We start from the raw sequence: 54287 nt of genomic DNA on the forward strand, positions 1-54287 counted from the left end.
TCAACATCGAGGTTTTGATTTCCCTCGTTGGACACAGCAGAGAGCCAAATGTGGATTTGCTATAAAACATCACACACATACTATGCTCACTAAGGGTACGAGACCCTGATTTTTAGAATCTTAAGCCTTCATTAGATATGTCGCTGAATCAGTGGAGGGAAAAGTCTTCTTTAACAGAGATAAGGAGAGGGCCGAACAAATGTTTTGAGGAAACAGGGGTAAATTTCAAAAGAGGGTGTGTTCTCAGAACCGAACTTTACAAATAGGTCAAGTATAATGAACACTATTTAATACGCAAAAATTCAGCAACACACTAATACATGCGACAAAGAAATGATACAAAAATACCAAATTTAATATTGATAATAAATATTGTGGTGAAGTTTTCTTTTGGTGGCGAATAGTTGAAATTATTTGATGAAAATAATTTAATATCCAAATTACATAACGATAACAAATTAGTTTTTATTTCATCTTTGACACTTCCATACAAGCTTGTTCATATAATAATTATTTTTAAGTCTACATTTATACCCAAGCCATCTCTACTGCGCTAACATAACAATCAACTTGTACAAAATAACTAAATGTGCGGTATAGCCAACACAGATCTAAAAACGCAATTACTATGACTGATTCACTCTACGGGCGAGAAAACAGCTCTAAATTTCCTACGCATCTAGTGTCCTGTAGTTTATTCCTCATATTCTGTGTAATTAGTTACCGTCGATCTTAATAGATTCTAGCTCCTCTGTCAACTGTAGAGCTTTCTATAAGGATGTGCATCTACTTTACTTCAGCTTAATTCTCATATTTTCATCTATTAAAGCATCTGTAAATTCTTCATGTGCCAACAAATTCATCATTTTTCAAGAAGTGTTCGGATAAGATAACTATCTTATTGCAAATTTTCCTGAAAGTTTGACTAAGGTCTATTCTTTCCTTCCAACATTATTCCTGAACATTGCTCTAGATACTTCGTTCTTTTATGACATCCCAAAACTGTTGGATTTATAGGCTACCAATGCTTGTGGGTTTAAGACTCTCGGCTATAATGTTACTTAAAGTTATCAAAGCTGGTCCTTTTAGATGAGAAGAAGGGTGGAAAGCTTGTTGTTCACTTTTCCACTGGTTCATTTGGAAATTATTTCAAACTGAACCAGGTATAATTCTCACGATACATTCCCTTCAAAGTCGGTTGATTTATCTATTAGCAAATATTGTAGATAGAAATGACCTGTTCAATTCTAGAAATGAATTTTTAAGTGTCATGGATTGAGTTGTCCATGAAGGTTTATCAGTAACGGGTGACACAGAAATAGTGGTAATAGATGTATTTCATATAATTTCATCTGTTCCATATCTTATAACAGCTGATGTACCAGACTGAGTCGACGCAGAAAAAGGTTTGTCTAGTTTAATCATTACATTTAAAAGTTTAGTTTTTAGAGTTTTAATTCTGTCACCAATATTCTTTTCTATTTGAATAATCCTCTTACCTACCTTGTTGATGTCTTTCTTTACTTCGCTTATGCACCTCAATATTGTCATTATAGCTTTACTACACTTTTTCAGTCTTATGATTGTAATCTCTGTGTGCGTCATCAATAGCTTCGTGGATTTTGTCTTGAATTCGAATTTTTTCTTTAATTGGTACATCTCTTTCTCATGGCCAGCCTTATAGTTTGCAAGACTCAAAGGCAGGGTAAGTCTCGGGGCTCTTTTCTATAAGTCAAATAACGATTGTTTGAAAGCACATGACGCCATGTATCTTGTCTCTTAGGCTTCCACGCACTTATCAATTTGAACATATATATTCAATTCTTATAATCTTAAATTGATCACAGCAAATAACTTTGAATATTTTATTGGATTTCAAACTTCAAGTGCGGGGGGGAGGCTTAAAACGACTACCTAACTTCCTTTGCCATGAAGTTAGCTCTGTTCTTTTTTATAACTTCTCCCTTAAATTTCGGCCAGGTTCATTCATTTATTTTCTGTCTCACTCTTCTTCATTATATGTTAATTTTCTATCTCTGTTTTGTTTTTACCCCATTCTTCTTGGCCTTTTAACTTTCTTTTAATTTTCTGTCTAATTCTTATTGTTTCACTAACTGCTTCACTCTACCAATTAAAAAAACAGTTCTCTATTTTCTTAAAGCTTACTCGCGCACCAATTGACTGGCTCACCCAAATTTATAATATCACCTTGTTGAAGACATCATAAAGCATCTCGCTCATTAATATAACTAAATACCGTAGGACTAATATGATGTAACGTTACACGCTCTCTAGCTAATATATAAATCACAACATAAACTTCTATAATTGTTCTATATAAACGTAACCCGGCATGCCCAGGTGGTTAGAGTGCTTTACTCGTTATATGAGGGTCAAAAATTCAAATCCCCGTCTCACCAAACATCTTTGCCATTTCAGCCACTATTCATTGGTAAAAGATTAGCTCAAGAGTTCTCAGTGGGTGGTGATGGCTATTTGATTTTCTCATAGTCTTACACTGCTAAATTAGGGACGGCTAGCGCAGATAGTTCTCGTGTAGCTTTGCGCGAAAATTTAAAAAATGAACAAACAAAACTATATAATGAAAAGAGTAACGTGTATGAATGCTTGATCACATATGGTGGGAAGCTTTTCAAACTATGCAAAAATGAAATTACAAGTGATGGTTGGTGTATATGGTACTATGCATTCCAAAGGAAAATAACATTTGAGGAATGAATCTGTCTTCTCTCAGAGTTTTTTTATTATGTGTTAAGGTTTTGTGTGTGAATTTTTTTATTTCTTTGTGTACCGCTACCTTCATCCTGTTGAGATTTAACACTGGCCCCCGATATCCAACTTTTGAAAGGTTCCTATATCTGGTGTAATTTACTAGACAAGTAGATTGGTTTGTCATTTTTAATCACATCATTCCACTCAAAGTGTTTTTTGTACTAGAAGTGTTTGGTGGATATTCCAGGCATTGAGAAGCCATGCACGTCGATCACATTAGTCCAGAGCTCTGCGTAACTCACCTTTTGCGTGATAAGTCCAGGCAGATCACATAATTGTTTTAACTACACAGCACTTTGTTTACATTTTATAAACTTTGTGCATTTAGATACAAAATACCACAAACAATTTTTTTTGTACGTGAAACACAAGTTTTCTTTCCTACTAACAACATTAAATAATAACAACAAATGTCATCCACCGATGGAACAGCAGCAAGTCTACGGATATACATAGCTAAAATCAGGGTTTGATTCACCTCAGTAAACGCAGTAAATAGCTTGATATCAACTTTCTATAAAAAAAACACACGCACAATGAATTTTTATAATAAATATAAAATAACAATAAATAATTTTTGTAATGACTACAAAGCAACAATAAATAGTGGCCCGGCATGGTTAGGTGGGCCAAGGCGTTCGACTCATTATCCGAGAGTCGCGTGTTCGAATCCCCGTCGCACCAAACATGCTCGCCCATTCAGCAGTTGAACAACAAACATACGAGGAAATATCCTGTTAGTGATTTTTTTTTTTTTTTCATAGTCAAGGGGTTCGGGGTAACTAAACTCATCTGTCCTCCTTCCAATACTAAACAAAATAGCTGTTATCAGAGAAGTAATAAAAATCAGTAATTAACAAAACACAGCATACAAACAACAAAACACCATTTGGTCCTTCAAAGCTGTCCTACACACTCACCCATGAAAAAGGAAAACAAATAAATAGAAATTTTATTTCCCAGGAAGTAATCGATTCCTTTTAAACCATCGTAAAATGCCAACATTTATTGCTGGTGATAAAAGCACATTGCATAAGCCAATCAACCTATTAAAAAAACTGTTTTAACCGAATCTTAGGATGTCTTTTTTTTTCAAAGCTTATACTTTTGTTCTTGAAATTGGTTTGGTTGCGAAATACAATTATTTGTGCCAGGTCTGTGTTAAAATATGTGATTGTGAATTCATGGTTTTGTTCTCTAATTGTGGTTCAGTAACACATTAATTAATTTTATATTTTGTGACACTAATAGTTTTATCGATTTTTCAGAAATAAGAGTCAATATTTGTAAAAACGAACGTACAAGTTACTTGTTTGTTTAATTTTGCGCAAAGTTACACGAGGGATATCTGCGTCAGCCGTCCCTTATTTAGCAGTATAAGACGAGAAGGAAGACAGCTAGTAATTATCACCCACCGTCAACTCTTGTGCTTTTACCAACAAATAGTGGGATTGACTGTCGTATTATAATGCCCCCACGGCTAAAAAGGAAAGTATGTTTAGTACAACGGGGATTCGAACCTGCCACTCCCACATTACGAGTCGTACGCATTAACCCACCTAGCCATTCCGGTGTTGGTAAGGGTTCTAATAATATGCCTTATCTGAATTAGCATTAGATATGATATTATGTCATAATTAACTTGAAAGTTATTACACCCTTTCTTAGAATTTCATTTATTATCAAGTAATAGATCATGCTCTGTCATCAGAGTCATTTACATTGTGAGCCTTAAATATGGTTTTGCTTTTACTTTTGTCTGAGTTTTCTCTTTCTCCTTTGTTTGTATTTCCATTCTTGAAGTTCTGAATTGTTAATTATATTACTTGCTCAATTAAAGAGTGTCACACATTGTATGCAAAATAATGCAACGTAAACAGATTTGACGACTTACATTAAGTTATATAACAAAGTAATTGAGTTATAGCTGCGATAAAAGATGTGTACCCGTATTGAAACAGTAAGCGTTAATACAGGTTTAAGTACAGCCATCATTTTGTTACATAAAGACAGAAGAAATAGAACACTAAGTCGATCAATGACTAAAGGTCGTGCAAAATAAAAATATTGTCAGTGCTGGTATAAATGCTATGCATATTCCCAAAATAATTTCCTCGTCATGATCGATAGCCTAATGTTGGAAATGTATCCTCACAGTGTTACGTCAAAAAGTCACTGATGTTCCTTCTCTTTCTAATAAACGAAGATGAGGTATTTTGTCGTTGCGTTGTGATGGCATGTGTGTTACCGTCCACCCATTCATTTCATAAGTCACGAAAATTTTATTTACATGCAGCTTCCGATTTAGAGATACAACAGGTCATGAACTCTAATTTTGATTCGGGGTAAAATCAGACAGTGGTTCAAGGTTCGAATTGTTCTTTTCTTATTATACCTTTATTTTCTAGAAAAACCCTATAATTTATATTTAAACAATTTAAAGTAACTGATTTCATAATAATAAACATGAAGTAGTAACGACTTGAAATGTTCTGTTTTTCTTTAAAAAATCGTTTTTTTATGTTTGTATATATCGATAGTTTTGTTTCACAAAATAAGATAAAGTGATTATAGCTGATATATCCAGTTCTCTTTATTTTGTTTTTAAGAAATTCAAAATAAGTTTTTATGATTTATTTTATTTTACGGATATCAAGTTTGTGAGACCAATTAAAACGGTTTTCAAAACAAACATTATCATGCACTAAATGAAAAACGAAGTTTGTCTTGTATAAAATAAATTAAATCTTTTTGGAAAATAAATAAGTAATCTTACGCGATTTTGTTTACAAATAATCATAGCACTTTAAATTTATGGTAAAACTCTGAAGCCTATAAATAACACTAACTTTTATTTTGAACTGTTAAATAGATCCAAACATTTATGCTAAAGCATTTGCTGTTATAGCTCACAGACAGTTTAAAGTGCCGGTAATATTTTTTGTACCATACAGATTCGAGCCTGCCCATTTTAACTCCAAAATTTGGAGCCTTGTTACCGGACTAACCCTTTATTAATTTTTATGTATTTGTTGTTTTAATTAACTTTCCGCTACATAATGATATAAATCATTATAATAGTTTCTGCCGTGAGGCCGGAATGTTTGTTCTCAATTGTGGATTTGGTATTCACTAACTTTGTATTGGTTTTTTCATCTGAATCATTGTTTATTTTTTGTTCTTTGTTAAATTGTGATCAAACCACTGTTCTTGTCTCACTAAATACGATATAATTATAATCTTTGATAGAAATAAAACATCTAAATAACAGTTTCCTGAAAACACCAACAACATTATACTTAGTGAGTGTTTTTAGCGTTAAATAAGCCCTCCCCGCTAGTGTAGCGGTAAGTCAACGGATTTACAACGCTAAAATCAAGTGTTCGATTCTACTGGGTGGGTTCAGTAGATAGCCCACTGTGGCTCTGCTTTAAGAAAACACACACACATCTTTAAATAAATGTTACACCTGCTTAAGCAGGTCCTATTAAAAACATAAGTGGTGCAATCAAACATTTACGATGCGTTTTTAAGGAGGATCATCCATATATATCTATATGTTTAACATCCAGTTAGTTTGTTGTTGTTGTTGTTTTTGCTACACTGTTAATAACCATGTTGTTGGATAGTTGCTGTTGTTTGTTGAATTTTGTTTTAAGTTACTCCATAACTTGAAGGTTATTTGTGCTAGCAGTCCCTATTTTTTGAAGTGACAATCTAGATGAACTATAGATAGTCAACACCACCCACCGCCAGTTCATAGGTCATTATAATGAAATAGTGAAATCTGACCGTTACTCTTATAATTTAATTACGACCTCAATGTACTGAACATATTTTTTAACGGGGAAAAAAACATGAACTTCAGATCCTTGACTTGGTATGTTGACCACTCGGCCGCACTTTATTGATATGGGTTGAAATTACACTAGAACAGTGGTTCCCAACCTTTTTTATGGCCCGCACCTCTAAAAGATTTTGATATGTTCTCGCACCGCTCACAGTAATTATTTATTGAGGAATAAAGGTGAAGGTGGCCAAAACAAATGTTATCTCGCACTCCCTGGAACGCTATCTCGCACACCTGGTTGGGAACCACTGAACTAGAAGGTTTTCGTAAGTTGGCTGACAATGATTAAAGTGAAGGTGACGTATTCTTCATCTAAAATTCGTTTTGGTCAAACAAGCAATCACATTTACAGAAAATTGTGAGAATGAAAATATGTAAAGTAATGACCACATTATTTCTGAAGGTATTTCTATCTTTAAGTTCAGAAATTAATTAATTGCTTGTAAGTTCAAACCTGACTTCTTGTGTAGTACTTGGTTTACTGTAGGATTAAGCAATGACTGAATTAGATATGGCTAGAAGATCACTGTTGTTGTGTTCATCAAAAATATTAGTCTGGTTTTGTGACTTGGCGTTGTCCATAACAATTAAAGACGTTTGACGTTTATTTAAATAAATAATAAATAAATAAATTTATATATATAACTAGCTGGAGTACTCGTCCGTTTGACGGATAAAATCATTCCCTTGCTTTATTGTTTTCAAGTTTTACATGAGAATTTTTATACGTTTTACATTATTTTTGATCAAACATATTCTCATTTTTAGCATCTTATAGGAATTTAAAGTGCATTTCAGAAAAGTCTTTCGTTTTTATTATTAATAAGTCATGGGCAAGTTACTGGTTTTGTGGAAATTTTTATTTTCAAAGTCTGTAGTCATTGTCTTTGTGAGATATAGTTCAATATTTCATTATTCATTACAACCGGCCTGTATCTCAAGACGAATTACTTTTGACGGGCCCGGCATGGCCAGGTGGTTAATACACTCGTTAGTATGAGGGTCACGAGCTCGAATCTCCGTCGCATCAAACATACTCCCTTTTCAGCCGTTGAGTCGTGTAATGTTATGAGCAATACCACTATTCGTTGGTAAAAGAGTAGTCCAGGAGTTGGCGGTGGGCAGTGATGACTAGCTGCTTTCCCTCTAGTTTTACACTGTTAAATTAAGGACGGCTAGCGCAGATAGCCCTCGTGTAGCTTTGCGCGAAATTAAAAAAAAAAAACAAGCAAACAGACAATTTTTGTGGTGAACAGAGGGCATAGCCCATTATTGAAATACTTAAACTAAGAAAACAACAACAAAATTTTAGGAGCAATATGGAAACTGAATATTATTTAGATTTGACAAAAAGTAGAAACCCTGGGATAAGATTAACTAGAGAAACTGATAAGGGCCTGGCATGACCTGATGGTTATGATGTTCGATTTTTATTCCTGCTGATCACGAGATGAAAACCAGTGGCTGAACATGCTCGCCCTTTCTGCCTTAAGTGCATTATAACGCTATACTCAACGCACTATTCGTTAGTAAAGACTAGCTTAAGAACTGGAGGTCGGTGATGCTGATTAGCTACATTCCCTTTAGTTTATCTCTTCAAAGATAAAGACGGCTAGAGCAGATAGCTTTCGCTTTGTGTGAAATCGAACAGGTTAACAAACTTACAGAACTAGTCCTAAAAGTACCCGTTAATGTAACAAGAAATCCATAGTCAGAATTCGTGCTGTTAGTTCTGTTTTGTTTGTTTGTTTTTTAAATTTCGCACAAAGCTACTCCAGGGCTATCTGTGCTAGCCGTCCCTAATTTAGCAGTGTAAGACTAGAGGGAAGGCAGCTAGTCATCACCATCCACCGCCAACTCTTGGGCTACTCTTTTACCAACGAATAGTGGGATTGACCGTCACATTATAGCGCCCCACGGCTGAAAGGGCGAGCATGTTTGGCGCGACCGGGATGCGAACCCGCGACCCTCAGATTACGAGTCGTACGCCTTAACACGCTTGGCCATGCCGGGCCTGTTAATTCTGAGGTAGGTAATATAAATAACAATATGCCTGTTAGCTATTTTAAATTAGTAATGGCCATTCATGGCGATGTGATTAGGACGCTCAACTAGCAATCTGAGGAACACAAATCGAATTTGTGTCCCATCAAATATGCTCACCCTTTCAGCCGCAAGAGCGTTATAAAGTTTCAGTCAATCCCACTATTTGTTGGTAAAAGACTAGTTCAAGAGTTAGTGGTCGATGGTGATGACTAGCCGCCTTTTCTCTACTTTTACACTGCTAAATTAGATACGATTAAGTACAGATAGCCCTCGTGTAGCTTTGCGCAAAATTGAACAATAAACAAAAATGTCTTTTGACTTATAATACACCTTACAGTTATTTTACAATTACCACTAGCAACAAGGCACTGCTTTATCACATCTTCTTACTATTCCTTACTGTGCATTTAGTGTTAAGTAAGTTTAAAATCTTTGAATTTATGTTAGGCGACAACATCTCTACTCATACGAGTGAAAGTACAAAAACTACAAAGTTAGGTTATTTTGATAAAGGCAATTTAAAAAGCAACATTTTAAGGATATTTAAGAAATGATTTGAGACCATCATTACCTAAAAGCATTATAAAAGCATTAAACGGGCCCTTTTTTTCTTGTATCATTTTAACGCCAAAGTTGACAAATTGAAAATTCAGTTGAAAGATACTATCCATATCGTGTTCATCTAAGGAGTCACTGTATTGTCTTCTCTGCCGTTTGTTTAGCAAATCAGACCGTTTGTCACTGCTTATACTAAAAGTTAAGATGACTGTACCAAAAACTGAGGATGGCAGAAGACACAAGTTATATAATCATGTGTCGACTCACTATCAAAAGAATGTCTGTAAGGAATGAAAAGCTTTTTTTTTTTGTTTTTTTGGATTAAAAGTTACTTTGAGAAGTGGATATTAAATTACAATGAAAAATAGAAATAAACTTTAAAACAGGTCTTATTTATAGCGTTTTTTTGCTTTTCAAGCTTGTGGTGTACAAACTGGAGATACCCAAAATTTTCTTGAAATTCTGAATTGTTGGTGTAATATGATTACATTCTTAGAAAACACCTTTATAAAATACAGTCTGCTCAATAAGAAGAAATTTGAAATTTGACTTCAAACACTTTATTTCTCACTCAGCTTTCAACATGAATTTATATCTTTATGGTAAGAAATTTAAAGGTTGAAAAATTATTTTTGGATTAATAGCTAACACAACACTGAACAGTTCACACAAGGAACAGACTGCCTATGCTACATATTTTTAGATGAAAGAGGTCAGCACGGATACATGCTCTTTGCCCATGGGTTTATTGTTGCTCTGATTAATGTCATGCATTATCAATTACAGTTAAAACGAAAGTTGAAGTTAATGTATTCTTAAAATACGTAAGATGGTATGAGCATATTTTGATAAGCTTGATACGTTACAAAGTTTCTGTACCAATTCATCAGCAAAAACTTATCATTAAAAACAACAAGCTATACTAAATATTGCACAAGCATAGATAGTTTGTTGATGAACGATCGACTAACCCAGAGTGAAAGCTGTTATAATACAATAAATGAAATAAAAAATGTTACAGAAGCAATGGGTTTAGATAGTCTTCTCTCTGAAAATCTGCAAAATATCATCATAAAATCAATTAGTTATCTGGTCTTGCTGCCCTTGCAATCGAACATGAACTAGCGAGAAACATTTCTTCTACTAAACTAACTGAACAATTTGCTAATGAAAAAGCTATAGGAAAGCTTTCATTCTCTAATTTTATTTACATCCAAATAAAACACTTTTTAGTAATTCAACTTTATATTTTTGAGTTTATCAATGAATTTCTCATTCTAGTTTTACTCATTATAATTTTAAAGATATTTTAGGTTAGAATATTAAATGAGGCAGTTTTAACAGTAAAAACCAGTGGTATACTATTATTTACACATACCTAATTACCAATTTTATGGAGAATTGCTGGCCCTAGAAAACCTAGAGGATTCTGACCATATCATTGTTTCAAGGCACTACACTTACTTCGAGAAACTACCCATATGCATTATCTTTCAGTTGTTACAATTAAATGTCATTCACCAAATATTTATATCAACTTACCAGCTAATTCAAGTCATGCTATGATAGTTCACTCAACATGCCTGTAAGTACGAGAAACCTAAAGTCCAAGTATTGAACCTTGAAGCACTCCACTATTAATAAGAGTTCAATTTGACTGGACTCCATGAATAAGAACTTCCTGCTTATTCTCATTCAGTCGCTCTATGGTCCAAAAATTTCATCTTTGGAGAAAGAAACAATTTTGTTAGCTGGTCTTTTTGTGTGACATTTCATCAAATTAGAATCAGCAAAAAATGATAAAAGGCTAGTAAAACAAAATTTCCCTTTAATGAATCATGGCGGAACTCTTTTATGGCATCATATTTCAGTGAATTATATCATAAGGAGTCTTTTATGAAACTCTATGGAATTTTTCTCACAACAAAATTCATAATAACTGGCTTATAATTTCCAGGGATATTTTTATCATTCTTTCAGAAATAGAATAACATTAACAACTGTCCAATCTTCAGACAACTGCCCACTGTCAGTAAAATGGTCATTTTACAATATTTTCAGCATGGCGGCTGGTGTAGGCTCGCTGGAACCGCTGATATCCTTTAATAGTCATTTTTTCACACAGACGACGTCATTAGCTGTGTTTTGCAATGCAGTCGATCTATTTTTGGGATATATGACGAAATTTTGAGGTATATTACGTCATTCGAAATTGTGTTAGAAGGGCAAGGAGACCAGTCAAAAAAACAACTTCTTACCAACTCAGTGAAGATAAAACGGTATCAATGGGGTCTGAAATACAAGAACTTGACGCAAGAACAATGGAGGAAGGTGTTATTCAGTGACGAGACTCATTTCTTCGTACAGGGTCAAAGAAATCTGTATGTTCGCAGATCTCCAGGTGAGAAACTTTGAGAATCTCACAACAATCAGTTCGTAAAACATCTCTTGAATATGTTTTGGGGCTTTTTCAGCTACTATGGCGTCGGTGGCTTACATATCGTAGAAGGTATGATGCGAGGACTACAGTACATCGAAGTTTTGCAGAAAAAAGTCGTTCCAGAATTGAAAAAGAGATTTCCAGATGGATCTGGCATTTTTTAGCAAGATCTGGCTCCGTTACACACATCGAAACTTGTGAAGAATTTTATGACTACAACGCGAATAAAGATACTGGACTGGCCTGGAAACTCTCCGGACTTAAATCCTATTGACAATCTTTGGGCGATTTGTAAAGAAAGACTTCGGGGAAAAGACTGTACTACGAAAGATAAGCTAATTGAGGCCATAATTGAGGTGTGGTACTGAAATCCAAAAATTAGTAAAGACTGTAGTCAACTCTTGGACTCGATGCCAAAGCGGATTTAATGACCTTCTGAAAAATAAAGGCGGTGATATCATGTATTAATTTTGAGTAATTTTTGGATTCTCAGAAATAAAACGCAAAAAATTGAAAAAAAACACGTAATTTTCCGTCTTGTTTCAATTAATTTGCATAAGGGTGTACTATATTTTTATTAAAATCTTAGTCATGATACTCTATCTACTTTTAATTATTCAATATTTTTAACTGTTACCAAACAATTATTTTTACAGGATTATTGATAATTCTAATATTTTTCATAGAAAACCCGGACTAAGCGTTGCTAATATTTCATCTTGGAGAAGCAGAACGAAATGAAATATTTAAAAGCTAAGACACCTCATAGTTTTCAGCAAAAAACCCTCTGTCAGCATATTTTAAGTGGCAGACTCCAATTTAACATATCATTTACTTTTAACATATTTAAAACATTCTTTTTGACAGTTTTAACATTATCAACCAGTTGTTTCTTATGAGCCTTTTCAGACTTCTTAATTTCCTTTTAATACTATTCCTGGCCTTTTCATAGTACTGTAAGTCTTTCAATATATTTGCTAATTAAAACTTAAAATTGTGGCATTTGTCTCTTGTTTCATCCTTTATGCCCCTCATCAACTTTTAACTCTTAATCTCAATTTACTAATGATAACTTTTGTCTTAAGATCTCAGAATTAGCTTTATAAAACTTACAAGCTAAAATTTCATTATTAAATCTCAATACGTAGAAAACATCAAACCCAGCTTTGTAACAATCATTCATACTTTAACTGCTGTAATCTGGGCAAATTATAGGTATAATTCCAACGAATTTTCTTTATATTTATCTCCTGGCATTTCAACAGTAAACATCAGTTTCCCTTACCTTTATGTAGGAAGGCTAAATTATACATATACATAGTTCTAACAGGACATGAAAAGTGTGTGCTGTTTACTCGAGCAAAGTAACAAGGAAGAACTGCGACTGAAGAATATAATTTTTGAACAACGTTTTTAAATAAACTATAAACATCGTTTATGTCGTATAAGTGATTCTTTTATCTCTTTAAACGAATTTCCTCAAAAAATCTAAAATACGTTAGAACACTTAAGATATTAAGTATTTAATGACAAGGGACTAGCTTTGAGACTATTAAAATTTGGAGGTGGTATTAATAGGTAATCAAGAAAACTTTATTATAAGTTTGACCTGATGAAGACAAAATCGTCTCGAAACGCATATTCGTTACTGTTAAAGGCTTTGTCGTTACTCATTCAAGTCGTCTCCAAATGTTACATAAAACATCAAATCCAAATTTGCCATGTTGTATTATCTGACACTATCAATTTTTTAGCTTGTTTCAATATGAAAGGTAATAATCATTTGACTTCCTAAAGTTGTCAAATTAAGTTTTTATATACTGTGAATGAGTAATTATAAGATGGCGCTGCAATGGTCGCAGAGACAAGAGTAACTGCACACGGATTTCAGAGCGTATAGTGCTTGTTGTAAGTTAGTTGTGTGGTAGTGATAAAGTGATATGTCGTTTCTAGAAACATAATGATTTAGAAAAAATCAATAAGAGTCGATATTGGGTTTCTTACGATTTGCTACCAAGGTCAATGCTTCTTATTTTGTAAGTTACGGAAATACATGAGCATGAAAATCACTGTAGTATTTAATGCAATATATAAAAAAAACGTTTATATAATGAAATTAAAAACTTACAATAACAGGCAACTTTGAGTTTTGAATTTCTTGATGTATTGTTAATGTTTGTAAGACGAATTCGCATAACTCCAAAGAAAAACCATCCATGGTATTTCAACTATTTGAACTTAAGCATAATCGTTTGTGTACTGACAGTGTAACATATATGCAAATTAAATACCCACAGTTTTTATCTGTTTTTACATATTGCATAATAGTAATATTGTTGTTAGTTCAGTTAGTGAATTATTATGTGAACAAATGATCATAAGAAATCTTATTTTTAACGTTGTTTCGTTAAAAACGACTTTTGTGTTTAATTTTACTTTCAAAATTATATATATGTATGCAATTTACAAGTTAGTTTTAAACGTACGATTAGTTGTTGCAGCCTTATAACTTGTATCGGTGAACATGTGATGGGAAATCTGGATAAGGCCACAATATCACAAACATTAAAGAGTTATGCTCTCTATTAGAAACTGAACTTGACTCCGTTATAAGACTTAAACCTATCTACAAGTGGCAAAAATGTGGAAGCAGCTTGGATTTGGGCAGAAAAAACCTCAGGCTCAACTCAGACATAAAGGAATTGGTAAGTATAATGATTACTTCACAAGAAGATTGATCAGACTACGTTTTTCTGCCTTTCTGTTACTCATGCCAACTTTGTAATTTGTTTGTATGATAAAGTATTACTATTAGCATCAATTATAAAGTGACAAAAAGTTGCTGGTGAAATCCTGAGAAAGTAACTGTGATGTATAATATTCCATAAATATTGCTTTATGAGCTGATATATTTTGTTATAATTTGTTTTCAGTATTTACATGCATTGAAAATGTGAGTCCAATATTGAATTTCATGGCATTTAGAGTTTGTGTGATACCTTTCATAAGTAACTTATAGTTCTCTTAAAATTAGAAAACTGTTAATAATAATACTAAAGTAATGCTGTTTACTTCTTATTCTTGTATAGATGTAGTGAATGGCTCCAAATATTCATACTATATTTTTTTTACATTAAGGAGTATTAGAATTTAAAAACTAAGGACGTTTTTGAAGCATAGGTGAATTAGATAACAGTTGATTTAGATAAAAGAGATAGTGATTTAGAGAGAGCAAATAGTCTCTTTGAAAAACTGAATATAAATAATGATTTTAATGACAAAAACTAAAGTGGAAGTGGTTCAGATGTAAAAGCTAGTTAAGGGTTAAGAATGTAGTCTATATAAACAAAGCAGATAATTGCAAGTGACCTGTTTGAAAAAGGATGTAAATAAAGGTTTGAATGCAAACAAACATAATGTAATGTTTTGGGACAACATGGAATGTATTGGTCCATCTCAGTTGTCTTATTCTCTAAACTAAACTAAAACTGTTAATAAATAAATTAAAAACTTAAAGTTACTCCTTATCATTCTCACATTTATCAAACTTTCTCTTAAACACGCTTAAATTTACTTCTTCCACAACATTTCAGTGCAACCTATTTTTGCCAGAAAAATAACACTGTCTTAGTTGAAGATGACTCCTATTTTTCCAAAATTTATATTTGTGTCACCTAGATCTACTATTTTCACTATTAAGTATGAAAAAATGATGCATCAACACTGTCAATTCTATTTACAATCTTAAACAAGACTGAACACAACATTCCAAAGATGGCCTAACCAGTAACCTATGTAATGAAATTACCTCTTTAGTCTTTAATTCAATCTGCAGATAAAGCCTAAAATCCTGTTTGTCCTACCATTAATGACAGCACACTGTTTGGATGGCTTTAGAAACTGATCAACTAGTACACCAAGATCCCTTTCCTTCATGACACTTTTAAGGTTATTCCAAATTATTCTTATAATTCAATTATGATAATCTACTTGAATTATCTTGCATTTATTACAATTAAAATACATCTATTGCTTACCTTCCCAGCTCACTAAATTATCTAAATCCTTTCGTAAATCAGCAACATTCTTTAACAACTAGCAACACCCCGGATCTTAATATAATCTGGAAATTTAAGCAATTTATTGACCAGTCCTTCATTTATGTCCTTGATGTAAATCAAAGAGAGCAAAGGTCTTAAGACTTGGATGTGAGGTGCCCCACTTTTAGCTTTAATACAGTTTGACTGAAATCCATTTGTAAAAACCTTCTGCTTTATTCCATCCAGCCACTCTTCTATCCAGTTTGATAACTTATCCCTTAATCCTTTTTCCGTGTGGTTGATTTGTGAAATGGTAATGATTTGTTTTATTTTCAAGGTCTGTTATATTTATGACAATGGTGTTTTGCTTTTGAGTGATAAATGGGTAACTTGAATTGGTCAGCTGACTTTCTGTTGCTCTTTACTTGTATTAACAGGACATGAATTCTAAGATTCATGGTATATACTTTTGTAATCTAATCATGTTGCTTATAGTTTAGGTCTAAAATATAAGGTTTCTGTTATCTTAATCACTACTGCTTCCATCTGAACTATTTTACTGTTAAACACAGGACTTAAATTATTCAAGGTGATACAAAAGACCAAAGGTGACAAAACCACTTCAAGTAAGCAGCATTATGTTTGGTACATAATATAGTCCACTTCCTTATATAACATCTGGCATGTGTTCATATTTCCTCATTACAAAAATAAAACTATCCAATTGTTCATTTTGTTTTTGTCAAAAGTGCATTATGCAAATTTTTTGTTGTCATTTGCATATAAAAGCAAAACATCATACATTTTACACTTGCTATTTCTGTTAGTAGAATTTCATATTTAAATTTGTCTACTTTTAATGTAGGAAGAGGGCATTTCAGTGGTGAACAAGGTGAAGAAGTTATGGGCCTTGCTCCTATACAGTTGAAGGCAGTTCACTTTAGAAATGAAGAAGAAAAGGATGATTCTGACATAGTGAGATATTTTTACATTTTACATGAATTTAACTTAAAGGCTTTGTTTGTTTGTTTCCCTAAAGGTGCAAATATTGCAATTTTTTGTTTAGTTCAAGCATTTTTCCTTATTTAAGCACATTAGTTTTAATATGCATAGTACAATTTTAATATAAAATATTGGTGGCATTATGGTGAAAACATTTCAGGATTGGTTTAACATGCTTCTGATGATGCATTTATAAAACACCAAAGTAAGAATATGATTAAGTCTTATAGATATTCTTGAAACCATTGTCTGCAGCTGAACATGTTTTTTAAGTGACATTTGTTGGGTGTAATTAATTTGTATATTATATCTGTACAGAAAGTTTGAAGTGTTTTGATTCCTTTTATATAGAGTTCTTGTGGATACTTTAAATTTGTTGATGATATTAAGATTCAGGGAAGTGGTGATAATGGTTATTGTTCTTAAGACCTAGACAGTAAAGGTGAATGGTATATACAAATATTTAAAAAAGTGTTATTATTGAGAAGTGTAATGTGATATGGTTGGGGTAAGAAATTCTGGAAAGGATATCTTGGGCAAGCTGAACACTTGTGTTGGGTTGAAACAGGAGGATTGTTGTGTGATTGTTTATTGAATGTTCAAGCATTTAGCAGAACTGAAAAGAGCAACTTGGTATTTTGGATATGTTTATAGAAATTATATTTTGCATTTAAAAGTTTAAAAACATTATTATAACATTGTATAAGACTATATTTAGAATTCTGTGAGGAGTCCATGTATTCCTCTTCTTTTTGAATGAATATAAGTGTGCTTCAAAAAAGTGGATTTGGTTTTGATCATCTAGTGAGAAGTGATTTTGGCTGAATGGCCTTCAATTAAGATTAAAAAGGTTATTTAGATTGTATAAAACATGAGTGAATCCTTTTACAGGGAACTATTACCATCTAGTTTAGTTATGAATTAGAACAATATTTTGCAAAAAAAAACACACTAGGTAAATAAGTTGTTTTATTACAGAAGAGTAGCTAAAAAAAGCAGTTTAGTAAAGCAAATCACAAAACTGCATATTAAACATACTTTAACAACTCAGATTTATCAATACAATATAAACAATGTTTCTATTGAAAATGTTACTCATATATATAATTTCTTTAATATGTAATGATATAAATCTAGTGCCTGATTATAAAATTCAGCATTTTTACTTCAATTGAAAATGTGCAAAGAAACTTTATTAAAGAAAAAAGGTATTTATGAAAGTTGAATTGAAATTCAGTCACTGTGTGTGTATTGTATGGTTTTTAATATTTAAATAACACTGAAAATATTATTATATTAGAAAATTTGATGTTATTTGTGAAAATTCATGGTAAATGGAACACTGTCAGAACTACTGATATTAGTAATGCTAGATTTATTGCAGTTGCATGTCATCTTCAATTTTCTTAAGGTTGCAAGAAACCAGGAAATGTTTTAACTTAAAGTGCTCTTGGGAGGTGTTAAAATTCATACTTTTGAAAAAGCAATTTTTGACAGTTTTTCTTTTTTATATATTTATCCATTTGATATGAGATTTGTTGATTTTTCATCACTTTGATACCAATAATATCATTGGTAAAATGACTTGTTTATGTTTCCATACTTAATATCTTAGGTTCAGAAACTCTTGTGTTATCATTTTGTCCAGTTTCACCTATATAACATTTCTCGTAGGATTGGCATTGTGTAATATAAATGCCTTGCTTCTTATTTTCAGATTGTTCTATATGATGTTAGGTTACTTAGGTATTCTTAAGGATGTTCTGGTACTTATATATAATTTCAGAGTAATATCTCCTGTAGAGGCACAATTTTTTTGTTGTCACCAGTATAAAATGGTTTCATATTTCCATTGATTGGTCTTTCATGTTTAAAGATGGTATTTTGCAATAAAAATGTAGTGTAAAATGCAGTTCTTCAAAAATAGAACAGATCATTTTAATTTCATATTCAAACATTGTCAGGTGACATAGCATATAGACTGAGAAAAAAGTTTGGTGTTGTGACCAGTTTATTGTGGAATGAAAAGTTACATAAAGTGTGTTGGTTTATGGTATTTGTTAAAGGATGTGTTCTATGTGTTTTGTGGTTGTCACAATTTCCAATAAAATAAGTTTGCTATTTTTGTTGCAATCAACTTTAAATTTGATAGTGCAGTGAAAGTGATTAAAGTTGAAAAACCTTTTCTTTTGATTTAGCCACCAGAATATATATTGTCAACACCTTGTAAATATAGAATTTCTGAAAGTTTTATATTTATGAAAGGGCATAATTGAGTTTAAAATGCTAATTAACCCTTTTACAACAGGTCATGGGTCAAAGGCCATGTCATCTCATTTGTTCACTTGCATTTAAAATTTTATTGAACTGCTATTTTATGAATTTATATCAATAAGTTTGTAATCAAATTGTATATTATAATTGAAACTTTAATATTACATATGAGTTAACTTATTAATTTAAAAGTAAGTATTAAAGGAACACATCTAAATATAGATTTTAGTGAGTAGTATGGGACATTGAATGCAGCACTGTTTAAAATTATGTTTGTAATGTCAAAATACTATGTCTATACTTTTGTGCAAATTAGGAACTTAATTAATTAATATTGCCAAGCTATAATATAATATAAAATAAGAACCTCGCATCTTTTTATTGAGCTGAGATATGGCTCATATACTGAATCAAACATAGTGGCCCTGTTCAACTTTTTACATTTTATTGAAATGGTCACTTGTATACACTTACTACAGTATGTCATATGAATAACCAATCAACAGCTTATAATGTCCCTTGAGTGGTTTTCTCAGTCATTTTAATCTTTGAAAAGGCCACCATGTTCTTTCAATCCAAGATCTCAAAGAGTTTCCTCAAAAGTTTCATCTTTTTTTAAAATCTAAATATACCCTAGTTACCAACCTTAATAAATGATAGTAGAATTCTGTGGTATCAGTGTAGTTATTTGTTATTTTTTGAATATTCGACTGTATGTTTAAAACCTAGTAGAAGTATAATATAATTTAGGTTATTCTTGGTTTTCACATTTTTAGAAGACTAACTAACATTTTTCAAAAGAATGTTCGTCCATGTACATCCAAAAGTTATTTTCAAGTAATTCAATGTATACACTGTGATAATAAAAAAAAAAAAGGTGAAAAGACATTTGTTTTAATAGGACTTTAACCTAGAATATCTCAGGCTAATACAAATAATCTGAAATAGATGATTTTACCAAATGAGTTGGTAGGGCTTTAATTCCAATCACACAGCTTTCTACTACTTCCTTAAAACACATTATTTCTGTTTCATAATGAAATGTATTTTTTAACAATTTGTTTCATAGTGTTTTACAGAAACATCTTGTGTATATATATTTAAGCACAGTACACAAATGTATGAATTATAAGTTTGTATCAAATAAGAAAACTAATTTTGCTGTAAAAACTTTAAAGAGTAGAAACCACTATTATAAAATATTAATAGTGTTTCTGTGTGTTATTTACCCACATTATTTCATAACAAAGTAAAAACAGTTATTTATTTCAGAAATGTTTTCACATCATAAATTCACTTTAACTGCTGGGTATTATGTGTATATAGTAGTTTTGGTTCACTGATACATTATTTTTTCACTTGTTTTAAACAGTGACATTCAAATTTCAATTTTTCATGTAAAATATTTTCATACATGAAAAAGTGCTAATAATTACTTTATAGAATGTGAGAAACTATATATTGTGTTTTGAAAGAACATTGACAAAATATACATCAATACATTTTATTACATCTAGAAGTCTAGTCTTATAGGGGAAGGATAGAACTTCCATGAAACAGATTCAGATGTAGGGATAATAGCACTTGAAGAACTTTAAAATTTATTCAGGAAGTTAGAACTAAATATAAAGGAAAGAATATAACCAATAATAGAACTGTTAAAATAAATGATTTACCTGAAATCAATGGTGCATGTTTACGTATTTAACCATAACCAGACTGAAATGTGGGAATGGTCATACAAATATTAAATACTTTATTGTAAAGCTTTAGAATGTGTAATAATGAAGATAAGACCTCCTACTGTTTAAGGAAGTGAATGTAAGCAAAACAATGATTTTTCTGCTTTGATCTGTTGGTCTATAATTCTGTGGGGATATTTTTTTCTGCTTCAGGATGGTAAGTTGCCAAATTTAATGATACTTAGTGAAAAAAGTGCAGTACCACAACTTCCTTACATACTATAGAGTAAATGATGATTAGTTTACTGGTCGTAAATTGAAGTGAGGTATTGAACACATACTGCCCTTTGAAAAAAAGATTTAAAGAAGGAAAGAAATGTTTGCCCTCCAGTGGCAAAGTGGTATGTCTGTGGACTTACAATGCTAGAAACCATGTTTCGATACTCATGGTGGGCAAAGTGCAGATAACCCGTTGTGTAGCTTTGTGCTTAACTATACATAAAAGAAATGTTCATATATATTCTGGTCATTCTGTAATCCTAGTACTAAACTAACTGAAAAAACTTGAAATCAATTTGAAAATAAATGTTACAAAAATTTAATCTGTGGCAGCTTTGGGAAGATTGTACAGCACAAATTGAAGCAAGGACAATTGATTGTCTTACAAAATCTGTTGGCATCCACACACGTGATTTACTGTAAAAAAAATTAGGCTAGGAGAGGATCTACTAAATATTAATCCTTTACTTTGTTTTCCCAAATAAAGTTCTTATGCCAATTTTTGTACTGATAGATATAAATGTTGAGCATAAATCAATAATTTTTGTAAAAAATTGAATTTTGACATATTCAGATTTTTGATAATTTTCATTTAACATTTGTAATTCAAGAGGCAAATTATATACAAAAATATTCTTCACTTATAGAAAATTTAATTAATATAAACAATTTGCATAAAAAAATGGGTGAACTGTATACAGTTTTGTGGCTTTGGTCTCTCCTTAGGTGTCTGTAAATGATTCAAATTTAAGCTAATTATAAATAATAATAATTTAATAAGTATACACTGCATATTTTAAAACTTACACAAGAAGAAAATTAAACCAACTGTCTTATTTCATACATACGTTTACAGAGACACAGACAGAAATCAGTGTCAGAGATATTGTGAATACCAGAATTATTTAGGCTTTGGTTGGAAATCCCACTGATAAGACTAAAAGATTACATAAATACTTGTTGGAATGAAAAGCTTTTGATCCAGCAAAACTGATACCATGTGTATCACTCCACTGAAGATTGGATTTTATAATTATCAGGAGGTTTCAGTTTTTTTTCCTATTAAATTTATATATAGTTGTACTCTACTTTCTAGTATTAAATTCTTAACTGAAATACAAGGCAGTGCAAATTTAACATTTGAAGTAATGATCATTAAATAGTGGAAAATTGATAAAAACTTAGGTTATTAGTTTGAGAAAAAGAAAGTTTTATTTTCATATTGAACAAATTTGCGCATAGCTATTCCCTTCATAGTAAGAGAATTGGAAGTATTATTGGAGAAATGTTTTGCATGGAGACACTGACCATATGTGGTTTGTTAGGAAATGGTAAGTCATAAATTGTTTGATGTATTTGATATATGACTGATTTTTAAGACATTTTTTAGTGTACTTGTTCCCCTAAGAGCTGTAAGATTAAATTCTTATGCAAGCTCCATACTAATTTTACAGTTTTGTTAAATTTCGAGTTACAAATGCATGAAGCTCATGAATTTCATTAAACGTTGTATTGAAACAAGTAGTTGGAAAGTAATATTTATAAATATTTCTTTATTTGTACATAGAGGAACTGATGTCAAAGGGATCAAAATTAATTCCTGTCACTGCAGAACTGCCTGTCTGATCATTAGAAATGACAAGTTAATCTTCCCTTTGAGGTTTTTCAGCTATTGTCTTCCCAAAAAACAGGATATTATGATTATGTAGAAAAAAACACTGTCAGTAAAGTATCAATATACAGTGTTTTGAACTACGTTAATAGAAACATGATTGAGCTCACTGATTGTTTTCCCTAGATAAAAAAAGAAAAATATTCATTATAACTTATAAAGTTCTCTCTGTTTAAGTGATGCTTCTGTGGCATGAAAATAAACCAGAAATGGAGACATTTGTCTCAATAATTTCACACTATTGCATTAAAATAATATTTCTAGCATATAGTTAAGTCATTTTGTTGTTTATCTTTAATTGGTATCACTGGTGGATATTTCTTTCTGCATTGACTCTCAGGTGTTACACCTTTGATATCTATGGTTCAGCTAGTATGCATCTCTTGTTAAAGTGCAATGTTATGTTGCTTGCAGTACGTTACATGCAAGGACAGCTTTGTACATCTTTTCTGGACCATATTGAAGTTTGTCTCCATAAACATGAATGAAAGTGTAATTTAAGCATCTGAATAGAATGCTCCAGAACAATTTTTTTTTATGAAGTCTCCTGACATGAAAGTTGCATCAACAACTATGCCTTTAGCATATATCATTTATGTAAAGCAAAATTTAATAATCCTACAAACCTTTTTTTAGAAGATTGATGCATCTAATGTACTTAAAATTAACTCATAAAGGAGCCAGATGTTTGTTGCTACTTCATTTTCTAGGTAAATTCCCACACTATTGTTTTGAAGAATAAATTAATTGTGGGTTCTGTCAGACTACTTAGCCACATTATTTAATAGATGGAGATAGAAATGATACAAGCTGAAGACTAATTGAATGGTAATTTTTTCTTATCAAGAAATTAAATTAATTTCCTGTTGATGTATTAATTACTACCCGAATATGATATGTAGCAACAATCATATTGGGGAACCCAGTAACTTAATGAAAATCCTTTGCACTCCAATCTGCTGTTCTTGCCGTAGTGAAATTGAATGTACTGATGATAAATGGAAATGGTTGAATCTAAAACTTCAGGCATCAGTGAGTTTGTGCAATTCCAGTTCTATCTCTAATCTCTATTTGAAAGTAACCAGTAGCCAAAACACCAATAGCAGATAGACCTCGAATAGGTTAAAGACATGGAAGTGTATACTTAGTTGTTCTCTGCATCCTGGAACCTAAAATCTTGCATAATTCCATCAAGACTGCATTTGGAAAGTGGTACCTTACAAACTTGTGTTTTGTATTTACTGACAGTAAGTCGTGTTCATTTACGAAGTATTTCTCAATGAAAAGTAGCATTGCTAAGGTCTTGAAGAACTGCGAGATTGGCCATTTTCAAACTATGATTTATTTTGACGTTTTACCATATGTTAATTTATAAAACAAATATATGTTCTTAATAGTTTATGCCTGTTGCAACTTATCATATTACTTTTTTTTCTTATTACCAATACACAACTGAAACAAGGAGTCATAAAAACAGTATCCTTTGTTTATTAAGTAATAATAATGGTTCATGATAGCCAACACTTATACTGTGATTGTATGATTAACCCAAACGTTTTGGAACTTGCACCTATAATACTGTGGTTATTGTTATAATTATATGTTACTTGCGGATTATAGCTTTGCGTGACAGTACTTAATGAAAACATTGTGTGACAAATATCACAATTTTAGTAATATTTTCATCAACAATGTATAAACCTAAAGAGAACGCTATTATTTTACAAACTGTAGTGCTATAGATTCTTAACCGATTTAATACAAGTTTTATATTTTCTTGCAGTATCATTATTCTAATACAAGGAAACGATCGTACAAGTAGTCGAGAATGTACGTCAGTGTACGGTTATTCTTACACAAACTTCTGTGGCGATACATTCAATTAGAATGTAGGTTTAAAAGGCAATACTTGTGGACTCATGATTGATAAAAAGTGGCCCACGTTAATTTAAAATGGCCACCTGATTTTTGACAATGCGCGCTATGATTATGGATCTTAGGGTTATTTTCACAGAGATAGAAGTACAACTGATATACGAGAGACATTTATGTAACTACGGAAACTGTTATCTTATGTAGGCAAGTCTTTCATGTATTGCGGGCCTGGCATGGCCTAGCGCGTTAAGGCGTGCGCTTCGTAATCTGAGGGTCGCGGGTTCGCGCCCGAGTTGCGCCAAACATGCTCGCCCTCCCAGCCGTGGGGGCGTTATAATGTGACGGTCAATCCCACTATTCGTTGGTAAAAGAGTAGCCCAAGAGTTGGCGGTGGGTGGTGATGACTAGCTGCCTTCCCTCTAGTCTTACACTTCTAAATTAGGGACGGCTAGCACAGATAGCCCTCGAGTAACTTTGTGCGAAATTCCAAAACAAACAAACTTTCATGTATTGAACTAACAAGTTTTGAAAGAAGAAAAGTAATGGTACTAAAAATTCAAGTGATACTAAAAATGCAAAATAAAGAAAATACAAAGTGGTGCGTAATCCATCTTCGATAGACATTAAAGTAGGTGGTATTCTGTATAAAAAAAAAAAAAAATCCAGGAAATTAAAAACGAATATCAACAACTTTAGATGTAATAACTTGTTTGGAGTTTTCAATGTGTAAATATTTGAATGTTTGTATCTTTTTTCTTTCGAATGTTTAATATCTCGTCGTTTTTTGTACTTATGATACTCCGTTTTTTTTTTTTTGTTTTTTGTTTCAAATACCTGGTAAGTTACGGACTTTTATTTTGTTATTGATTTTTGGTATGGTTTACGAGACAACGTTTAGAGCTCTGTTCTTGATAGCGCTGTATTAAGAGCTTGAGGACTTGGAGCAAGATTTATACAGGGGGCGCTTCAGAACTAAAGTTTGCTGAAAAGTATAAAAGCTTGTTGAAATGTTCTACATTCGTTTCTTATAATAAAGTTACTTTTATTACCAATTCAATTTATAGTATCTAAACTTTTTCAAAAGGTGGATTCATTGTCATCAAATTTTACTCCGGAACTTCATAAATAAGTCAAATACGGTTCAGTACTTTTTATCACCTACAGTTTGGACGATACACAAACACAATCGATGGGTATTAGAAAATGCTAATTATACTATTTGTATTAAAAAAAAAAAAAAGTAGTGATAACGAACTCAATCAAATATTTATGAAAACAAAATTAAAGAAAATATTAACGAAAAATTACAAAATAACTGTTGTATGAAAACATTGAAGTCACCGTTTTAGTAATAACACAGTTGCAAGTTTTTATTTTTCTATAAGCCTCCCAATTTTTGAGTAATTTATTTGCTATATTTCTCTTATTGAAATGTTCGTAGTAACTGAATCTATCTGCGTTTATTTTCCTTATCTCCGTAATTCTCCAGTGCTGGTCTTTCATAGTCTTTCATACAGCACAGGTGCGTTGTGGTCTTGAAAACAGTAAAGAACTTTCAAGTCTCATTGATTTTATAACTGCGGTTTGTTTTTCTTGATTATTCTTTCCTTGTGTACGTAGTAAATTTAGCCAATAAGTAGTACTTGTTTTGGTTATTTGTGTATTCATCTAGCCAGTTTTGGTGCAAGAATACAGTGACCCTTTGGACTATCGACCTGAGCTTTCAGGGGAAGCAGACGGCGGAGACGATGTTTATGTCGTGCCGGTCGGGAGTTACTATTGTACAGAACCGGTTGGACCTCAAGACGCAGAGAGAGGTAGATTTATAATTATTAATAATTTGTTTGTTTTTTATTCAGCTAACATTATTTGTGTAATTGGTCAATTAAGTGATTGCTGTGATTATTTTAAAACAACATACTTTTCTCTGTTACCGATATTTTAGAATCTAATAGACTTATAAAAGACTTCGTTTTATTATCAAAATGGTAACATTTTTGTCAGTCCAAATATAAAACTTGTTTGAAAAGTCTTATTGGAGATTCAGTAGCTCCCGTGAGTTGAGTGAAATGTATTTTTTATCCATTGAAATAAAGATAGGTGAAAGTTGGGAATTTTTATTACATGTTATTACGACTGGAGGAGTTTTGTTCACCGGTTCACAGAGGAAAATATGACAAGTTATTGAGGAAATAGCCCCAAGAAATTGGATTTTTTATTGTTTATCAACATGTTCGTTCATTTTAAAATTACACAAGAAAGATGTGAAAACAATCGCAATTACCTGCACTTGTTATTATTTCTTGTTTAAGTAAGTACGTGTAACACATCCATATTCGTTGTTCTTGCGTTAAATGCTTTGTTTTGTTTTTTGTTTTTGGAATTTCGCGCAAAGCTACACGAGGGCTGTCTGCGCTAGCCGTCCCAAATTTAGCAGTGTAAGACTAGAGGGAAGGCAGCTAGTGATCACCACCCACCGCCAACCTCTTACCAACTAATAGTGGGATCGACCGTCACGTTATAACGCCCCCGCGGCTAAAAGGGCAAGTACACTGTATGTTTGGTGCAACGGGGATTTGAACTCGCGACTCTCAAATTTCGAGTCGAACGCCTTAACTCACCTGGCCATGTCGGGCCGACGTTAAATGCTACTCGTTGTGTTTAGGCGTGGGATAAAAACTGTGAAGAGAGTAAGCGCGTTAAACCTATACTACCTGTTTGATTTTTTACCAAACATTCTCGTCTTCTCAGGCGTGGGGTCATTATAAAGTCACGGTCAATCCCCATTTTCGTTACTGAAAGAGTAATCTGAGAGTCAGCGATGGGTGATATTGACTACCTGCCTTCCATCTAGTTTATCATATCTAAGTTAGAGACGTCTAGCGCAGAAAGCCCTCGAGTTGTTTTGCGCCAACTTTAACAAACAAACAAACCATTTGATTGATTTGACCCTATAGAATTGCTGATGGGGTCTGTAATGTAAACCTTTTAAACCCATTTTAATAAACGTTTTGAATATTATCAAAGTGTATGTGGGTTCATGAAGCTGTAGATTACAAGGGCCCTAATAATACGAGCAAGGCTTGAATTCAACCGGGGAAGGTCTCCTGTTACCTTGCATATTGATCAGCGAATTTTTAAATATCTTCAGATCACCATGAAACTCACTTGATTCCTCAACATGCGTCTGTTGTTTTTTTTTTATTCTTTAAATATACAACAATGTGTTCCTTAAGAAGAACATGTCATGGAATTAAATATTTAAGTGAAATGTTTACTCACACATGATTGGTCATTCTCACCCCTCAGCAACGTGACTTTTTTATAGATGTTAACAAAACAAGCTAAATGTTATTCATGAACGACTTTTGAATTTCATCGTAACATATATTTGCACCTTTTGCGCCTGCCGCGTGCTTGGTGGTGTTTTTGCCCCTGTCCTTGATGGCATACCATCTGCTGTCCTTGATTGCATTCCATCTGGTTACGTAGACAAGTTATGAAAACTGAGGAACAAACCACAGAACTGAGAATTTTTATAGTTTAGTTATATTTTCAAATGTGAAAGTGTTTGCGTGTGTTGTCTGTATGAAAGCTACAGACATTTTTTGCGACAGAAGACAAAAAAGGGTTAGGTGGATTTGGCGACGGGTAAAAGAAAATGGCTCGAATTCTTATATACTGAATTTTTCATATTCAAACAATGTGCATGAATAAATTGGCTAACTCGCAACTATTTCTAACTGCAGTTATGACGTGTTTTAAATAAAAACATCACTATTACCAATGACAGTAAAACATGTTTTCATTATTTACACAAAACTAATGAGGGATTACTGCATATTTAAAAATATACAAAATGGAGACCGCGTTGTAGTCTCAAAATCAATCAGTCACCAAGTAGGAAATGAACAGGTTATGTTTTTAAAAAAATGAGCCAGAATAGGTAATATCCATAATACAATGATTATGGATCTTAGAGGTATTTTTGCATTGAGATAGAAGTACAACTGACATACGAGAGAAATTAATATGATAACTGTGAAAACTGTTGGTTATTTCATGTGGGCAAGTCTTTCATGTAACGAAGTGATAAGTTAGGAAAGAAGGAAAGTAGCTGTGCTAAAAATTCAAGTGATACAAAAATGCAACATAAAGAAAATATATACTTGAACGATTATACAACTATGAAATAGTATATATATTTTTTTTTTTCGAAATAATCGCTAGTAATGATTGCCAGTTGAAACAATGTTAATGTCTTATATTTAGATTGTTTAAATTTTCATAATAAGCGACGCCGTACGTTAAACATTATTATTGTTCATTCGGCTTGGCGACAAATACACAGGCCACGCGCTTGTCTCGCGGTCGTGTCGGCATTACAACCCAGGTTTCATTTATTTTTAATGCATGTTCGTCACAAAGTTTGTGCCAATATAGCAACAAATTAGCACGGAAACTCAACACGTTATCGGTTGTAAATTGTTCGAGATCTAAACTTTTATTGGTTCGATAAAGAAATCACTCCATGCAGTTGTGACCATTATCAGATCAGTGCGCGAGGTTACCGGGTTTCGTGTGATGTCACAAAGGTGTCTACCTTCCTGAAGTAATGAATTCAGCAAGGCCACAGTAATCACTAAAAATCATGGGGGCGCCAGTTTCTTCCTGGTGAGGGATGGGGTCTGTGGTGGGCTAGGAGAAAAAAATGTAGGGGTTGCAATCTACATATCATGGACACACAATTTATGTAGGAAGTGAATCAGCTTTTAAGAGTAAGCATATTTCATTTTGAGATAGCTTCGGCAAATCCCTCACCCCTTGTGTTTTTTGTGGTAATTACACATGCATTTGGTGATCGACTAATCATTTAAGGCTCAACAGTATAGAAAGTAAAAAATCTACAGGCAACTAAATCACATGAACTAACAAATATTAACAAAAATATCATCCATATTACAAATAATAACACAAGATACAGCTAAAATACTTGTGTACTGTACATAGAATAACGAGTTACACCATATACTAGTAATTGTTTAGTTAGTTATTTACGTGGACGGTCTGCGACAAAAAATTTTCTTTAGCATTTTAATACATACCTGTCCACGTTGAGACTGTGGCACCTGTAACACTATGTAACAAAATTATTACTTTTTCTTGTTCCAGGACAGAAAGTGTTATTTCCCAATTGCTTATGCCTAAAGTAAATGGAAAAGACCAATTTTTCTCTTCAGACTTTACTTTTGTGACCTGGGAGCATATAACGAAAACATGATGGAAGACTATATTTGGGGACTGATACGTGAAAGTGATTTACATTACAGTCGCAAATCTCGAAAAACTACTCACTTCTAAATATTTTTGGATAACTTTAGTACAAATACATGTAAATCTTGATTCATATCTTGTTTTATTCAGACTTTATATAAATGAAAATATGCAGATTTGCCCGTTTTTGCATAGAAAATAGGTTAATTTCTAAATTTCATTATTCAGGTCACGAAAGCGAAGTTTGAAGGGAATAATGGCCTTTTTCTGTACTTTTACAACATAAGCAATTAAGAAATAACAAATACTATCCAGGAACAAAATTTATGTTACGTAGTGTGTTTATCTTGTTATGGAAAACCGACTTGTATTATGAAAATTAATGTCTTCTTGATACTTTGTATAAAACCTATCCGTATTGTGAATGGCTAAGTGTGTTAAGGCGTTCGACTCGTAATCGAATCCCGGTCGCACCAAACATGCTCGCCCTTTCAGCCGTGGGGGCGTTATAATGTTACGATCAATCCCACTATTCGTTGGTAAAATAGTCGCCCAAGAGTTGGCGGTGGGTGGTGATGGCTAACTGTCTTCCCTCTAGTCTTACACTGCTAAATTAGGGACGGCTAGCACAGATAGCCCTCGAGTAGCTTTGCGCGAAATTCAAAATACCTACCTAATTAACCGTATTGTGAAAACTGATATATCCTTGATACTTATTAAAACAAAACGTATTTAATAAATACTGTAATAGTTCTTTATTGCCATAAGATTCATACATCTTTGTATTTTTTTAGTGAACTTATTAACAGTTTTAAAACCTAATTTTTTGTTTGGTATAAACGAATAAGTATAAACATGTTTTAACAATTAACGGTCGGAAAGTGAACAGTAACGTGTGCTGGCTTTCTTAACTTGTGTACGGATTATGAACGTTATCCTTGTGTTACAAGTATCGAATATCTAGGTATTTAGTCGTAGTTCAGTGATTTCATTTATATATTGGAATCTGCTACTGATCTCGTGTGAGTGTTACCTCTGAATGGTTACATACCTCCAGCTGTGGTCATTTAGTCTGTCTCTGCTTTGAATCTTGGCGGCCAACAAGTTAACTATTGGAATTAACTGCTGACCGGATATTTGTTTGTGGTTGGGGCGGCGGGAAAGTGAGATATCATATTGTCTGGTGCTCGACAAATTATAGTGCGTTATTGACATAACACAAGTAAAGTCATTCAATACAATAAACAAATAACAGCTACAGCTTAACAAAATCTAATGTACAAAATATGAAATAATGATCAATTCTTTTTTTTTTTGGGGGGGACATATGTCGTCAACATTACACATTCTGCAGCTCAACTATTAATGAAGGTAGATTATCCGAAATGTTGACTTGTTAATCCTAATTACCTGACTCTTTTTAACCACTTATCTGTATTAGCAGGATTTCTTTGATCATTTATCTCGGCTTAGCCAAGCAGAATATCCAATAGTGTACGCTTTTAACGTATATAAAAATTGCGTCCTAAATTTGAATAAGACTGTTGATGTTTTTGGACTCTGGTATTCGTCATGTTTATATTTTTAACCGTTTGAGTCATTTCTCCCCTCTATAACATTTGAAACTGTGACATTGCATAGCTGTTTACTTGATATTTAAGAAATACAACACTTCTGTTATGTTATGTCGGTTTTAGCTGTATTGAGAACTGGATGAAGCAGTATTGAGGTGTCTAACTAGTTACAATGTATCTCAATAATTGTTCTGAGGTTTGTTTTTTTTCTGGGAGAAAGGCTTAGAGGACTGTGTAGGAACGTTATTTCATACTTTGATATTTTTAGTTTATTTTGTAAACCTGTTTTAATCTTTAACAAGGCTGGTTTTAGGTATTTTGTGTCCTGGGTAACATTTTAAAGTGCTGCCCCGGCGAAACTGTTGCTTCTATCAACATGCGTATAACATTACATGAAGATAAATGTATTTCTATTCAGTTTTAGCAGACCTATATGTTAAAATAGTAAATAACACGTAACTTTAAAATCAGTGCACAATTAAAAGTATTTGTAAAATTTTTACATATTTCGACGTTTACACGTCATCATCACGAGTCTGTCAGTGTCTTACTTCAAATTATTTGATTTAAATTAACTTGATTTTTCTCATATTTTGTATTTTATCTGTAAAACTATTAAGTACTTCGTTATAATATTGTATTTTGAAGTTATTAGAAGCTTGTTTTATACTTAAATTGATTATTTCATGGATATAGTATTCTGGTCACCAAGAAACGGTAAATGGTGTAATGCGAGTACAAGATGGTTGGTTGCATTGAAACAAAACCTAAAAAAGTAGATGCATTACCCCATTCAGTGATTATTTTTGAAAGTTTCGAATTCGTGATTCATATCTTTTATATAAGATCTCATTAGACTCGGGTTGTTAAACGGAATACGTCGTCTGAGGCAAGTGTGTTGATCAGTTCTGGTACCATGACTCATCGTGAAGTGTATGTTCCATACTATCACGTACAGAGGCATGGTACTTGCGGTAATAGTTTACTAATGAAAACCTAAAGTATATGTGTGGGTCTAGTTTGAAGTTCCTTGAAATGTAACAGGTCTTCTAAGTTTTAAATTCACAAAATGTACAGATATTTTCATCAGTAGATACATTACCAGCCCATAGAGTTTTGTGTATTTCCTGTTCATCTAGAACAGATAAACTGTTTATAGAGAACGAGTAGATTTAAAAAAAAAAAACTCGTTATGAAAGCAGATCAGGTGCAGTCAGCTTATTTATCATCGTGGTTTCAGAATCTACCTGCAATTGCATGAGATGTTAAGGGATATATTCGGGCTTCTTTTTAGCTGTTTAATTAACTAAGTATTTAATTACTAAGAAAGCAGGAGAAAGTAGAAATAAAATGGCTTATTACTGGCGTTTCTAACTTTATATATTGTTAAGATTGCAATTTAAACTATAGTGTTTAACATTTTTGTTGAAAATCGTGTAACAGTTGCAGTACGCGTTGGAAAACCTGACTGTGAAGATCACTAATAATTTTGTAAGACGAATTAGTTGTTTAAATTGTCACCACTAGAGGACAGTAACAGCAGTGTTATAATTCCTTTTTAAAGAGACTGATTTGTGGAATTATTTAACCTTTAAAACTTCTTATAAGAAGAAAATAATTTTAAGTGATTTTTATGTTACCTATTATTATTTCACATAAATATAAGATATCAAACATGAATTGCCTATCTAATTTAATTTTGCGAGGGTTACACAAACATCTTGATAGAATATAAGCACGTAACACGTTTTATTCAAAATTAACGTGGGTAAACCACATAAATAATATTAGAACAAAACTTTGGCGAAGAACAGACTATGCTAGGAGTCTAACTGGTAAAAACAGTGGAGCTGCGGTAGACAACATTATGAAAATATATAAAACATACATTATACCCGTCATTGAGAATGCAGCTTCGGCATGGATTAATATAAGCAAAACTACTGCAAACAAAACTACCAACAATACAAAATACATTACTCACAACAGCTTATAAAGTACCCAGAACAACATCTTTCGAAGTTATGCATAAATACACTTATCGAAACAATAGCAGATAGACTCCTACATAGTACAATAAATTATTTTAACAAAAATTGGAGAAAAAATGAACTAGTAAGCGAACTTGACAGATATTGTTTACATGATGATAGACCTAAGCACCTTTCCCCAGTGAATATACACTTTTTAAATAAAAATAAACATGTAAAAAAGAATAAAAGGCCACCTATTAACTAGACTCCACATTATTTTAGAGATTAATTACAAAACATTGAAAGGGTTTTTTTATGTAAATGTTTTCTAGTTAATATCTAACTGATGAAAGTGCAAGTAATCTATGTAACTATAAGAGAAATGATTTATTTGCACCAAGTGTGTGTATAGATCATGCATGGACATCGCCCTGGAAGGGGCCTGAGTAAGTGCGGGTTACTCTGGCCCATGTGTACCATATATAAATACGCTTGAAAGTTGGAAAAAAAATCTGAAGGAAGGAAGAAGAGGTTAAAGAAACCTGACCCTCCTGGGTAGACAAACATCAATACCGAAATACCCATATATATATAGAGAGAGCATATAACTGTGGTCGTTAACTTTAGCCATATAAAGTATTTATGTGGATCTTTAGTAATTATAAGAAATTTGTTGTTCCATAGGAAGATTTTACTTTAAGTTCCTACCAATACACACAAAAAGAATAACACCAGAATTCTCATTAATCCTATGATTCTTTCTGTAATCACTTGGTAGGATTTTCGAACTTCTTAAGACTACCATCTTTTTTCACTATTAGTTCTACTTTGTTTAATTTTGCGCAAAGTTACACAAGGAGTATCTGCACTAGCCGTACTTAATTTAGCAGTGTAAGACTATATAAATAGAGAAGGCAGCAAGTCATCACTACCCACCACCAACTCTTGGGCTATCTCCTTTATCAACAAATAGTGGGACTGAATACCCACTATAATGCACACACGCCTGAAAGGGCGAGCAAGCTTGGTGTGACAAGGATTTGAACCCACAATCCACAGATGACAAGTTGAGCTCCCTAACTACTTGGCCATGTAGGAAGACTGTTAAAGCTTCTAATTTCTTATAAATGATTTCCCATATGTAGATTAACTTGTATATGCTTTCAATTAATTAATTGTTTTGTTGTTTTTGGGGCAGTAATTGTGACGATTTGTTTGGAGAAATAGTGCTGTACTCTATATGTTTGTATCTACCATTGCTCATTGCTTTGGATATTGTGTGTGTATATATAAAATATATGTAAAAAAAAACTCTGAGAAACTTATATTTTCAAAAGCTGTAGGAATGCCTTTTGTTTTAATTCCAAGGCTAGTTTAAGTTGTTAAGAGTAGATTATTTTTTGTAGTATGTTTGAGAGAGATAATTAAAAAGTGAGAAAGTAATATATTTTGGTTTGTCAGTTATGACACCAGTGGACCAACTTAAAACAATACAAGGCTGATATAATCCTGGTATTGTAGAAAGGCTTCATTGGCACTGAATATGGCAGATGCTCTGTGTTTGCTATATTTTATTCTTTGCTTTCACTTGTAGGTTCTTATAATTTTGTTAATGATTCATAAGCATCTTTTTGTAAATGTTAAGTCAAAATTTAATAAATGTCTTTTATTTTACTAAAGCCAGCATCTTACAGAGGATATTGGTCTGGCATAGTCTTATTGTTAAGGTATTTAGATTACAATGTGAAGGTCACTGTGTGAAACCTGTTGTTGAAGTTGCTGAACATGCTTGCTTTTTTAACCCTGAAGTGTTTTTTCATGGGTAAAGAATTGGAAATTGGTGACGTACTCTCTATCACTTTAAAATTAGGAATGACTAGCATAGGTAGTGCTTGAGTAGCTTTACACAAAATTTAAGAAACAAATAAAACAAATTATATAAAGTGACTTAAATTTACTTTTGATTGTAAATTTAATTGCAGTCAGTATTTAATATGTTTATAAAAGTATTTCTAAGATTTTACATTTTAATACTTGCTGCTCTGTGTGAAATTAACCACAATGACAAATATTTTTTGGTGTGTGTGTGTGTATAAATAATAACTTTCCATCTATCTCTTAAAGACCACTTCTGCAAGATATTCATAATTGCACGGCAAAGATACCTCATTTCTTTATTTGCTTCTCTTTTGTCTGTAATCCAGTGCCTAACCTACCTATCTCTTTATCTTTGATTGTTTATCTTTCCATCTGTCAGTGTACTTGTCTCTTAGTCTGTAATAAAAGTTAGTAAAATCGCATGTTTTTCAGAAAACCTGTGACCATAGAATTCTTGTAGGAGTCATGTTCATAAGTGCAAAGTAGTTTGTGGCACATTATATTAAGCATAGAAATGTGTGTAACATTATTAAATGTTACAAATAAAGAAAAAAGAGTAGTTCATTAGTTGCACTTGGAAAATTCAGATCAAGTTAAGTGAATTTTATACGATATGTAAGAAACCTAAATATATGCAAAAAAGTGTACTTATATTAAAAATAAATAGTTTAATAATACTGTAAACAGCTCTTAAGATGTCAAAAGATGAATAACGTTCATTTTTTAACAAGACTGGAAACACTGAAGACGTTTATTTTGTAGTCATCATATGTTCTATTTAACAGTTGTAAAAGAGGTTGTGGCAATCATGTTTTATTTTATTTGGCATTCAAAGACTTTCCACAGATAGATTTTAAATCCTGTTGATGTTGTAATTTAAGAAGTATGTGTGGTTATCAAATTTTGGAATCAAACCATATCTAAGCTTTTAAGAAAATTCATTAATCGTGACATACTTGGTGTTTTACAGTAAACAACATTGTAAATTAAGAGCACTGTTTTAATTGTCATTATTCCACATGAGTATTATTATTAGTAGTATTATTCACTTTGGCTTGTTACCTTTGTGAATTTAACTAGTTCTTGCTTTATTTTTATAATTTTGACCATAGTTATTGCTAAATTATTTTGTCAACAGATTACCCTATCTTGAATTTTTATGTTTTCTCTTCTTAACCATGGCTGGTTTAAGAGGCCATTTTTACTTTGTAGTGTTGTCAGTAGGCTGATTTCTATTGTGTATAGATTGATGCAGTCCTTAAGATACTGATAAATTTGATAATTCACCATATCATAGATTAGATTTAGTTTCATAATATCTATCAATACAAGTAGATAGCTAACTATAGTGTTACAGCTTTGAATAATTTACAAATTTTTTTGCAGTTTCAACAATATCTTAGTAAGTTTCATGTAATGGCTTTCTTCTGTTTTTCTAGTGCTGCTTTTTATAAGCTGTGAAAGTTAAGTTTGGTTTGTTTAATTTTATAGGTGTTATTCAGAACATTTATAATAAGTATAATGTAGAAATATAAAATCAGTTACAATGAACATACATAATTTATTACAATAAGAATTTATCTTACCTTACTAAGTTTTGTTACCTTGTGTTTTCATTTTTTTTCTAGCACAACAGTCCCACCTTGTGTGCTCCTCTGAAATTCAAAATGGTGCTTATGATGATGTGTGTGTAAGTGAAATTAGTAGTGGTAACGTTCCAAAAGATGATACAAGACCAGCATCTGAATACGATGACCCATGGGAGTTACGACTTGGCATGAGGTTGGCAGGAAGTCTACAAGTGTCACCTTCATTGGATGGAGGTCAGTTCCAGCAGTTGAATTCTCTTAGTTATGCATCAACCAGCATGGAAGCAGATTTTGGTCCAGAAAATAGTTCACTCTTAAGTATTGAGACCTATGACTCTGTAGATAATGATGAGATGGTCAGACAGATGTATGAAGCTGCCTTTGATTCCAGGGTAAAACAAGAAGTGGAAAACATTAACTGGCATTTGAAACATATGTCTTATCCAGAATCAGGGTCATCAACATCACCTAACAGTGAGTCATCATCCACCACTCCAACACATCATCCTCGGCCCCTACCTCCAGAGCCTCCTCATCAAGATCTCCGACTATCCCTCTCTCAGTGTAAAGAGGGAGAGAAGCAAAAATCTCTTTCCATACAAGGAACTCAGGAGAGCCCAAGAGATGGCAGTCCAGGTCATCTGGAACAAGAGCAGAAAAATGTGTTGAGTGCCATACCATTCTTTAGTAGGAAAGCCATTTGTGGTCATCAGGGTGTTAGAGTTCCTCCCATGGATTCAGCTAAGCCTTTATCTAAACTTCAGAGTAGACATCAGCCTACTGTTGAAAATTTTGAAAGAGATGCTTCTTTTAGTAGTTCAGAATGTGTAGATAATTGTAAGCTCGCAAGGTCACGAATTAAAGAAGACCAGAATAATATTGTTCGCTCCTCCAATGGTGCTATCCCAAAATCTGATTCCTCAGGTAATAAAGGTGTATCAGGCTCCAATGTGATGAAATTTCAGTCTGAGAAAAATGACATTAGGCCTTCAGGTGACTATGATCCACCATGGGATGCACCTACACCTTCCAGCAGCCTTGATGAGTTTTTATCAGCACAGTCTTTTTCTTCTTCTAATGATGTTCCTAGTTTTCAATCCAGCCATTCCTTTCTTGTGGGAGTTCGGCGAGACCCTTCTACAGATTGTAGATCACCAGGAGATTATGATCCTCCTTGGGATGTCCACAGACCTCTTCTTAATAATCTTCCATGTGACCCTTCACCCAACCTTGGACATTCTCCCAGGAGTGACATTTCTAGCTCTAGACCAGTCGCTGTCAATTACTTTGGTGCTACAACTGACACCAGGCCAATTGGAGAATATGACCCTCCATGGGACCTGCCAAAACATGGCAAACATCCTCAACAACTTGCTTGCTCAAATAGTCAGTCTGATGGAATTGATGCACAAACTGTTTCAAAAGATCCCAGAATCCCTGCAGATTATGATCCTCCTTGGGATATACGCAAACCTTGTCTATTGGATAAAAGGGATGTACATCATTCTAAATCACCCCATACCTCTTCTGATGAAATTGATGGGTCAAATGTTAAAGAAAGTGGCTTGCCAAAATCAAATGTGCTTGTAAAAAAACCTAGAAATGTGGTATCCACATCATCTTTTGAGTCTTACCTAGAATGTGAGCAATTGCCTTCAAGAAGCAAAGAAACAGAAAGAGTGACTGGTCAGCCAAAGAGACCAGAATCCCTTCCCATCCAAAGTATAGGAGCTTCTCATTTATTGATGCCTGCTACAAGGGGAAAAAGCAATATATTAGGATCCACTTCACAGAACCCAGCTAGAGGTCTTGATCCTGCTAAGCCCAGCTCTTCTAAAGGACATGGTATGATTACCCTTTTAAAAAGAAAAGGTTGATATAAAAGAAGTTCTCATCTGTGTTTGTCATTTTTCAAACTTAAACCAATATAGCATTCTTTATTTGTATTAAATGCAATATAGGGAATAACGTTATTATATGTTTTTAATCATATTTTGAATATGGCTTATGGAAAGCTTGTATTAATTTCAATAAAAACAGAACATTTAATTCTGCAAAATGTACAAGTTATTGCAAACAACTTGTTATTAAAGTGAAAGAGATAATGTGCATGGGCTTAACATAAGCCTAATTTAAAACATTCTGTCAGTATTTAATGATATTTTAATAATGTCTTAGAATGCTGTGGATCTATCCAGTGTTTATCATCTCATTAAATATTAACTCTGGATATCATCTGAGAAATTTAAAACTTTTTGTATTTGAAAGGATTTTTACAAATTTTTCATTCTGTGTTAAAATAAGTGTATAAAATAGTTAAATTTCTGTACTTTGAGCTTGAAAGTACATTATATTTATTTATTGAAAATATTATTTTTGTTCAAATATTTTAAATTACCATTATAATTTATTACATGATAAACATTTCATAATGGAAAAAATTGAAGATGGTTTCAGTGGATATCTCTGAAATAAAACCAAAAAGATTATAGCTTCAGTAGTTTGATTAAAACCTGTATTTCACATAATTTTTAAGCAGTAACAATGATCTAGCAGTATTTATTGATGTAAAGAACCTCCAAAGAAGTGTAGATATTTTAAAAAGTGTAGAACTGTGGTGCATAGATTTTTATAATGGCTGACAGTAAACAAAAATGGAAATAGAAGTGAAAGTATGACAAAGATTTTGAACTAATGATTTGCAAATGTTTAAATAATAACCTTAAAAATATATCCTTCATTAGTATTTTTTTTCATAGTGTAATAAGTTCAAACATGTTTTATCACTGGTATTTCTTTTTCCAAATTTTTATATCAATAACTTTGTTTTTTAATATTATCTCTTCCCTGTAAAATAATTCAATGTTTCTCATACCATGTATGACTTTGTTACTTAAATACTTTGGCCAGTTGGGGATTTGATTCAGTGTAATCTGAGTTATGTCAGTAAGAGTATTATTAAATCTACATTAGCTGTATGTTGAATTTTTAGCATTTTCATGTAGATTATTTTAATATTTAACAGTATTTGTATACAAAATTACTTTGGTGATAAAAAATTAAGGAAACATTTAGAAAAAGCTAATTCATTTTTAAAAACCTTAAAAGCCAACACTTAACTAGGCTAAAAACTGGTGAAAGAAATATTGTTTTAACGAGTATCAGTGTTTGTACAGTTATTGGAATTGGTGCATTTTACTACATGTTATGCATGTTTACCTTATTGGATAATTTTTATAATATTCTAACTACGTGTTTCAGCTCACAAAATGACATGTAACAAGTCAGAAAGGATTAAACTTGTATGTTTTAAATTTAGTTTTCCAAGCCTTGCATAGCATCACATACTATCCATGGTTAATTATGGTAGGCAAGAAGCTGTTTTATTCTCAAGTCACCTTGCAGATAACCATAGATAACCAGACAAACAAAAAATGCAATTTAAAATTCAATTGAATATTTGACTTAGTTGAAGAAATTACTGAATACCATATAAAATCATTTTGGTTTCAATAAAGCAATAAGTCAAAATTGATGAGATCATGAAATGTTAGGAAGCATTCTAGTTAGAGATTTGAGTCTTTTCAATCAAATCTGTAGATTTTGTGCCTCTAGAGAGAAAGGACTAACCTCTGTATTCATGTATGTGAGCAAATATGGTCTGTTATCTCAGAATGAATCCAACCACTAGGTGCTTCCAACCTTACACACAGTGATGTTATTAGTAAAGTTAGAAAAAGGATAACTTTACAGTAACACTCCTCGACTATGTTTAATTGGTACACAGAATAAGATCATTACTGTACAAGATGGACTTCACTCTAGGTGAAAGTGTGTATTTGAAAATGTCGAAAATAAACTTATAAACAAAATATCTTTACCATTATACAGTACTAAAACGAATGTTACAAAAATAAGTAGTTCTATCATTACCAAAGTTTGTTTAATATTAAGTATACTTAATTTTGAGTAGGTTGGATCAGTTTTGAGTGTTTTTATGTACTGAACATTTTAAAAACTAATTCATACTGTTTTTGATATATTTTTTATAGATTTATGCAGTGGAAACTAAATATTTAAAAATGACACTGACTGCAAAGATTGCTTTTTATTTGAACTGTAACTATTTCTTTCAGCAGATAAGATAATAATGGTACATCACAAAGCACTAACATTTTTGTCTAAACACTCCTATTAACATTTTCATTTAAATGCATTAATAATTCTTATTACTATCAGTTTTTTGTCTAAACACTCCTATTAACATTTTCATTTAAATGCATTAATAATTCTTATTACTATCAGTTTTTAATATTTAATATGTACTACATTTTGTTTTCTTCATTTTTAAATGTATAAGTTATGGTATATAACTCCTTATGCCAGCAAAATGTGATTTGTAGATTGGTTGTTTGTGTAACATTGTGCCACAGTGACAAAAATGATATTTAATTTTCTTTACTGACCACATTCTCAATAGGTCAGCTGGAAATTCAACAGGGAAAGCCTTGGTTGAAACAATCATTATTTCTGTCATTTATAAGATAAAAATTATTGTGGTGCATAACATCTTAAGCTAGCATGAGCAGCGTGTAATGGTTGAGATACTATTATGTTCTTATTGGAACTCATAAAGGGCCAGGTAAAGAAAATGTGTTAGAAATCATTAACAGGCTTATTGTGATGTTAATCTTACAAGCAGTTGATCAAAATGTACATTTTGCCATTACAAAACCTAATTTACAAAGGTACAGAGGACTGACAATTAGGAAACTATGTAGTAAAGTTAAAACTTTAATATTTTGGAAAGCAAGATAGACTAAATAAAAATATTGTTTAATTATCAAAATTGCTTAGGTAACTATGTGAAAATGCTATACATATTACTGCTATGTTGTTTGCTTGTACTCTAAATAAAAGGAAATGCTTATCCCTCATAAAAAAGTTCATTTGTTGCATATAATCCTTTGTTATTAAAATTGCATAATGAAAGTTAATATAATAAAAGACCTGGTAGGTATTAAATCATTCTTGTTTTTTATTATTAGTTTTTTTATATTTTCCTTAAAAAGGATAGACCATTGATAGACCATCAAGTGTATTTTATCATAAACTTTTCATCCTGCAGGATCTTCTGTTAAGCCTAGTTTAAACCTCAACTCCAGTGCTGCTAATGTTACTAAACGATCTAGGAAACAAATATCAACGAATACTAGTTCTTCAGCTGTGAGTTCCTCTAGAGAAAAAGTGAAATCTTCAGTTTCTTTGGAAAAACATGGGTAATGTCTTACTGTTTAAAAACTAGTAAATAAAAAGTAGAAAGGGTAAAGTTATAGTGAAAAACAAACTTCTACTCAAATACCTGATTCTCTTATATTAAGACAAAGAGTATTTAATGCTCAAAACTTTTACATGTAATACTGAACATAGCTTGTTTTGCTTTCATTTTATTTTAAATGAAGGCATATATATGATTAAAACTAATTTAGTTTTATGGTTAAATACAAACAAAGCTCTTAAATAATGTCTCTCCCAAGAATTTCTTCTTAAATAACTGAATTATATACTTCTGAACTGTAATGATAAAACCAGAGATTTACATTAAGTTATTACATGATTTGTTTCAGCAATTTGTCTTTAGAAATGATGTGTAACAAAACAGATTAAACAAAAAACAAATTATTATAGTTTAAATAATACACAGTATATTTAAGTATGTAACTTGAGATAACTTGTTAATATGAATGCTTTTTATTTTTGATCAAAATTTGATTTCTCAATAACATGTAACATGGAAATCAATACAAATTGCTAAAATATTTAGTGTGTTGATCTTTTTAACTTTATGGTACAAAATGTTTACTCTGAACAATAACTTGCTCAGTTTTAGCCTGGCTGGTTTTAGATTTTGGAACAGTGGGCAGGTGCGACTTCTTAGTTTTAGTCAACTCGTTCTGTCTAACATTGTGATGTGTGTGTGTCTAATTTATTTTTGTGTTTGTTTGCTTTCTGAACACTTTCTATAACTTTAATCAGTCAAGAAATATTTTTTTGTGGGTGTTAGTTGTTTTCATTGATTAGGCTATATTAGTTATAGAAATGTGTCAGGAGGTATCTCTACCTTTTAGGTACTCAAGCATAAAATGTTTTCATGATCAGGTACGTATTTATTGATTAGCATAATTTTAATGTGGCATGTAATATTTCCATGATACACAAAAGACAAACTGTTCTGTGGCCACCAACATGTCTTGTGAAGAATGAAATGTATATTTTACTCTTTCAAAAATAATTGTTGTTCCAATAATCAATGATCATGTTGAAAAGTAAAATGATGGAGGCTTTAGAATGGATTAATTGGTTTGACATATGTGAAGAAAACGTTTAATTTCTGATTAAGAAATAAGGAATATTAAAGTGATGTTAAATACTTATGGTTACAGTGATGGTTTATCAGTCATTTTCAGTGTAAGTAACCAATACCATCAGCTAAGTAATTAGACATAAGTGATTATACAGTTGCATAAGCTACTAGCCTTTACATTGATAAAGAAATATTGTTTCTATCATTTCTGTTTCATTATTTGCATGATTTGTTTTTAAATATAAAAATTAGCAGGATAATTTAATCTTATTAGGACATGCAATAGAATATTAGTAATGGCCAAAATTACTTACTATAGCTGATATTAGTTGGTTGCTTGTTGAACCTGTTTAGCCATTGGAAGCTTGCAGATTCCAAAACTTGTCCTTACTCCAAAAGAATTCTCATGAAGTTTTTATGCAGTGTTAGGTACATTATTTTGATTAAATTTCTTACTATTGATTTAGTTACTTTCAGATATGTTTTATTTTATTATAAACTCAAAAATAAATGTACAAAAAATGTTGAAGGATTTACTTTGCTTGATGAAATTAAAAAAACAAACAAAAACAGTCACATTCCATAACAAAACTTGTTTTATCTTAAAAGCTTATAAAAAGCAAGCATGAAATATAAATGTCGTCCTTTCTCAGGTGGTACCATGGTTCTATCAGTAGGCTTGATGCAGAAAAAGTCCTAAGAGTTCTTAAGGAGGGGAGTTTTCTCGTCCGCAACAGTGAAAGCTCAAAGCAAGACTTTTCATTGTCTCTCAAGTAAAGAGTTCCTTTTTATTTGTCATGTATGGAGAGAAAGAGATTTAAAATATTTTTATCAAGAATGTCATGTAAATAAACTGTATGCTCATTGAACATAGGGTTTTCTTGCACAGTAGACTGATTTGCAATGTTTCAAGTTGTAACATTCATCAACAACTCGTTACATCTAAACTAGTGACTACAAGCAGTGATTGATGGTAATAAATATATAATATTTAAATCTATTGTGTGATATTATTAACTAATGGGTAGATGTGTATGAATAAATTATTATATTTTCATGCAGTATAACCTAGGTGTTAACACTATAAAAAATGTCTTAACATCCATTTTTCATATGAAAGTTATTGTCGTGAAGAACATTTTGTGAGAAAAAGAAAGCTTTATTCACTTCAAACAATAACTAAAATATTATAAGTGCATATAGTTTTTAAATATACACACTACTGATAGACATGTGCTTCACATGTAAAAGCAGGCAATGCTATCTTATAAAACATTTACAAAGATAGACTGTTTGAATTATTGTGTAAAATTCAATGGATACAATATCTAAGACAGCATATTTCACTGTTCTACACTGAAATTGAAATTTCACATACCGTAGTAGCATATTTAGGACAACTTTGGGTTCTTAAATCACTCCACAAGATAATTAGGAACAATACTTTCATTCACAAAGTGAAGGCTATGGTTCTGAAAATGAACCCTTTGACCCAAATATTCATTGCAGTGTACCTTGACATATGTTCTGCTGTTTTTAACTTTTTTAATATGAGCTCAGTCAATTTGACAGACCATTCAAATTCTTTATAGATTTGATACCACTAGCTTTCAATATAATGTGTATATCTTTACAAAATTTGGCATTCTTTCAGTAAACATTATAAATCTTTCACATAAAAAAACATATTTTTAGTGAAATATTTTTAATGACCTTAGAAAAAAAGTTTTATCCATGAATATACTGAGTATTTGTTTTGAATAGTCCATGTGCAAAGTAATTTTTATGTTTTTGCATTTCAAAATTTTCAATTTTCCATTTTGAAATCACTAAAACCTCCTAAATACAATCCAAACATGTTTTTTTTCTAATAAAACTTTATATTTTATCTGTTATTTTCTCTACCCTAATTCTACATAAGGCTGGTGAATTTGACTGATCTCATAAGCACCAGAAAAAAAAATCAGTTACCTCTTTTTCTTTCTAGAATTGGTTTATATGTAACATGAAACTACATTCATTGATTCTAAGTAGGTTTAAACTGGTAACAGTATGCATTTATTTATAATTAAATTTTTTTCTTTTATCGCCCTTTGAACCATGTATAATTACTATTTGCATCATTATGAGTTATGAATCAACTGGGGAATATGCAGCTCATGTTTTTTATCAAATTGTATTAGTCACAGGCTACTCCAAGATTCTTGCATGCATGTCTCACGCAGTGATTTTACTATATTATTTATTTTATCTAATTGAACCTTAACTAACCTAAAGACATCCCTATTTTTATATTGTAGTAATTTTTATGAAAATGAATAAAGAATGAACATGAATGATAAGAAATAAAGTTCTTACCCATGTCTTTTTTCTTTTTGCTATCAACTGTTGATGACACTTACTCCTGTTTTATTTAGTTGTTTTTTTTCAATACTAATGGTAGTAATGTACAAAATAATGTTTATTCAATTAAATAATGCATGAAAAAATATTGAATAATAACATGCAAAAAACAGAAATTTCCTCTAGCTATCACAATTTTTTTCTGGCTTTCTAACTGAGTGGCAAGAGCTGTTACAAATTCATTCAAGCTAGTCGTTATCTTCCTAATGAGAACGAAGCTTGTACTTATAGAAAAAGTGACAATTTTCTGTTCAGAACACAACTTCTTATTTTGTATAACATGTCATTTGATAGATGAAAACCTTGGCTTTCTATTAGTTATGGATAATATAGAATTAAACATAAGAGATAACTACTAACAAATCCAGAAAGAGAGGATGTTGCAGGTAAGGGTGATGAAAAGGATTTTAATTTTTATTTGATGGCTCTGTAACCAAACACAATTGAAAGCTATAAAAATGTGTGGTTTGTTTGAGAAGATGAAGGTTGAAACATTGTTTGCTCCTCTAAGTAAAATATTTTTTCAACCCAAACGAGCCGTTTTTACATTTATATTTTTCTCTACAAGTGGGTTTTCTCAACATCACTGATTTGTAGTAAATAATTTACATTTAATTTTATATTTATTGGAGAGGTGGTGAGTAAAATAGAAAAGGTAAAATTGAGGTGTTTTTTTTAATATTGACCTACAAAACTAATAACTTAAAACTTATATGCTATTAAAATATGGATTATTAGCTACAAGTTTATACTGTACTAATACTTTATTAAACATAAAGTAGTTTAATAAAGTGTTGAATGTAAACAATTGAAATCTTGTGGCATGTGTAGTAAATGATGTCTGGACAGATAGTGTTAACAAGTATTAAAGAAGGATTTGAACTTTATGGAGGTTCACAATTCAAAAGTTCACTAACTTCTAGTCATGTCTCAACATCAATGGGTGTATTCAGGAAAAAGAAAGTTGACAAAAGTCTAATTAGTGTATTCCTTCTTTTAAAACATATGTATGTCTTTCCTCTACACATTTGAGTAGACATTTTGATCCAACTAATTTAAAAATTTTACAGTTAGGTTTGTTTTAGCCTATATTTAGTCTTAGGTCAAAGGCCAGTGTAGGGAAAAGTACAAGATGAGTAGAATGTCAACATAGTTGTTCTATAAAGAAATCTGATAACTTAATGAAAAACCTCAGTATATATTCATTATTAAGAAGTTAACAAAAGAGATAATGCATTATTGCTGGAGAAACCATGACCTTCCTTCAGTTCTTGTATGTTAAACTGTATCACTGTTTTTCAAAGAAATGGACATTTACATACAAGGTCAAAGCAGCTTTTTTTTTTTTACTATCAAATCACAATTTTCTTTAATTGGCTTTTAGAAAATATTGAAAAGAACTGCGGTACTTGATTATTGATTTCATAAACTGTAGTTAGTTTATAAATACATTTTCAAATGGCATATATAAGAAAAAATGTTGTGAAACTCAACCTGTTAGTTATGCTTACACTCAAAACTCTGTAGTAGTAAGTACTGATTAAAGACTACTTTTTATAAACAAAGAAACTGAATGTTATATTTTTGTTCTGTTTCATAAGTTCATCTTTTACTTCAGTGAAAACTCTGTTTCTAACTTTTTGTTTTAGTTTGTTATTTCATTTTGTCCCCAGTGGATCAGTGATAAGTTTATGGACTTGTGATGCTAAATTCCTGGGTTTATCCTCCATGGTGAACAAAGAACAGGTAGCCTGATGTGTAGCTTTCCACTAAGATAAAACACATTTCAGGTTGTGAAATATAGTACCAGAGATAAGAAAGGATGCATTACGGAGAGTGAAATACAATTTGTAAAGGAAAGACAACATTTTATGGAACAGAACAAAATAACCTAAGGCATGGTATGATATGAAACAAGTTACTTTTTGATTATAAAAACAGTTTTATAAGTTGCAATGCATTCAAGGTAACATGTAAGGAATATTTAAATGTATATGGACTGCTGTTTTGCAGATCCTATCAGTGGAGAAAACTAGTCTTAGGTTTCATGTTCAGGAAGCAAAATTGTTAAACAGAAGGATGTTCTCCTTTAAATTAATGACGTACAGATAACTGCTATGCCTTACAGCTCCCTTCTTTACCTTGTGGTCTTGTATATGAATTATTGCTGGTTGTTCAGTGTTTACTGCAGAAGACTTTTGAGCAATACATTGAATATAAAATTGTCTCCCTCTTTTTTACATATGTTTGAAAGGCTGTCAACTATAAATTGAGGATGAACTCTGAAGTACACTGAGCAGTTCAGATGCACAGAATTGAAAAGAGATAACTGGTGATTTAGCTGACATTTCTGTGAATGGTATAGCAGGCATTTTGCTGCAGTTCTTGCAGAGGAATTGGCATGTTTCCTTAATTGTGTAACTGGATTGTTTGTCTTGATGGATCCATAACCTACTGGTACCCAGGCTATATCAAGATGTCTTCTCCTAGTAGTACACATGCTGTTAACTTGTTAGCCTGATAGGTGCAGATGTCATCTTGACATTTATCTTGACTCTCCAAATATTTGGCTTATCATTACAGTTATAATTTCTAACCATCATAAATCTCTTGGAAAATGTTCTCAACATGCTCTATGCCATTTCATAAATGCTGTATCACTGATGGAACAATAATAAATCTCTCACTTTTTGTTTACCACATACTGCTTGTACAGCTTTGGTAAAGCTTATGAACATGGTTCTTTGTATTGGTTTTACAGACCTATATCCATATGAATTATCTTATTTACAATTCATTGAGAGGTTCCTACTTCAGCTATAATGTAGCATTGTGCTCTTGCTTAAGTTACTTCTTTTACAATCTTCAACATGTAATGAATAACCAGTCATTGTTGTTTTTCCGGCTGAACTTGTGCCTTCTCTTGTTTTCTCAATGTGACTTAACAACTCTAATATTTCTTCCTTTAATGTACTAAAGTTTTGTGCTTTGAATATTTTTGTAATTGTGAAATAGGAGAATATCAGAAAGTTCTGTAATATAACATTCCTGGAAGGATTCAACATAGATTCTGTCTGTTCTTGCAAGTCACCACTCTTCAACTGAGTTACAACAAGAGGGTTGGGGTTTTGACTCTACATAATTACAGGCCATTGACTAAGACAAGATGATTACATATGCATATTACTACCATAAATCATGCAGAATGCTGCAACTACAAGACAATTTATTTTCCTTTTGACTGTGTCGTGCTCTTTGAAAAAGGAGTTAGAAATTTATTTTAAATAATGCATTATATGATGAATGGCAATTACTCAAAACATTGTAATTAAGTTGCATTTTTGATCTGTATTTATATGCAACTTTACTTCAATTGGCAGTTTGTCATTGGAAATACAAGTTTAATTAATGTCTGTGTGGGCTAATTTAGCTGCATGTAACTTGAGAAAAAGAGATTTATTGTCACTATGTATAAAATGTGAAATGATTTATAAAAAAAATATGCTAATTCAGATATCTTGTGTGAACTCCTATTCAGGGGTTAATGTTGATCTACAGCATACTAAGACTTCTCCTTGAACATAAGAAGTCCTCTAAAAACCCATTTGCTTTTGAAAAGATTACTATGCAGAATATATGAGTGCATAGCTCTAATATTGTTGTTTTATAATTTATATTAGTAGAAATTTTTTACATGTGAAGAGATCATACAAATTTATTTTTAATTCATCTACTCTTATTGTTTTTGGCTTGTGTCTGTCCTTTACTATGTGAATGCTATGCACATCTCTATGGTCAGACTAGCCTGGAATGAACAGAACTACCAAAGCTATGTTTGTTATCGATTTGTGTGCATAAATTTGATTTACTAAATTGCCTTTATTAAGAAACTTGTTAATGTTATTTTTTATTGTAATTGTTTAATTTTTTTTCAAATCATGATATTAATTTAACCATAATTTTTAAGTATCACAAATATCATAGTCTGTAGAAAATAATAAATACAACTTACCAACATTTGTCTTCAGCTAAAATCATTTTCATTTATGATTGTAAATGGTGTCAATTCATACATTTATAGTAAGTGATGTAGTAGCATTTCAATTGAATATTGCATCTTAAAAATAATGTTGTTTATATTTCAGAAGTGCACGTGGTTTCATGCACATGAAGATTGTTTATAATGATGGAAAGTTTATCTTGGGTCAGTTCAGCAAACCTTTTTCTAGCATCCCTGAAATGATTCACCATTATTCTGTGAACAAATTACCCATCAAAGGTGCAGAACATATGTCTCTACTTCATCCAGTCATGGACCAACCTTTATAGGTACTTAATTGTAATAAATAATATCTACAGCATCCCCAAACTAATAAAATTAGATTTCATTTCTAGTGATCAGAGTAACTCACTTTTTCATCTATAAACATTTTGATTTGATATGTAGTGAACTTAGCCTGTTATATTAAAAAGGGCTTTTAGTCTTGCCAGTCATTAATTGTACTAGGTCTTTCCCTTTACACGCACAGACACATGATCCTCGATTTGTTATCCTGTTTGAGACTCATTTATCCCATTGAAAACAAAATATTTTATAATAAATTCACTTTCTATAAGTTTTTATATTTGTCTTCAAATATCTAAAAATTATGTATCCTAATTCAAACAAAATATTAAGTATTTAATTTCTAATTCATTTACATATTTTTATTCATTATAACTTTTCAAAAGAACCTATATCACTCACCTGAGGAAGTGATTGCTTCTTTTTTTTTTATTGTTTGAAACCCTCTAATCCAGTAATTCCCAATCTTACTATCATTGAATATGCTTTATGAAGGAAGGAAAAACTGTGGAAGAGCAAGGAGGCAAGGAAGCACTATCTGTTTGTCATTTTGATAACTGAAATAGTTATAATTTTGTGTGGCAATTTGCCTAGCATTTCTCAATCCATGTCGTGTTTTATAATCTTTTGTTTACCTTGTATTATTAACATTTAAACATATTAATTGTATTTTTATTGCAAAGGTCAAAGTTTGAAGTTTATAGAAGGTTAAAATGATGACAGATATAACACATAAATTATGAGACTTGCATTTTAGTAATTGTGGATAAATATATATGTAAAAACAGCTTGTTTGGGTTGAGAAAATATTTTATGTAGAGAAGCGAACAACATTTTGACCTTCTTCAGTCATTGTTCATTTTTTTTGTGAACCTGATGATGATGAATATTTTCTCAACCCAAATGAGCCATTTTTACATATATTTTTCTCTACAAGTGTGTTTTCTCAACATCACTGATAATTGTGGATAAATTGTGCAGTTGTAGTTGCTGAATGAGCATAGGTTGAGAACTGTTATTGTAATTTGTCACAGACCATCTTGTTTAGAATTCACACTTTCAGGATTGCTATTTATCCATTAAATTAAAAAGCTTCATTGTTTGATTATTTAAAATCATCTAACTCTTACAGACCACTTTCTTCAGATCACCTTACATGCAGGATTCTTTGTCTGATAAACTAAAGACATCATTATTTGATGATTTAGAATTATCTGACCAGTTACAGATGTATTTCTTTAGATCACCATACATCCAAAATTATTTCTACTGTTTGTAGTAAGTTAGATATTGTTGTTTGAGTAGTTATAATATTCTAACCCATTACAGATCAAATTCTCTAAGTTATTATACATCCAAAATTCTTTGTACTTTGCCTAATAAATTAGACAACATTGTTTGATTAGTTATAAATTTTTAACCTGCTACAGGCCATTTTCTCCATATTATTGCAAATCCACAATTATTCATACCTTGTGTGATAAATCAAAAACATTATTTTTTGTTAGCTAAAACCATCTAAACTTTTATGAACAATCTTTAGACCTTCACACAAACAGAATTCTTTGTATATTATATAGTAATCAAAGAGACCAGTACTGTCATTGGTTATTCAGTTTTACAATTATCTACACCACATTGAGTTTTTATGATTATATTTTCTATAACATCTACAAGTTTAACAGTTTTATCTGCTCTTAACTTTGACTAAAGCCTTGTCCAGTGGGAAGAAAATATCTTTTCTATCCAACATGCCATTAACTTACTTCTACAGATTTCCACACCTCTAAAATTTTGTACTTTCATGAATAAGTAACTATTTTTTGGGTATAGAATTGTCTTCATTTTATTGACAGGCCTTCATAGGTTCTTACACTTGTGTCTAATTGTGGAATGGAAAATAAGAAACTTTAACCTAGTTAGTGAAGTTTTTAATATATTCTTGGCCAACATTCAATGGCCTACACTTTATATTCAAGATAATTTAAAAACATTATATGGAAACTAGAAGTCCATTTTGTGGGAGTTGTATTTCCAACATATTTTAATATTTGTGTGTATGCAATGTATAATTAAAACTCATTATCATATGAGTAGTTGTAACTATGAATATATATCATTGGTGAAAAAGATTTTCACTATCTAAATCAGGGGTTCCCAACCGGTGGGCCTTGGCAGGGGAGTCACGAAGCCTTGTTAGAAGTAGCTTGGGATAACATTAATTTTATTTCATCAATTACATTTTCATGTTGTGAGTGAAAAAAGGTTGGGAACCCCTGATCTAAATCTCTCCATTTCCATTGTGAATTTCAAAAGGTTCTCTCTAATACCATGTATTCAGTTGAGAAACTGCACATTTTACAAATGAATAAATACATATATGAGATTACAAGCTGTCTAAATGAGAGTGAGTTGTACTTAATTACACCCCATCAATTTGTGTGTGTGTGTGCGTGCATGCATGCATGCCATTACATTTACATGTATTAGTGAAATGTCTTCATCACTTTACCATAGAATTGATCAATGAAAATTATCTCCTGAAGGATCTGTTACAGAACATGAGTGTGCTACAAAAATAAATGTTTAAAAAAATAAACCTCAAATATTCTTATGCAGCATTGTATGTCAGACAATCCTAGTTTTGTTAATATTCTCAGGGGAATAGCTGATGACTTGTATTAATTTAAGTGATTGTAACATTCAACTTCTAATGAAGACTGTAGTAATTAAAATACATCAAAAAAGTTAAGTTCTATGGCTGACTAAAGATATGATGCAAGAGTATTTTTGGTTTATTTATTTGGTTGTGCATAATTTTCTTTCTTGAAACCTTTAAGATTTTTTTTTTTTTTCAGAAGCTGGCCTTCGATTAAGTAGTTTCAGTGTTTGAGGTTGGAACTTATTATTAGCTATTCCCATACAGTTGTTGCTTTTGTGTATGGTTTAGTAAATTTGTTGTCTTAGTAAAGTCAGAGAAAATTTGTTCTTGGTTTTGATATTTAATTTATTTTGTTAGGTATGTTCTTTATTATAATTTTTTGAGGCACAAATTTTTAACCACATCTCAAATGCATTTGTTCTACATTTAAAGTGTTATGATGGTAAGAAAGTATTAACTGTATGTACTTTTATAAAGGTTTGAATAGATTAAAAATGTGCTTAATTCATTTAATGCAATATTTATTTTGTTGTGGTTGCCTAAATAATACTAAGATCATATGTTAGAACTCTTATTTTTTAAAAAGTGGGGTGGAGATATCTATTAAGATATCTGTACTTATTCAGAAATTTTTGTTCTGAACTAACTTATCTTAAAATAAGTTCAATATCCAAGGTTTCTGATGTGATTTATAAAAAGAACTTATACAAGAGAACAATACGCCAAAATGTAGCACATAACTTTCTATACAGGTATTAATTAGGTGATAAGAAAAGAATAACTGTGATGAAATTGAAATATGAAACAAAAAAAGTTTTTTTGAATTCTGTTCCTCATTTTCAATAATGGTTAAAATGGTCCATTATTCCTTAGGTCTAGTATAAACAAGTTTATTGAAATACAAATTGTTTATATTAGTTGAATAGGTACTTATAAAAACATTGTTAGTTGAGATTCATTTTCATACAGGTTTTAATTCATCACAAATATTTTTGTGAAGTTTTTGTTTTAATACACCATTACTTAAGGTTTGTTCATTTTACATATGTAAGCACAATCATGCTGTCTCTCAGTAAGACAAACATCAAATTTCTGTTTTCAAACTCAAATCAAATTCCTAGTCATTACGTAGACAAATTTGTGAGCCTTTCATCATGCCATCTGTCATTTGTCTCTTAACTTGGATTTTGAAATTCATTAACAAGAGGTAAAGAAGGCTGAAACTTCTCAGTTTAGATTCTGCAGTAATACTATTCTTGTGATGAATAGAGGTGGTATGGAACAGTTTAGTTATTTTCTTGTTTATATTTATCCTCACAATAAACCCTCATTTTAAATGTTCATTTAACCTCATTCTGATTTAATTTGTGTGTTTGACTTAAAATTATGTGCAAAATGCTAATGTTTTAATATCAATTCTGTAATAAGAAAACATACTTATGGTTGTACGATTTTCAAGAAGTTAAGGAAGATGCAATAAATGTGTAAAAAAAAAGATGATGTTTTGGTTTAGTTTGTTTTTTCTTGATTGACTTTAGTTGTTACTTGAATAAATGTTATTTATTGTAGCTGAAAATAATTTTCTCTGTAAAGGACTTCAGATAATGAAAAAATGTTGACCAACATTTTAGGTTTACATTTTCTGGAAATAGCATTATACAACAACCAGCACTGCAGTTACCATTTAGTTCATGGACTAAATATCAATACTTAC

General features: G+C 31.6%; 1 protein-coding gene across 9 annotated transcripts; it reads left to right on the forward strand.

Annotated features, from left to right (window-relative positions):
• Positions 1–13542: 13542 nt before the first annotated feature.
• On the forward strand, positions 13543–54070 carry LOC143249412 (uncharacterized). Of its 9 annotated transcripts, none has more exons than XR_013027772.1 (9): positions 13577–13723; positions 14277–14392; positions 16593–16702; positions 26184–26328; positions 36839–38644; positions 41928–42078; positions 43817–43936; positions 47216–47467; positions 49712–49851. XR_013027772.1 is itself a non-coding variant. In XM_076499214.1 (9 exons), exons 2-8 carry the CDS (start codon positions 14329–14331, stop codon positions 49893–49895), a joined length of 2580 nt encoding a protein of 859 aa, XP_076355329.1. In that variant the 5' UTR covers positions 13577–13723; positions 14277–14328; the 3' UTR covers positions 50367–54070. The 9 variants fall into 9 exon arrangements, 7 of the variants coding, with proteins under 7 accessions (XP_076355333.1, XP_076355329.1, XP_076355330.1 ...); XR_013027773.1 differs by having other exon boundaries at positions 47240–47467; XM_076499214.1 differs by lacking the exon at positions 47216–47467 and adding an exon at positions 50367–54070 and having other exon boundaries at positions 49712–49895.
• The last annotated feature ends 217 nt before the right edge of the window (positions 54071–54287 follow it).

Source organism: Tachypleus tridentatus, chromosome 4, assembly GCF_004210375.1.
Source record: "Tachypleus tridentatus isolate NWPU-2018 chromosome 4, ASM421037v1, whole genome shotgun sequence".
NCBI classification, from domain to species: domain Eukaryota; kingdom Metazoa; phylum Arthropoda; class Merostomata; order Xiphosura; family Limulidae; genus Tachypleus; species Tachypleus tridentatus.

Excerpts from the sequence above, each read along its gene's own strand:
- LOC143249412 (XM_076499218.1), top strand. The coding sequence starts at position 14,329 with ATGTGGAAGCAGCTTGGATTTGGGCAGAAAAAACCTCAGGCTCAACTC. Across the intron at positions 14,393-16,592 it reads ACTCAGACATAAAGGAATTG|GAAGAGGGCATTTCAGTGGT; the intron begins GTAAGTATAATG and ends CTTTTAATGTAG. Across the intron at positions 38,645-41,927 it reads CAGCTCTTCTAAAGGACATG|GATCTTCTGTTAAGCCTAGT; the intron begins GTATGATTACCC and ends TTCATCCTGCAG.